Source organism: Sorex araneus, chromosome 5 (genome assembly GCF_027595985.1).
Source record: "Sorex araneus isolate mSorAra2 chromosome 5, mSorAra2.pri, whole genome shotgun sequence".
Taxonomy (NCBI): domain Eukaryota; kingdom Metazoa; phylum Chordata; class Mammalia; order Eulipotyphla; family Soricidae; genus Sorex; species Sorex araneus.
The window spans coordinates 27108308-27180396 of NC_073306.1; positions in this window are offsets into that span (position 1 = coordinate 27108308).

Below are 72089 nucleotides of genomic sequence, written 5' to 3' on the forward strand. Positions count from 1 at the left end.
AAAAACTATGACTTTCCGGATTTACATATAGGAATCTGAAGTATAAAGAGGGAAATTGGCTTGTCCAAAGTTAACTGTCTACAGAGGCCTCTCACTTAGACATATGTGTCCTGATCTACCATTTCATCTGTTTAATGTTTTCCTATAACCTTAATCGTCTCTATCAATGAGGCTGCCCTGTCTGAAGAAGAGATGGAGTAACAGAAAAATTCCCTGGGGAAATTAGAAAAAGCAACTGTGAACATAGGTGCAATGTTCACAGGAGAAATATGACTAAAAGCAAAGAAAATTAAACAGAAAGGGTATTTTCTCAGGTGGAGCGATGCATATAAAATTGCTACGGTCAGCATTTCATATCTGAAATGCCTACACCCTCTGTGCATGCAAGTCACCTGTGCCTCAGTATGCCATATCTGCAGAATGGATGGAAAAAATAGAGATTATGAGTTGGAAGAACAAATGGAGTGATATACACAGTGTTTAGTACAGAATCTTTTTTTTAATTTTATTTTTTTTATTTTTTATTGAATCACCATGTGGAAAGTTACAAAGCCAGAACCTTTTAATATTTTGTGACTGTTAAGAGCAGATCAGATGCAACAAATTTTTAAGAAATCTCAAATTATTGCAACCTCAAAAAATTGAGACAAATTAAGTTATTTATTTTTTTTTATCTCCCATACAGTGCTTAGGAAGCCAGAGGCCCGACTGGCTACTCTTACCTAACCAGTCCAACATTTCAATGCAAGGGCTTAAGGATGGGATGCTGCTTGGCCCTATAGCATTGAGGATTACCAGACCACCCTGGTGATACTGGGGCTACCGCATGGTATTAGGAATCATCCACCCTAACCACAATACCATCTCTTGACCCTGACATTAATTGAAGTTTCCCTTTCATGAAGCTAACTATGCACTGTACCATCTCTCATTCTCTTTTTATTTTCATGTCTATTTTTTTTATTGAATCACCATGTGGAAAGTTACAAACATTTCAGGCTTAAGTCTCAGTTACATAATGCTCCAACACCCATCCCTTCACCAGTGCACATATTCCACCACCAAGAACCACAGTAAACCTCCACCAACCCCACCCCCGCCCCCCAGCCCTCCACCCTGCCTGTGCAGCTGATAAATTTCACTTTACTTCCTCTTTATTTTGATTACATTCAAACAAAAAACTCACTATTATTGTTTGGAGTTCCCCCCCACCACCACCCAGAGTCAGACCTGCTGGAAAGGAAGCATTTGATAATTTGTTTTCATTGCTGAGAATGAAGAGATATGAGGTCGTGTGGCCACAATAGCGGCCGCACCATCTCTCATTCTTATCGCCTAATGAAACCTCCAAGTAGATCCCATTCCATTTCCATCTTTAACAGTTAATAAAAATCCAGTGCCAGTGATTACTTAGACCATCGTAGATAATATTTTATCAATTTCAATATCATTTCTTCTGCTGCTTTATAAATTTATAAACTTTATAAATCCCAGGTTATATGAGTAGGAAAGGGAGATATGGAAATAACTCAACGTGCTAGAGTTCATACTTTGAATGTGTTGGATCCCTGAGTTGGATTCCCCAGCACTGCCAGAAACAACCCTCGGGTACAGAGCTTGTAGTAATCCCTGAATGGTGCAGAGTAATACCCCAAAACAAACAGACAATCGAGCAGGAGGCTTGATAATGCCTTTTCCTACTAAGTCTTTCTTCCCAAATCCAGTATCTCTCCTATCAAAGAAAGAAGGGAGAAAAGGAAGGATCACAGAGGTCTCCCCCAATAACCAGCTGCTGGTCATTGATGAAAAGAAGTGCCTGCTCACACATTGCTTGTCTGTTTCCTTCCGTTACTAGGTCTTAGCTAATGTGCCACAGTCCTGTGAGGGAGTTGCATGCTTAGAAGGGCAATGTCCATTCTTATACCAGCTCCATTATCACTTAAGATCCCACTGAGATGAGTAGCTCTGCCCACTTTTTCCTATAAACAATTTTTATCCCCAATTTTTTTCTGTCTAGATTGTGTCTTACTTCCAATTCTAATATTACTTCTGTTTTCTTGAGAGCCCTTACTGAGAAACAAAATCCTACTACACTCTCCAAGTAATGAAGGGAACTTAGTGAGGTATATCCAGAGAAGGGCATTTTCCTCTTCCCAGAAAATCTTCCCTTGAGTACCTATGCTTCCTTCCAAAATGGGCCTCTCTGCCAACATTTTAGACATCAGAAATTGATGGCAAGAAGCAGATTCCAGATTTACATCCTGGAGCCAAGAAAAAGAAACTTACAGTAAGGTTGGATTTACCTTCCTGCTAAAACAGGCTAAATATAAGAAACAAGTTTATAAGATACATGATAGCAGGAGAGTGGTTCCTGAGAGACCAGAAACTAAAAAAATGAACCCTTCATTTGCTGCCTTGAGTTTCCAAGGGATGATACAGGGGAAGAAAATCTAAGTGGAGGACATGAGAGACAGGGGAGACAGAGTTGGCTAGAGCTCACAAAGCAGAGTATCAAAGAGGAAGCACTGTACACAGAGAGGTTCCAGAATCAGCCACACAACATAACACACAAACACACACACAATTCAGGAGAATACTTTTCAAAGAATATATGAGAAGGAACCCTAGAAAATGGAAAGGAAACAATCTGGAAAGATTAGAAAACTATGTCCTACGTCAGGGGGAGGGTGGGAAGCGGGGTATACCGGGGATATTGATGGTGGGGAATGTGCACTGGTGGAGGGATGGGTGTTTGATCATTGTGTGATTGTAACCCAAACATGAAAGCTTGTAACAATCTCACAGTGATTCAATAAAATTTAGAAAGAAAGGAAGGAAGGAAGGAAGGAAGGAAGGAAGGAAGGAAGGAAGGAAGGAAGGAAGGAAGGAAGGAAGGAAGGAAGGAAGGAAGGAAGGAAGGAAGGAAGGAAGGAAGGAAGGAAGGAAGGAAGGAAGGAAGAAGAGAGAAGAAAGAAAGAAAGAAAGAAAGAAAGAAAGAAAGAAAGAAAGAAAGAAAGAAAGAAAGAAAGAAAGAAAGAAAGAAAGAAAGAAAGAAAGAAAGAAAGAAAGAAAGAAAGAAAGAAAGAAAGAAAGAAGAGAGAAGAAAGAAAGAAAGAGAAGAGAAAGAAAGAAAGAAAGAAAGAGAGAAAGAAAGAAAGAAAGAAAGAAAGAAAGAAAGAAAGAAAGAAAGAAAGAAAGAAAGAAAGAAAGAAAGAAAGAAAGAAAGAAAGAAAGAAAGAAAGAAAGAAAGAAAGAAAGAAAGAAAGAAAGAAAGAAAGAAAGAAAGAAAGAAAGAAAGAAAGAAAGAAAGAAAGAAAGAAAGAAAGAAAACTACGTCCAGCACTGGACACAGGGATATTGCCTCTTGTTTCAGTCAACTGAAGGAGTAACAATTCCTAGACATTGGGTGGAATCCTCAAGAAGGTATTCTTCAAAAGTGAGAAATAATTAGCCCTATATTACTTCAGACATGCTAAGCCACTCACAAACACAAGACTTTGAAGAATTACCAAAAACAACGACTACCCAACAGTGGATACCCAATAACTGATTGCCTATAACACAATATTGAGCATGTAAAGAAGAAAAGAAACATAGTCCAAAACATAACAAAACATAGTTCATAAACATAGTAGCATCGTAGCACTGTCGTCCCATTGTTCATTGATTTGTTCGAGCAGGCACCAGTAACGTCTTCATTGTGAGACTTGTTACTGTTTTTGGCATATCAAATAAGCCACGGGTAGCTTGACAAGCTCTGCTGTGAGGGTGGGATACTCTCGGCAGCTTGCTGGGCTCTTCGAGAGGAACGGAGGAATCGAACCCAGGTAGGCTGCGTGCAAGGCAAACGCCCTACCCCCTTTGCTATTGATAAACAGGGAAAAATAGTCAATCTACCAAAATAGTTTAAGAACTAAGATGTTAAAATTAGTAGATTAAGGGACTGGAGCGATAGCACAGAGGGTAGGGCATATGCCTTGCATGTGGCCGACCTGGGTTTGAATCCCAGCGTCCCATATGGTCCACTGAGCACCGCCAGGAGTAATTCCTGAGTGTAGAACCAGGAGTAACCCCTGTGCATCGCCGGGTGTGACCCAAAAAGCAAAAAAAAAAAAAGTAGTAGATTGAGATGTCTAATAATTATAACTGTATTCCATATGTTTATAAAGTAAGTCTAGGGGGTGGAGAGATATTTTTAATGGTCAGGGCACTTGTCTTATAAATGGCCAACTCCAGCTTAATCCCAGGCATCCCATATGGTACCCAGGGCCCCACCAGAAGAGATCCCTAGTGCAGAGTCAGGAGAAAACCCTGAGAATTTCCAGGTATGATCCTCAAACAAACAGAAAAAAGTTAGTCATAAAAATCAATTAAATATGAAACAGTAAAATAATAATAAAATAATCAACAATCCAAAAGACGAAAAGACTTTGACTCCAGAGATGTAACACATTCGGGCATCCAGCGCAGCATCCGATAGCGATGCATTGGGACTGTGAACTGGGCTACAACTCTGTGCTGCCGGGGGTGGATTTTTTTCCTCCCCACCCTGCCTTCCTGCAGGGAAAGCGGCAGCCTGGCAGTACCCACGTGGCAGGCGCCATCTTCTGTGACTCCAAACCCACAGGTATTCGGTTTTTACTTTTGGGGCTCCCAGGAACTCATGGGAAGGGGGCGTAACCGGCACGCCCTCGGCCCAGATAAATCCGGAGCCACTGAGCGCGAATCGGACCCTCTGCGCCTAAAGACTTTGAATTCAGAGACTTCTTACAGCAATGCACTGCAACTGTGAGCTGGGCTATGTAATTTCTGGCAGAATTTTCCCTGGACTTTATACAGAAATCCAAAACCGCGCGGACGCTGCCGCGTCCGCGTGACTTAACATTTATAATTGTCAGCAATGTGAAACGGTTCCTTTTGAACAGGTCTCACTTGGGGGGGAAACTCCAAATAATAACAGTAAGTTTTTGTTGAAATATTGAAGGTTTTTAATGTAGCAGCCACCTCTCTGGACTGTGAACTAAGTAAAAGCCCCACGCTGGCCTATGCGGCGTGGCGTACACCATACTATGAGGCGCGGGAAGGAGGATGAGGGGGAAAAAGAAAAAAAAAAGGGAAAAGGAAAAAGAAAAAAAAAGAGAGAGAGAGAGAGAGTTATGTACTTGTAGCAGTGGGGCTACATATCTCTTCATTTCCAGCAATGAAAAACTAATTATCAAATGTAGTAGGTCTGTCTCTCTTGGTTGGAAACTCCAACAACTATAGTGAGTTTTGTGTTGAATTATGGAACGTAATCAAGGTAAAGAAAAAATGAAGTAAAATTCATTAGTTATACAGTAGGGGGTAGGGGGTGGGGGCGGGGGGTATACTGGGGTTTCTGGTGGTGGAATATGGGCACTGGTGAAGGGATGGGTGTTTGAATATTGTATAACTGACATATAAACCTGAGAACTTTGTAACTTTCCACATGGTGATTTAATAAAAAGTTTTAAAAAAAAACAATCCAAAAGACATTTCATTGAGAAGATCAATAAAATTGATCAATCCCTTAGCTGGATTGATCAGAAGAAAAAGAAAGAAGACACATACTCAAAGTTGGGGAATAAATAGGTGATGTCACTTCAGATTCCACAAATAGAAAACAAGTAGTAAGAGAATAGGATGAGCAACTTCACATGTACAAATTTGATAATTTCAGTGGAAATGTTCATATTTCCTAAACATTGTAAACTAAGACTTATACAAGAAGAAATAAATAATCTTAATAACTTTATATATAATTTTTAAAATAAAACTTTTAGTTTTAAAACTTTGCCACAGAAGTAATCCTAAACTAGTGGCTTTAGCAGTAAATTCTAACAGACATTAAAGAGAGAAACAGTATAACTTCTCGACAAACTCTTCCAGAAACTTGAAGAGGAGGGACTGACTCCCCACTCATTATATGATGCATGACTGTGATACTAATGCCAGATGATGACATTACCAGGAGAGAAAACTACAAAGCAGTATCTTTCCAAAACACAGCTGCAAAGTTCTAAACAAGAAGCTAGCAAATCAAATCCAACAATGTATAAAAAGGATAATACATAATGGCCAGGTGGAATTTTTCCAAAGAATACAAGGTGGATTTAACATTCAGAGATCAACGCAAGCTCTAGATATCTCTTGAGTGATGAAGTGACTATTCGTAACACTGCATAGCTGTGCACTTCAAAATGGTTAAAATGGTCATTTTTATGTCACCTGTCTTTTAACCATAGTTTAAATTTTTAATAAATATGATTTACTATATTAATAACTAAAAATAGATATACAATCATTGTGATAAATGCAGAAAAAACAAAATTGAACAAAATTCAACAGTTGATAAAATTTAATCAGTTCAGATAAAAACTCACCACAAACCAGGAACAAAGAGATGTTCTCCATCAGAAAAGGGGGTGCCTATAAAAAGCCCCAAATTAATATTTTACTTAAAAGCAAAAACTACATATCTCCTAAATTATAAAAAGAACTTCAACTTTCATCACAATACTCAATTTTTATTGAGTGATTCAGAAAAAAAATAAAAGGAAGCTAACTTAGAAAGGAATAAACAAAATATTTTTATTTCCAAAAATACAGGTTTTATATAGAAATTTTTTGAAATGAACAAAAATCATCATCTAGAACCAATAAATTTAGCAAATTGCAAGATATGAGAAAGACATACACGGGGCTGGAGCGATAGCACAGTGGGTAGGGCGTTTGCCTTGCACAAGGCCGACCAGGGTTCGATTCCCAGCATCCCATGTGGTCCCTGAACACCTCCAGGAGTAATTCCTGAGTGCACAGCCAGGAGTAACCCCTGTGCAACACCGGGTGTGACCCCCCCAAAAAATACGTACAAAAATAAGTTTTAGTCCTATATGCTACTGCCAGAAATAAAATTTTCAAAAAAATTTACAGTTGCACCAAAATACTAGACAATTCAGGATAAGTCTGACGATGGTTGTAAAAAACCTATATACTAAAAATTAGAAACCATCGCTGAGAGAAAGTAAATTGCTAAATAGAGATGTGTCTTGTTTGGGGAGTCAGATGACTCAATATGGGAAGAAATAAGTTATTTTCCAAATCAGCCTGTAGATTTTTATAGTCCAAGTCAAAATCCCAGAAAGCTCTTTGCATGAATTCGTAAAATGCTTTTAAAATTCCTGTGCAAAGGCAAGGATCGACATAACTAAAACTTTGAATAAGAATAATATTGGTAGGAAAAACTCTATCTGATTTAAGAATGAATATAAATCGACAGCAATCAAAATTGTACCATCTGAATAAATACAAAATAAACATAATCATATAGAGATTCCTGAAAAAGATCCGCATTTATATGGGCAACTGATTTAGGGGCAAAGATGTCAAGATAATTCGATAAAAAGGAATAATTGTTCAACAAATTTGTGGAAACAACTGGGATAAGCAAAAAGAGAAGAGGTTCAATCCATACCTCCCCATATACAAAAGATTAATTTAAAATGCATCATAGACTTAAATATAAATTATATTATTTTAAAAAGAAAATATAGGAGAAAATCTTAATTATCAGATAGACAAAGTTTGTTGCTTTTTGGGGGACTGGGGGTCTGGAGGGCACACCTGGCAGTGGGCAGGGGTCACTCCTAGCAGTACTCGGGGTGATCATATGCAAAGCCTGGGACTGAACCTGGGTCGGCTACATGCAAGGCAAATGCCTTAATCCCTTGTGCTATCCCTCCAACTGGATAAGTACTTTTTAAAACTCAGCATCATGGCCCAATTTTAGAAATATTTTGAGACCTTCAGTTTATATCATACTTGTGTGAAATTGCAATTTATTGTTGGCTTTGCCAAAGCACTCTGCTCCAACGCCAGGACTTAGATAATTCAAGTCCTGGTGTTGAATTATAACCACTAAGTTCGATTCCACTTGAAAGCCAGTCAATCACAAGACACAGCGATGAACTGAGAAAAAGCTTCGTTGGCAACAAGTCTGCAGATTGGTGGATGATGGACTCACATCCTCAAAGCAGCCATCTTTTCTGCACAGTCAGAAGGAGCATTCTTGTGTATATGTGTTTTTAAATTAATTTGGGGGGACCATAGCTGGTAGTACTCAAGACTGCTACTAACTCTATGTTCAGGGGTTGCTCCTGCCAGTGCTTGGGGGCTCAAGCAGACCCAGGGATAGAGTCTCGGATCCACATATGAAGTACTTGCTTCATCTCATGGAACCATTTCTCTGGCGGCCCCACCACCTTTTTTATTTTCCCAATAAAGAGATTGAAAAAGGCAGTTTTATTATTTTAAGGTTAAGGTTTGTTTGTTCTTCAGTTATGCATGCTGTCTGTTTCACTCATGAATATTTATGAGTTCCTAAAAAATGATGAAAAAATAAATATAAATAAAAAAATAAATAAAACTCAGCATCAAAGTACAACTTATAAAATAAAATCTTCATAAATTAGAACTTTTCAAACTTTGAAACTATCGAAACTCTAAAGATAATCTTTCTCATTTCTTTTGGTTTTGTTTGGGGCCCACACCCAGCTGTTTTCAGGACTTACTCCTGGCTATGTGCTCAGGAATCAGTGCTGGTACTGTTCAGGAGACCCGATGTAGTGCCAGAAAACCCAGGTCATTCACATGCAAGACATGTGCCCTACATGCTGTACTCCCTCGATAGCCTCTGAAAATATTCCTAAGGGACTGAAAAGGCAATCTGCGGGCAAGATAAAAATATTTGTAGAGTAAATATGTAATAAAACTGCAATGTAATATTAACACAGTCTATGAAAATGGCTACAAAGAAAAGGACTCATCATGTCAAGGATTGGAAAGGGCTTGAGGGAGCTAGAACTCTCATAGAGAACACTGCAGTTAGGAATATAGAGAATGGTAGGGCAACTGAGAAATAACTCAGCTTTTTCTAATATGTACAGCTAATGGCACAATTAAATTGTTTGTACCTAAATATTTGTAGCACTGCACTGTAATCACATTGTTCATCAATTTGCTCAAGCGGGCACCAGTAACGTGTCCATTGTGGGACTTGATACTGCTTTTGGCTTATCAAATATGCCACAAGTAGCTTGCCAGGCTCTGCTGTGCGGGCAGGATACTCTCAGTAGCTTGCCAGGCTTTCCAAGAGGGACAGAGGAATCGAACCCAGGTCAGCCGTGTGCAAAGCAAATGCTTTACCCACTGTGCTGTCACTCCAGTCCGTACCTAAATATATGTAAATATATATGTCTATACAAACACTCTTCCACAAATGGTCATGCAGCTTCCTTTTCAATAACTTAATCCTAGAACAACTCAAAAGTTCAACAGAATGCATAAATAGTATATATAATATATGTGTGTATGTATAATGGAATCCTGTTAAACAATAAAAAGAATGAACAAGTGCTAAGTGTAGACGTATGAAGAAAGTTCAACGTATAAATTCAGAGAAAAGAATCTGGACAAAATTTACATAACTACATGATTCCACTAACATGAAACTCTGGCAAAGATAAGTTATTTATATAATAACAGAATTAAAGCAGAAAATTCTTTCCTGGGGACACTGGGTCTAGGATGGAATGTGCTGGGGTAAGTGGATATAATTTGCCAAGAGAAAAATTGCAAAGAAATTTTTGAGATGAAGACCTATTCACTATCTTCATTATGATGATGGCTTCATAAATGTATAAAGTTGGCTGATACTTAAGAAATTGCATCATTTAAAGTCAGAGAGATAGTACACGAGTTAAGGTGTTTGCCTTTCACCTGGCTGACCCTAGTTTGGTCCATTACACTGCATATGGTCCCCTGAGCACAGCCAGGAGTGACAACTGAACATAGAATCAGCAGTAAGTCTTGAGCACTGCAGGATGTGACTCAAAAACAAAGACAAAATAACAGAATCTTCCTATTTAAATATATACAGAAAGTGAATTATACATGTATAAGGCTGTTTTTAAGAGGCAGCAAATGTCACTGTCTGGTTCAAAAGAGTTCTCAGATTCCAAGGGACAGAGGTAGAGCTCTTCCCAGAACGTTTTTCAGGTTCATCAGTGCAGGTCCCAGTGCTGCAGATTCAGCACCTCCACCAGCTTCAGCCAGAGGTTCCTTCTTCTGCCGCCTCTGTCCCTCTCCCTAGAAGTGTCCCTCCCTCAGATGAAGTTATGGGAGAAAAGTGAGGACGCATTCTCTCTATAAATATTGCACTTCCCATGATGATTTAAAACAAAAACCCAAAATGTTCCCTTTCTCTTAACATATCTCCTTATGCAGACTCTTGTGCAGTGGGGGCGGGTGCTTCAAAGCTGCAGCGGAGATTGGGTTTGGCTGGGTTGTTCGTTTACCTGAGAAGGCAGTCTGTCATTCCAATTGTTAGCAGCTGCAGGCCAAACTTTTGCTCAGAAGAGTCCAGAGAAGGGAGCTTGTCTATTTGGCCCACCCATAAAGGGAGGCAAAGTCTTATATGGCAAATGGGGAAGGGGGTAGCCAGGGTGCCAGAAAGTTTCCAGTTGCATATTGAGCTAAGTCAACAAGTCTTTAATGACCTCTCTCTTGTGGGGAAGAAGACTGGGGTCAGCCAGATCTTGAAGTCAGCTGAATTTTGCCTCAGACTCTTCCCCCACATTCTTCCTCTTTCATCCCTCCTTTTGGTTTACAGCATTGCTGAGTAGGGAGAATAGGACACATTTTTATGTCTAATATTTTCTAGAATGTATCCTAGTAAATGCACAGTTGTTTCTTTTCTGTTGTTGTTGTTGTTTAATGAGTCACCATGAGGTACAGTTACAGACTTACAAACTTTCATGCTTATACTTCAGTCATACAATGATCGAGTACCCACCCCTCCACCAGTGCTCGTTCTCCACCAGTTGTTTCGTTTTGACCAAAACCAATTTAAATATTCAATCCAGATACATGTCATGTCAATTCAAGTATATTTAATGATCCCTACTGTATTTAGCCCTACTCTGAGTATTCTCATGGAGAAGAAGAATGGGATATGGGAGTAAGGGAAGATCTTTGGAAGAATCCCCTAGGAAACTCAAGAAGGTTTTCCTTCTGAAATTTCTAATCCATCCTTCACTCTCCATGCCCACAGACTGACCTTTCATGTGACCTGAAATTCTCTGCCTTTTTCTTGACATTCTTGAGCTGGTCTTGCAAAGTTGTCTGAGACCTTGGCTTCCTGCCAGGCTGGAGGTAATATGAAATTTGACAAACAGATATGCCAGTGCTCCCAACTTTGCTCCAATGAGCCACATCCACCACTGTGAAAGATGTGAGACTGAGGACTCAGTTACACGGAATAGTCTCTAAGAATTTCTCTCTTCTGACTAAGTTCCCTGGGAGAGGAGCTGTCATCCAGTTCCTCACCTCTGCTATACCCCTCCTTTGTGAACAAAATCTCCTTCTTCACAGGGAAACTGAATGGAGTTAGTTTAGCAGGAGGGGGCCTGAATGGGAAATACAAGGGAAAAAAGATTCCATTGAACTTCATAGCCAAAAGGAAGCCACCCTGTTGGCTGCAGCCTAACAGGTATTCTACAACCCATAGAAGGACTGTGTCCCCAACTGCAGACAGGGGGCAGGTCAGAAAGCCATGTCCCACCTCTAAGACACAGCCCTTCTCTGCAGGGTTTTACATAGGCAAAGGGAAATTCTCAAGATATTTTTGAGAAAATTTTCTGAATTCTCTTAGGGTATCAAAACAACATCTTCCTTCTCTCTTGGAGAAAAGAGTTTCATGGGCTTTTCTCTGCCCTTTTCTTTAAATAAAAAACATTTTCTTTCCTGGAATGGCATATACAGAATCTTTTCGTGGTGGGAGCAGGAGGAGTTGCGCCTTAGAAGGCAGGTAAAGATGGAGTCATGAACCGTGAGGACTTACTTTACTGCTTCTTGTGTACAGATCACAGTTTCTCAAAGGGAGTTATGTGGTCTCCAGAATATTCCCAGAGGTTCATAGGTGAAAGTCGTGTAAAGATTGGTGTGGGGGGTACAACATGAGACTAAGGTACCAACCAGTAGGATGGGGGCCACAGAAAGAGAAAAAGGTAGGGAAAATACCAAGAAATATCCCACTAGATGATGAACTAAAGACTAGGATTAAAAGCTAAAGCAGCCTGCCCTCCTCAGTACTTGAATCCATGGTAGACTCAATCTATATTTTTGAGAGAAAGAGAGCATAGTAGTACTGTTATTAGTTAGAGTTGGAGACAAATGGGACTTACATTAGAAACCAGATAGATTATCAGCAGAGCTTGCTTCCTCTTCCTTCCAGCCTCCAGCCAGACAGTGCTTCCCAGCCTCTGGTCTTAGGTGCAGTCCTGTGATGGAGTTCTAGCCAGTAAACTGTAAATGAAAATGTGTATCTCTTCCAGGTACAAATCTTAAACATTCCTACATGAAATTCTCCCTAACCTGACCCTTCCTTCTCTTCCTTCTTCTTGGTCAAATGTCCGAAGAAGGTTGTACAGAAGGATTTCATGACCTTGGCACCTTTGGCGTTTGTAGCCAGATAATTATGCTAGGGGGTCTGCCCTGTGTATTGTAACACAGTTAAAAGCCTCTTGGGGCACTATCTACTAGATGCTAGCAGCATCCCAATGTAACAACCAGAGTAACTTCAGACATTTCCAAACAAGGGCTTCAGGGTGAGGGGTGGAAGTGTCAGATGCATCCCTTAGTGAGAATCATTGCTTTAGAACAGTCTTTCACAAAGTGGTTGATACTGTTTGGGTTGGGGGAGGGGGTCAGGGGAGGACCGTCAGAGCGAGCATGGGGCCTGAAATTATCTGAGGCTTTACTAACCTCCTGTGAAATTGTTGGGTGCTTTCTGTTTGTTTACATAGAGATTTACAAGGTGGCACTGAGTGACATTTTTCTTTCTGAAAAGGGGACAGTAGGCCATATAAGATTTGGCACATCTGCGCTAGGAAATGCCAAAGCCATATAATAAAAGAATAAAGGAACTAGAACACCTTTCCTACTTGTATTCAAAAACATGATCCAAAAATTGACTTTCACTTTATAAAGCCACTGCAATTTGAGTGCTATTTGTTGAAACTTCAGCTTCTCCTTCCTGATATAGTATTTCTAAATGAGCTCCATAAACAGAGCCAGGAACCATATACAAAGGCCAACAGGAATAACTGTATTTCCTGTAAATGGACAGGATAAAGAAAATATGAGAGATGAATTCTATGGGCATGAAACTTCTGCCCAAGATCATCAAATAGCTAAGTTACTAAGTTACTTCTTTTATAGAGAGGCAGAGAGATATGACACAACATACATGGTGGGAAAGCTTTCTTCAGGAAAATCCTCCACTCATGAGACTAGTGGGCTCTGACCTGGGAGCTGCAGAACCCACAGGCCTTTCCCTCCACCAAAAGATCCACTCGGTACAGAAAATGGCCTGTAATCTCAGAAGGAAACCTGCCCTGTGTTCTGGTTTCCATGCTAAATGCTTATCTTGTTCTATCATTGAGGTCAAGGCTCCATCTTTGGACAAGGTCAAGGGCTGGTCTGTAATTAGAGAGAAGCTCTGCTTTTTCACTAGGCTCCAGGTTTATTCCATCAAAAGTAGGAGTAATTCTGGGACAGAAGAGCAGAAGGTGCCTTGACGAGTACAGCTGAATCTTGCTTGCTGATGAATTTCATCCTATAATCCTCTTCCTTTCTTCTTTGTGTTTTAAAGTCCATATACAAGATTGCCTGGCAACATACTAATGGCTTCCCATAAAGCTGTCACAGGAATGCAGTAAGTAACTTCAGTCCAGGAGAGGCAAGTCAGTGAGAGGAAAGAACTGCCTGGAAAAAGTACAGGGATGCATGTCCAGATCTGATCTGTCTTTAACTGATTGTTCCAAACTGGACACATCACTTTCCTTCTGCAGACCTGCTTCCTCCACATAAACTAATAACACTTGGTTGGCCGTCCCTTTTCATGATAACATTAACTGCAATGAGAAGCATTAAATGTGGATTCAGTTTCCGCATCTACTGTTAATGGCAGCCATATCCTGCTGCTTTTCTCTCTACCCAGCTCAACTTGGAATGTTGTGTGACTCAGTAACAACACAATAGCCTCAGTAAGTTCTCAGGACCCAGACTTGCCCCAAGCCCAATCTCTTCCACTGTGAAGGAGACGGAATTCAATAAATTCTTAGACCCCCTTAAAGCTAGAAGTCTAGGAATCTATGATTCTAGTAATCTATAGATTTACTAATCCAAGTTCCAGTCTAAATATCCGGGGTCAAAAGCTCTAGAATTCTAGGAAGCTATAAAGACATGATTCTAAAATTCTCTATATATCCTGATTTCTTCAGAAATAAATGAGGCTACATAATAGCAACAACTCATGTTCACTGGCTCCTGATAACATGTGTTCCAAATTCATGTATACTTATGTTCTTGTGGATACATCTAGTCAACTAAAAGGCAATGCTTCCAGAGCCTCTCTACAAGCTAGTAGGTCAATGGAAGTATAAATAATAGTAATAAAACACCAATTTCTCTTTATCTTGCTTTCTTGTCTACTATTCTGTATCCCTTCCAGTCACCCTGTACACCTATACACAGACATCAAAAACAGATCTTAGCAGAAAAATTGTTATACTCTGTTTTTTTTTTTTGCCATTTCAGCAGGTAATTCTTTGTTGTGGGGATTGTGGATTCTTAGACATATCATTGGTCTTTACCTATGAATGTCTACGGCATCTCCCACACCCTACTACTCTCCATGGAAGACAGTGCCCCAGATTCCAGTTAAGCTCCTAACTTCTTGATATTACTATCAGTCAATATTTTATAGTCCATCTTTTTAAGTTTTAAAGGTTTTTAGGATCCCAAGTTTCTCCTTACAGTCTAAATGCTTTCAAACAGTAACCATGTAGGGTTCAAAAATATTTGATGCTAAAATATTGACCCTAGGATCATACATGGTATCTTCTACTCTCAGAGCTTCAGGATGAGGGAGACAAGGCTAGTGGCTGTAGTTGTTTCTGAGTGTGGCTCTTAAAGGTGGTATTGGGCTTTTGGGGTGAACAGTCCATATGGGAAGAGAGCTATAAACCCAGGAGGGAAGGAAGAACAATCAAGCTCCTCATAGAAGGCCCAAGTGGTTACACCCTCACTTGCTTCCCAGGCCCTTGGCAGCCAGCAAGAATCATTTAACAACCTCCAATCAAATGTGTTATTTATTTTATAAGTAACTATAAATAGCAAAATAAAATGAAAGTTTATGTCTGTGAACAGGCCCTGGAGTTATTAAAGCTGCCCATGGCTGCACATTTGGGAAAATCTCCTCCCAGCGATGAGGGTGGACTCGTCTCCTAAAGGCTTAGTACTAGCCTAATATGTCTCAGGATGTGGGGTGGGGAGACCTGGCCCTTCCCAAGGGGCCTGCAGACCTCTCAGCCTGCAGCAGGGGTAGGAAGGCGGGACAGACTTCAGAGCAGTGGAAGTGATTTAGGCATATGTGAGAAATTGGGGCCCAGCCCAAATCTCAGATTTCATAAGAAGCCCAGAGGGTTGGCAGAAATTCTTGGCCCAACACATCTCAGAGCCAGGAGCACCATCTGCAGCCAGAAGCAGTGAAGTCCCAGCTTGGAGGAAATTAAGGGCAGAATGAGATTTTTATTTTTGCTGTTGTGTCAAAGTTGGGCCTTGAATAGACATGATTCCAATATAGTCTCTGTAGCTACTGAAATTGGACAACCAGTCAATCAGGTGTTTTTACTAAGCATATACTACTTGTGTTCGTCAATATGGGGGACATGAAGTCCTTTCTTTTTCTTATTGTCTTAAATGGGGGGAGTTGTACCCAGTGATACTCAGGGGTTCAATGCTCAGGGGTCATTCTTGGAAGTGTTTTAGAAACCATGAAGTAACAGTGCTCAATAATGCAAAACATTCACTCCAGTCTACAGACTTATCTTTGTGGTTCAATCTCTTCTTCTCAAAGGCCTCACTCAGACTGGCACCATAGATGAATAATCTAATCCCTGGTCTGTTCCTCAGATTTTAGAACCACATCAAGGCAGTGCACAAGGGGCCACTCCCAAGTTAGAGGTAAGGGAATTATTCCTAGCAGTATCTGGAGACCATGTGGCACCAGAGACTGAACCTGGAGCTCCCAAATTCAAAGCCTAGGCTCAAACCATTGAGCCATCTAGAGTCATCTCCCCATTCCCAGGTCTCTAGTTTTTATGACATGGCTCCATGTCTCTTTCCAGTCTTACACCTGGCTCTCTCCATTATGAACCCTAGCAACATTCCCATAATTCTAAATCATCACACCAGCACATATCTGCATTCACTGCCCCCCACACCCCTGAATAGAAAATCCTTCTTCATCTGTTGCTTGCACTCTCAACCTTTGGCCCAGCTCAAACATCTCCTTTGTCTCTCAATGCAGTTCTGATTTCTTCACACCGGCCTGTGCTTCTCTTGTGTGTTTAACACGCCAACCCATAAGGTCTTACTTCAGTGCTGGTCTTCCCATTAGGGCTGCACTATTGTCCTCTCGACATCCCCAGCTTTTAGCCCGGGGCCTGAAGTGACACTTAATTTAGGAGAATAATTTCAGTCAAGGCAAAGTGATGAGTGGCAACATATCAGGTGCTGGGGGTAAGGGTTAAGAGACCAAAGTCCTTTCCCTCAAGGGGTTAGCATCAAGGGGCTTAAAAGAAGATGGGGTGATAGTCATAACTTCACAATAGGGGCCATATCAAAGAGCAGGAAATGCCTGGGCACTGAGGCTTCACGGGGGCAGGCAGTGTGCACACGGGTCTGGGCCATCTTGGTTGATTCTCCTTTCACCTTGAAACTGTTTTTACCCCTTTGATTTTAAAGGAGAGTGTCACGAAGCTGAGAGACCCAGAAATAAAGTTTGAGCAACATAGAACAACATGCTGCAGAGATGCCTCCAGACTCCACGCCAGTCTTTCTTTTTTTTTTTTTTTTTTTGCTTTTTGGGTCACACCTGGCGATGCACAGGGGTTACTCCTGGCTCTGCACTCAGGAATTACCCCTGGCCGTGCTCAGGGGACCATATGGGATGCTGGGATTTGAACCCGGGTCGGCCGCGTGCAAGGCAAACGCCCTACCCGCTGCGCTATCTCTCCAACCCCCACGCCAGTCTTTCTTAAACAGGGCAACTCATAGGGGGGAGGGTGAGTTTTCCTCCCCATCCCAACAGAGCCCTAGCAGCCAAAAACCTCCAGAACTCAATCGTTACTGTTCTCACAGTCACTCTCCACAGGCTCGGATGAGTCTCAACCATGAAGGAGTCTGCTGGAGTACGCAGTCGCATTTGTGTTCATGCAACTTCTCATATGCTACACCACTGATGTACCAAGAATAGCACACAACATTTGAACAAACATGTTAGTGATCTCTTATATAAGGCTTAACAGCTCCAGGATAAAATACAACAAAGAAATGTTATTAGACCATTTTTAGCGTATTATTCATAACTGGGCTGGAGCACTAGTGCAGCAGGTAGGGCATTCGCCTTGCATGAGGCTGACCTGGATTCGATTCCTCCACCCCTCTCAGAGAGCCCGGTAAGCTACTGAGAGTATCTCGCCCGCATGACAGAGCCTGGCAAACTACCCGTGGCATATTCGATATGCCAAAAACAATAACGAGTCTCACAATGGAGATGTTACTGGTGCCCGCTCGAGCAAATCGATGAGCAACGGGATGACAGTGATACAGGTGATACAGTGATTCATAACTGTGACTGTCACTGTCATCCTGTTGTTCGTCGATTTTTCTCAAGCAGGCACCAGTAATGACTCCATTCCTCCCAGCCCTGAGATTTTAGCAGCCTCTTCTTACTTGTCTTTCCCAACAATTGAGGGCTCTTTCAGGGTCAGGAGAATGAGAACTATCATTACTGTTTTTGGCATATCGAATACGCCACAGGTAACTTGCCAGGCTCTGCCCGTGTGGGCGGGATATTCTGGGTAGCTTGCTGGAATCTCCGAGAGGTATGCATGTATGTATAAATATGTATATATACATATATATACACACATATATATTACTCTCTATGATTTGTTGCCTACTGTCTGAACTCCATCAAATATGGTGTGGTAATTATGGAAAATGGGTAGGAAGTGTCTTATAATGTGTCGCACAGTCTGGAAAGTGGCCTGGAGCATGGAGAAGGTTGGGTAGTGGAGGTCAGCTGCCAGGGCTGGGTCCCTTGTTGTAGGGAGAGTTCTCACCCACTCCTCTCTGGGGCACCCTGAGTGAAAACAGCCTGGCGCAGATCCCCTATTCATAACAAGCAGTACAAAATTAATTGTTTCGGTTCTGCTTTGAGAGACACGGTTTGGGATTTGGGGTGGAAACATTTGAAATATGGTGGTGGGAAGGTGCAATGGTAGTGGAATTGGTGTTCATATATTAAATGTAATTAATTATTGTGAACAACTTTATAAAAGCAAAATAAAATTTTACAAAAAAAATCCTCAGACATTCGTTGATTGGTACCATGTGACCCAGTTAGACGTGATGGAAATGAGGCAATACCATACTCATGGTCTCTCCAACTGAGCTCATTCTTTGGTCATGCTGGGTGAGTTCCTAAACTCTGTGGCCTGAGCACACCAACAGAACAACTCCCTGATCTTGTTTCCTAAGAAGGGCCCCCAAGGTCACAGCTTTAGCCTGGCTAAGGCCGTATCAAGTCTTCAGACAACCCAGCTCTATCCCTCTGGTCCACTGTCTCAGTAGGGAGCGCTAAGAGATTTGTGGCTGAGTTCTGCTCCCCTGGCCCCTAAACCTATAAAATAGCAAGGAGCCTCCATGGTATAAAAAATGGGGTGACTAGACTAAAATATAAACACTGATGAAAATTAAAAATGACTAGTGAGTCCTGGGGATTTATAGCTCATAAAGTGAGATGGCCGAGAGGCCAGACAGGGAGCAGACGGCCCTGACGCCTCTGCCTTCTTGGTAATTTATCCCAAAAGTAGGGTCATTGCAGCTCATACAGGGCAGGGTGGTTCTCAGGGCCCGCCAACTGCTAGCTCATGTGTGAGGAAAGTAGGGCAGGGGAGAAGTTCTGTTTTACTAGACCAAATCCAGACATGTTCACTCTACATCTGTGATCTTATCTGAGGTTCATCTGACAACCCAGTGAGGCGACAGGACAGGGACTTTGATTATCATAGGTTAGATGCAAAAGCTGAAGTTAACAGAGGATAACTCTATCCAGGGTCTCCCCCAGTCCTCCAGGAACCTGAACACACGTCAATCTTTGGTCCATGTGACCACCCCATTAGGTACACTTTTCCTTTCCTGCTCATTTTCCTTCCTCAACTCCAAAGCCCACATGCAATTGTACCAATGAATCCACTCAGTTAACTCCCCCTAAGCAATACAATTTCATAAGAACAGTTGTGGACACAGATAACCAGGACTGAAGCATACCTGAACACAACTGAATACTTTTTAAAAGGTGTGTTAGAAAAAAAAAGTGTGTTGGTGGTAAAAATAAAGGACTTTGCCATCGAGGGAGTCTATCCAAAAATGACAATTAGAAGAACTGAAAAATAAGGGGGAAAAGAAATAATAATTTAAGAGAAAACCTGGGAATAGGAGTCAGAGCTGGGTATAAGACAAGGGAGCCTGTCTGTTTGCTAGACTGTTGTGCCTCACAGAGACTTTTGTCCCAGCTGACTTTCCATTCAGTGAGCTCCTGAGTAGAACAAGTTTCAAGGGGAGTTGACAGCTACCTGGACTTCGATGCTGCTAGTCCAGCTCACGCTTTTACTTTCTGTACTATGGGATCTCAACATTGTGCTGCCCCTCCAATGCTGTAAAAATGAAACCTCAATCCTCATTAGTAGAGTGGAATGAATTCAGCTATTGAAATCTGACTAATCTTGTTTTCAGTACTAACAAGCTGCATTGTTAGTATTGCTGTTTAATACTAACAAAAAGCTACAGTTTGTTTCTTAGATTCTCAGAACCTGTTTTTTCCCCATCAACTTAATAGATAGAATTGTTAACCTCAAATTTTTGCCTTCAAGTTTTTTAAATGAAATAATAATCTTAAATATTACTGGATTCATTTGGACTTCATGTGAAGTGCTAAGATAATGGGTAATATATCACTGTGTAAGGACTTCAAAAGGTGGTGCTAAAAACTATTTTTTTGTTTTGGGGCCATACCTGGTGATGTTCAGGGGTTAGTCTTGGCTCTGCTCTCAGAAATCACTTCTGGAGGTGCTCTCAGGACCGTAAGGGATACCAGGGTTCCAACTCAGCGTGATCACATGCAAGGAAAATGCCTTACCCACTGTACAACCCTTGAAAATGACTTCTATGGTACTTTTCTAACCATCCCACTCTGGCCTGTGAAGGAAGCAGAAGAGGTCAAAAATAGAGTTCCTGGTGGAGAGAAACTATCTAGCAGGAGCCATAGAATCCCAAGCATCTCCTCCTTCTCTTTCCCTAGTTAAAGCCTGAAGAATGAGATTCTAATAGTATGGTAAAAGAGTTGGGCATTTTCCCTATAGCCAAAGGATACAGTGACTTGGAATCTAACTACCACTGCTAAATCTAGAGGGGAAAGGTTGATGGACCTGTTCACCTAACATTATAACATCAGAACCAAGGTTGCTGTAATGAGGGAACATTTAATCTGAGTTTTTCAAAGGAAGACAAGTGTTTTTACTGAACCAGATATGAACCCAAGTTGAAGATGGTCCAGTCATCTTGACCTATTCAGACAAAGGGAAGATCCCCTCAGAAAGTCAGAGACTGGGAAGCAGCCAAACAGAAAAGATATATATTTATCCACATCAAGGCATCACCTATAGGGGGAAATGGATGGATTTTCTCCAAAGAACCCACAACATTACCCACGGGAAAACAAGCAAGTTTAAATGTCTGCCGTGCTCAGAGAGTTTTGACCTTCAAGTTTATATTAATCAGGAAAGAATTTGCCTGTCTTCCCTCCACCCCCACTTCCTTCTTTTCCTCCTCTCCTGAACCATAGGGAGAATTAAAAATCTACAATGGTTAAAAAGATTTAAATAAAAATTATATTCTTACTTAAAAATAAAGATAAAAACTGAGATTCTCCACAGGGTGACAGGTGGCCAGGTCTAAAATAATAGTGGGGAAAATGATTCCTTTTCAATGAAGATTGAGTCTATTACTTATTGTTTCTCATAGTAGCAAGAGAAGCACATTGGATGGAGCGTGTGAATTATAGAGCAGTAATATTTGTTTCTTAAAACAAATGGAGAACTTCATATTACCTAAAATAAAAATATGTGAAACTTGGAGCCAGTTCAAGTTTTTGTCATACTGAATGGAAGAGGTTCAGCCTTATAGGATGACTGGTGAAAGTATGTCTTGATTATAATTGTCCAAGAGTCTTGTATGATCATTGTAACAGTTACACGACATAGCATGTCATTCCTGAACACAGTGGGACTTCAGTACATCTGAGTTTGCTTCCACCATTTCTCTGGGTTTGGTTTACAGGCAATCAGCTAAGGTATCTTTGAGCATCTGTATCTTTAACCTAGGTTTCACTCCAGAGCTAAGAATGGGAGAAGTTTCAGTCTTAACATTAACAGTTCCCAGCACTGGACCCCCATTAACAATAGACAAATAGGGTGACAGAAAGCCAGAGAAATAAGTTCCGCAAATCCTGGCAGAGTGAAATGCAGATCTTGGCTCTCTTTTTTCACTCTTACATTTCTGTCCCATAACTCCAGTTAACTTCCTCCCAGAAATCTAAGATAAATGAATCAAGAGCTAGCGTGGCTAATATAATGGTATCTACCATTTTCAGAGTTTCTGCTTTACACCATATGTATATTAGTCTTGATTTTCACGATAATATTCCAACTAATATCAGTATCACTTGTATCACTTGTCGTCCTGTTGATCTTCAATTTGCTTGAGCGGGCGCCAGTAACGTCGCCATTTGTCCCTGTCGCATGCTAGTGCAGCCCAATGATATCTGCTTGCTCCAGGAACACAAAGAGCCTCAAACCATTTATTCAGGGATTTAACGAAGAAATCTGACCATCTAGTTGGTGGGCGGCCACACAGTCTTCTGATGTTCCGTGGAATCCAGTAGGTAGCAGCTCTAGTCCAGCAATCGTCTCTGAATCACATTACATAACTGGCTCATCTGATTTTTGATGCCTTGACAAACTAGACAGTGTCCCTGATTCTTGACTATCAACAGAAGTCAGAACTCCGGATTCCTTCTCTCACTTGAGTGAGATGTGATACTCCTAGCATAGCTTTTTTGATTCCTCTTTGGGATACCCAAATAGCGTTCTCATCCTGTTTGCGTAGGGCCCAGGTCTCTGAAGCATATGTTAGTGCAAGAAGAACGGGGGAATTGAAATGATGTGCCCGGAGCAGGAGGTTCTTCATCCTCTTAACTACTTCTTCGACGTTCTTGAAGGCATTCCATGCTACTATCTTTCTCCTGCGCAGTTCTGGCGCCAAGTCGTTCCTCATGTTGATTTCTCGACCCAGGTACACATAGCTGCTGCATTCGGAAATGTTCATCCCATTGAGAGCAAATGGAGCTTCAGGGACCAGTTCGTTTTTCATGAACATCGTCTTATTGAGATTCATCTACAATCCGACCTTTCCACACTTGTGGTCAAAGTCAGCCAGCATTTGTGTCACTTGACTAATGTTTGGCGTTATGAGAACGATGTCATCAGCGAAGCAGAGGTGGTGTATTGCAGACCATCTATCTTTACTCCCATTCCTTCCCGTTCCAGTCATCACATGATGTTCTCGAGGGTGGCACTGAAGAGTTTCGGTGAAATGGTATCACCCTGCGGCACCCCTCTCTTTACATCAATGATCACTTCCTTGTAGAATGGTGAGATCCTAGTGGTGAATCCACAATACAGCTCGAAGAGGATTTTGATATATTGAGTTTGAACACCCTGTTTGGCTAGGGCTTCGATGACCGCTTCAGTCTCAACAGAATCAGAGGCCTTCTTTAAGTCGATGAATGTTAGACAGAGTGGCATCTTGAACTCTCGCGAAACTTCAGTGAGTTTGGTCACTGTGTGGATTTGGTCTATTGTGCTGAATCCCCTTCGGAATTCGGCTTGCTGGCATGGTTGTCCTTCATCTAGTGTTCTGCCTATTCTATTCAGGATGACACGAGTGAACAACTTGTAGACGACAGACAGCAGGCAGATTGGGCGATAGTTGCCAATGTCGTGTATGTCTCCCTTCTTGTACAACAGAACAGTCCTACTGGTTTTCCACTGAGATGGAACCTTGCATTCAGACAGGTACCATGTAAAGAGCCGAGCCAGTGTATTGATGAGTACAGGCAGCAGATTCAGCAGATTCTTCAGGTGTTCAGGTCTGACCTTGTCCGGACTAGGTGCTGTACGCATCTTTACCAACGAAATGGCGTGTCGGATTTTGGAAGGGAGGACATTGGGAATGATACATAGATCCTTTGGAATTTGGAATGTAATATCAGTAGTTCTGAAAAAAAGAGGAGCCAGGGCTGGAGCAATAGAACAGCAGGTAGGGCCTTTGCCTCACATGTGGCTGAGCCAGGTTCAACCCCCGGTATCCCATATGGTTCTCCAAGTACTGCCAGAAGTAATTCTTGAGTTCAGAGCCAGGAGTAACCCCTGAGCATTGTTGGGTGTGACCCAAAAAGCAAAAAAAAGAAAAGAAAAAAGAGAGAAGCCTGCAAGCAGAGAATCAGGTCTGTGTCCTCAGAGCCGACAATAGTGCCATTCAACAGTAGTGCCGTCCAACGGTAGTGCCGTCTCAGTGGAGGAAAAAAATAGGCCAGTGCCCGAGAGAGTAAAGGAGTTAATGTGCTGGGCTTGCATGCAGCAACCTGGTTCAATCTTCAGCACCACATATTATCCTGCAAAGTGTCAAGAGTGACCTCTGAGCACAGAACCATGAATAAACCCTGAGCACTACCAGGTATGGCTCCAAACCCAAAATCCAATCCATACCAACTTACCAGCATAGCAACAGTCCCAAAGCCAAATAACTAGACTTAGATTTGCACTTTACCATTTCCTCCAAGGAACAAAAAGTAATGCAAATTTTAGAAAATTATAAAATGGTGTGAATAATTTTTTTAATTAGTGGGAAAATTATATAGCCAAAGGGGCCCTTACTTTCCTTTCTGAAGTAGATATTAACTGTATTAATGGATTCTTTTACCCCCTTTGCAAGTTAAGTTGGTTCCTTACAAAGGTGGGTGTCTGAGAGTGTGGTAAGTTCTCATTTTATTTGGCAGGAATCTTGGCTGGCGCCTATAAGGAAAGTTACTTTTAGATTTTTCTTCTGATGGTGAACTTGGCCTCCCTTACTCCCTGCTGAAACCCAATTCTTTGCAGGCGGAAACAGGGGATAAAAAAAATAGATAAAGAAAGAAATAAATTAGAGTAGGAAAACAACTGAAGAATAAATTATCCTCTTAAAACAGTCATGGGAGAGGCAATAGGGGAGTCCTGAGTGGGGGTGGGGTTGAGGGGGTTCTGAGGCTGAACCACTGATGAAGCTGCTTTCTGGCATATGGTAGATGGTCCCACCCAGCTTCAGAAAAGTCTCCCAGTTATGAGGACCTGATCCCTGCTGCTAGAGCCCCTTCAGTGTTGCTGATAGGTTCAGGAATGTCATCTGATAAGTCATTTGATTCCTACAAAGAACTTGCCAGAGGTTCCACTGAACAGCATCCGTGACACATGACTGAGGTACGTGGGTGTCACTGATACCAAACCTAATACCAAGGAAGCCTTTGAGATAATACGTGGGAAAAGGAACTCCTTACTCTGGGCCCCCAAAAAGGACCATTTTTAGGTCTGCTCTTGGGAATGTGGTGAGAGTGTGCTAAGGTGCCTTACTCAGGGCAGCCAGCATGTAAGAGTGGCCCTGAGGGTCCCATGTGGTCTCTCCAGTTCATAGCCAGTGAATGGTGATGTGGATTCTGAAACCGACTGGGGGAGGGGAGTTGTGTTTATTCATTCATTCCACAGCTGAGTTCGAAGGATTTACTTGATGATCTTCTCTGTGCTGGGGTGTCTGTGATGAATGAGATAGACCAGTCCCTGCATCTGTGGAGGAGTGTGTATAAGCAAGCCTGAGTACTTAAGTGTACATTGACATGTGGGAATGAGGCTGTGTATATGCAAACATGTGACTGTATTATAAGGAGTGTGTACTTGTGTGCGAGTCTACATATCAGAGCATGGGAATCTGTGTTTAGTGTTTGTGTTTGAGGTCAAAGAAAGAATTCCTGGACACCTTAGAGAGCCCCAAATTACATTAAAGTGGTTGGGTCTCAAAAGGCCATCTTACCTAGTCTCTGGTGTCCAAGACAGAGAAACAGAGAAAGAACATAGTAAGTGTGAGCAAGTCAGCCAGAAGCTCAACAAGGAGTAGGATGCAGGAACTCAGCCTGCTCCCTGGCTCTTCTCCCACTGGAGATGTATAGAAATGAAATGTAACTTGTTTGGGGTGAAGTATGGAAGAATTGGAAGGGGCAGAGTAGGGAGTTCATCAGGCCAGATGGAGAGTCCTGAAAGCTGTGATCAGGTGACACAGGAGGGCCCCGAGATGGACTTGAGCAGCAGAGTAGTGGTTGGGGTACTATTTACACACAGCCTCCATGGAGGAAATCTGTGGGGGTACAAGAAACTCAGGAGAGATCTGTGAGGATGGAAAAAATCTAGGGAGATGGGGCCAGCCCTGACCTTGGAAGGAATGAGGAGAAGAGGGAAGAGACAAAAGAGGGCTAGAGTCTGTAATCCTTTAGCATATGGTGCTCCCAGTTTTCTAATAATTTACACAATGAAGTTATCTTTGCAAGCCAAGAGTCGAGGAACTGAGGCAACTGTCTCATTAAAACGTCATGATCACTATTTTCTCCTCAGTGTGAGAAGATGCCTATGACCACTCTGAGTGGAAAGCAAAGTGTCTGGGCACACAGGTGGGCTCGGGTAAATCCAAATACAGAATGAAGTCTTAATTGCTCAACTCTGAATCTAGAGTAAGTCAAGAATCACAGATGGGGCATCTGCCTTGTGCCAGGCACTGTGCTAGGCACATTTGGGACATTTTTCATCTCATCCTTCTAATGTCTCCAACTTCCAGCTGAGAACAAAGAGAGTCAGTGGTGCTAATACATTTGGCTAAAAAGGCACAGCTAGTTCAACCTGCACCTGAAACTCAGTCTTCTGACTCCAGTGTCTCAATAATTCTGCATTTCTTTTCAAAAACAAGACATGTGCATTTGCAATGAAGCTTAGAATGAAGTGAATTTAGAAACATGTATCCCTAGAAAGTTTATACTCAAGCCTAGAATAAAGGTGGATTCAAGTAGCTTTCGTCAAATACCTGGGTGGCAGGTCTGTGCTGGGAAAAGAGGATCCTATACCCAGTTAGGAAGAACCACAGAGAGAAATTCAGATGGCCTCACTTCTGTGACAGAGCCACTACGTTCTATCCTGGGTTCACAGAACAATGTGTGGGACAGGGACTGGAAGTAAGGACACATGGTCCAATCATCTGATTGGGAACTCAGACAAGACCAGAAAGATCTGGGATTCTCCAGTTTCCTGCCCATCTAGTACCCAGTGTGCATCTCCCCAGCAAGAGGGACACTGGGTCTCTTCAATGTGCCAGTCTGGTTTCCCCAGTCTTTAACCAACTGTGGGAATCTAGAATCTTTAATCTGCATGCCTGGGTATGTGCCATCACCAAGTCCATTATGGAATATGACTTATCTTCCTGAGTCTAGTATCATATTCATCTGCTCTGAGCCCTACCTATCCTAAATGTTTCTTGTCCTCCATTCCAGAAGTTTCTTATCTTGAATTCCCATTTTTTTAAAGTGCTCACTGAAATCTTATTATAAACCAAGAAGGACATCCAGTATCTTTCGATCTCCATCCCCATATAGTCAGAGGCCCTGTATGAGGCATTAAAACAGATGAGATCTGAGCACACCCACTCTACTGAACTCATACTTCTAAGCCTGGTCACTCTACTGGCCTCAGGCCATTGCTATTCGTGCCTTCTTTGTAGGCTCAGCTGCCAAAACTTCAAGATGCCTTTGGTCAGACTTACCCAATTTACCACAGTTGAGCTTATTTTTACTGACTTTCTGGTTCCAGAGCCTTTAACCCCAACCCCACCCTAATCCGTGAAACTAATTGCTGGCCCTACTTAAAAGACCTTTCAGAATAAGTGAAAGTAATCTTTTACCCCCAGTATATTGACATCAAGATATCATGAGTACTTCCTTCCTGACCAGGAATGCCATCTGAGTCCGTTGGTCTTGGCTCACTGCCCTTATCAAGGTCTTTTCAACATCCGCTCCAAAAAGTCACAGTCGTCAGAAAACACACCCAAGAAAGTTGTCAGGAAGCAACCAGTTGTCTGAATTATTTACTGTCCACTGGAACATAGCCAACTAGATGCTGGCCCATGCAGACACAGGAAAAATATTTATGTGAGTCCTGATGGATGCTTGGCCAAGAAAGACTGCCCACTGTCATCTTTTATTCCTGCTGATAAGGCAAAGCTACACATGTCAGACGGCTCTTAGAAGGGCTCAGCAGTGGGGGGCTGGCATATGATCAGAGTGAGAGGTTAATAGCTCAGTTCCATTCCTGTCTCTGCCATCAACTATCTCTCCCCCTCCCAGAGCTTCAGCTGCTCCATATGTAATACCATGGGGTAGACCTGATGACCTCAATGTCTCTATGATCCTATGGGATTGTGACTCAAAGTTAGATCTTTTTTCCATATCTGCCATCATGATGCCATTGGCTCATCACAGAGCTATTTTTCTTGGCATCCTGGAAACGTTCCTGAAATTCCAACATCCTAGAATTTCTCTTTCTACTGATCCAGTTTCTGTAACCACATGGGAGAATTCCATTTGGTGGAGGGAGATTCGAGCCTAAAATAAAAAGGGCAAAAATGAAAGAGGGAAAGTTGAGTTAAAACTACGTTTATTGCACCACAACTAATATTTTACAAAGTCAATGCTGAGCTCCCAGGGACAGTTAAGTATCCTTAAACTCCATCTTTAAGTCATATGTAGCCTCAAATCCTGTCCTTTAGAAGCATATAACAAGGCAGTGAGTTTGAGGTTCACAAGGCTTATGTTATTCCTAAATTGACTCTTGTATTTCTTTCTTCTCATAATCCTCTGACCCTCCATGGATTCTAAGCTGTATAATTCTATCCTTGTTTATGATTATCTCAGGCTCCTCCATTCTCCACCCTTTGTTCACAACCTGAACTCATGGATTCTTTTTTTTTTTTGCCTTTTTTTGGTCACACCTGGCAATGCACACGGGTTACTCCTGGCTCTACACTCAGGAATTACTCCTGGCAGCACTCAGGGGACCATATGGGATGCTGGGATTTGAACCGGGGTTGGCCACGAGCAAGGCAAACGCCCTACCCACTGTGCTATCACTCCAGCCCCCAGAACTCACGGATTCTTGATCATTTCAGAGTGTGCAGCTGCTTCCTTTGAAGACCCACCTAGAGTAACAAAAATATACGTACGGATATAGAACCAAAGTTTAGGAAAACCATTTTTAATATACCTTCTACTCAGGATTCATGATAATCCATGATATTCCAGTATGTTCTGCTTTCATGATCTTCCTGGAAGACTGGGGAGCTCCCCCAGACTTCCCAGATCCACCCTTTTCTGGGATATTTCCATGTACCAATCTGAAGGTGTGATCTGGTGGCTGTGGTGGTCACTGAGACACTAAAACATAGGTGCCTCATATGTTGTGTGGGCGCATTCAATATGTGGCTACCTAAGAGAGTGATCAAGATGAGCAGCAAGAGTTGGGCCTAGTGTTGCCTCAGTTTACTTGGTCTGAATAACTATTTCTGTGGATTCTCTTTTCTCCCAATCTGTGTTAGACACTGTGCAAGGCAGAAGTGAGGGGAAAGTTCCTTCTTTGCCCACCTATCCCACAGGTCCAGGATCTTCAACCCAGGACATGGACGATGACCAGAACAGACTCTCTGCTTCTCAGCTTCTTCCACTCCAGCCCTTCAGCTCACCTCTTTCCCTGTCACCTGCCACATTTCTGAAATCAAGAATCTCAGAAGATCAAAGACAGAGGCTATCAAAGCCAGATTATCTATGAAATCCACCAGCAAAGCCATTTGGAGAGTGGATTGTTCCAAACCATTATCCTGCTTTGGAACAGAGCTAGAAACACTCAGAATAGCAAATAGCAACACTTAACAACTCTGTGAAAATCTCAGAGAGCAGAGGAAGGACAGAGCTGGAGAGCAAAACTCAAACTCAAGTTTAGGTGTTTCATATTCAGGGCAGGTATCTCTTAGCATCCTCCCCAAACTCCCCAACATGTAAGCTCTGTCAATGTCCCTACTTCTCAAATTAGGGAACAGTATGAAAAAACACAAAGCCGCATCCAGGTGACACTGAGTTGAAGGATTGAGCGTAGAGTCATACAAGTTTCAGTGCCACTTAATCTAGAATTCAGCTGTTTAAAACCATAATGTTGAAAACCCAAAGAACAGGGTGGCTCTGATCAGTGATCCGAAGCCCAGTCCCTGGAGAATTCAAACAACATGCTATTGTACAATGTCCTGCACATGCTGCTGAAACCCAGGAACAACAATGTGGCCAGGGATCTGGGTGGGAGCTCAGAAGGGTCTCCAGGAGAGGGAACATTTAGGCTGGGCCTTGAAAAATGAATGGAAATTCACCCAGAGAAAGGGGGTGAGGAGTTCAGACATCCCAAATGGGAGGACAAAAGGTGTCTGGAGTTGTTGATGGGTGGGAAGAAGAAGAAGATGCCAATGGAGGGAGATGGAGGCTCGGGAAAAAGGGTTCTGGTTGCAAGACAATGGGGGAGTTGTATTTGAGACCCCTGGGGGTCATCATGGCTTCACAGCCGAGAAGCAACTTCTTGGTAATCATCTTCCCACTTGAAATAGAGAGAGGACAGCCTGTGCATTGGAGTCAGTGAGCCAACCATGGTGAAGCTCCCACACATCACACCTATGCTCTATAAGTCTCCAAATAACAATCTTTCAAGCCACTAAAACTCTAGCATGAGCCTTTTGGGGTCAGCTTCTCCCATTTGTGAACATACCCCTCCCAGCCCGGGCTGCTTCTCCAGGCTACCTCTCCTGTCATCTCCAATGGGCAGGCTCACAGGCAGACCATGGGTTTCTGCCCTGGAAGGGTTGGGGGAGTCTGGGAAGGTGCCCGGTTGAGCTGTTCTGTCTCTCTTCCAACCCTAACTCTGAGGTTGTATAATCCTGCCTGCCTTGTGGGGCCGCTGGTCTGAGCCCTGGGTGGTCAGGAATGTTTCAGAACTTCTGGGCCCAGTGTTCCAGGTCGAAGTGTCTGGATTAATGATCCATCTCCAGGCAAAGCGAGCCGAGGCCCTGACGCCAGGCGAGGGTCTCGATTAGACTTTACTCCCAGAGCTTGCTTTCATCTGAGGCTCTCCGGGTGGGCTGGGGCCTAATAATTAACATTCTCTGAATCCCACCACATGAGTCTGGGAGGAGGGGAGAAAGTCTGAGAACAGGTCCCCATGTGCGTGGGAGGGGAGCCCCCAAAGCCTGGGCATGATTATTCAGCAGACGACCCCGTCTTCCAGCCAACACACCATTCTGCCCTGAAGTTTGTGCAACAAGTGACTTTGGTCTCATCTCTGAGTGTCACACCATTTGTTTCTATAGGAAATGCACTGGGATTGTTATCCTGGCTGTCTCATCAGGAAAATTGAACTTCAAAGAAGGGCAGAGTGATGCAAAGGGGCTGCGATCTGGATCAGAGCTATTCTTCCCTGCCTGTCATTTCCAGCTTGGAGCCCCTGACAGGAATGTTTAAATGCTCCTGGCTCCTCAAGCTGAGGGAAGGTGGGGTGTGAGATGATGCTCTATTTCACAGAAACCATCAGAGGTGCCCATGTGAGCATTGGGCTAACAAATAGCTACTGAGCTCTAACTCATTCCAAATGTGGTGGCAGGTACAGGGAGGGAAGAGAAACATCCCTGACACTGAGGAGCCTATAGTGAGCAGGTAAGGGAGGTCAGAGGAAATGGATATGCAAATGCCAGATTCTGTAAGGGGCTCTTGCAGTAAATCTGGCAGTGGCACATAGTACTTCAGGATTGGCATCATCCAGACCACTCAAGGTCATGAACTTGAAGGAGTAGTAGAGAAGTGATCAGAAAGACTTTAGAGGAAAGATAACCTTGTAGACTTAGGTGGATACTGCCCCAGTTCATGGAGCTAGACTTACTTCCCATTCTTCCCATCTGAGAAATTACAGCTCCATGTTATTGGAATCCCCATACCATTCTACTCAGTTCAGTAGGCAAACATTTGATCCTCACAGCCACAATATTGCCACCACACACCTTTACACAACAGCTCCCAATCTTTGATAACACCATAGGATCAGGTTTTATGCATTACCAGGGATGGATTAAGTGAGCATCTGGTATGTGGCAGGCAGAGACTCTGTGGGTGATGCCTCTGCTACCATCTTCTAATATCCCAACTGTCAGTCTGGCATTTCAGAACCTAAGCTGACCCCAGCCGACCCCCAGGATTTTCTATTCCTCCTCTAATACCCTACACTTGGCACAGCGAGCCACTTACTGCACCCCAAATACCCTCTTACTAATTTTCCACACAGAAATGTCTTGTTTTATTAAAATTCTAATACATGCACAGTCTAAAATAAAACCAAAGGTAGAAAGTAGAAAGTTAATTTGACTTTTACCTCCTCCTCCCATTCACTACCCAAGGAATTCTATGCCCCAGAGGTAAGGTCTATTAACAGTTGTGTAAATATCCTTCCAGATTCTTTTCTGCCCTCTCATAACATGTTCTACAAACTCTTACCTGCCCTTTCAGGCTTCTTACAATGCCCTATTCCCTCCTCTGAACTTTTGCATGACCCCAGGGGGAAGAATCTGGGGCCCAATGTTTACAACAAATGTAACAGTTTACACCCTATTTTGAAATCATATGGTATGGTTCCTCCATAAAACTGAGCATGATACTATAATCTGGAATGACAATGTCATTCTTGCTCTTCATTGTACTCACAGTACTGTACACATAATAGAGTTCAAGAAGTATCTTTAGAATACCTAGATGATAGATGATGGATGGGTGGGTGGACAGTTTGGTTTGGTGGATGGATGGGGGTGAGTGAATGAATGGGTGGATGGATGGATGAATGAATAATGGATGGATAGGTGTATGGATTGTCCTGTGGATGGATAGAAGTTGTACAGATGGTTGGATAGGGATGGATGGATGGACAGATGGATGACTAGGAATAGATGGATAAATAGTGGGTAGAAACACCTTAGGTAAATATTCGTGACATATGTAAGCAAATATAACTGGCACTGAGAAGTGGAAAGATTTTAATATCTGGGAGTTAAAGGCTTGGGTTCCTCTCCTAGTTCTCTGGTATACCTGCTATTCAGCCTTATGTAAGTTCCTCACCCTCCTTCATTTCCCTTACCTGAAACTGCAAAGTGAGGCTGGGTAGTTCTCAGAACCCTCCCTAACGGATGCTCCAGAATGCCCCACTGGCCCTGGCCCAGCATCCCTATTTCACACCTCTGTAATTACCCACCTGCATGCCTTTTATTGTAGACATTGGGGTGGGGGTGGGGACTCATTAAATAAAGGGTAAAAGGAAATTGCTGGCTTGCTGAAATGACATTGTTGGTGTTAACTAGATTAACTTCTGAAATGAAAAGCCCACAAAAACAAAACCCAAACAGAAAAGGAGCCGGGGCTTCCGCTGAGGGCTTCATGGTTCCCTGCTTCAGCCTGCCTGACCCGAGCCAGGCCTCCCAATCCTTTTCCCTGGCTTACTCATGCTCTGATTCTTCCTCCTCTCCAGGCTTCATCTCGGCCATCCCAGGGAAGTGGCACAGGGCACCTCACACCAGGATTTGGGAACTTTTAGCAGAGCAGCCAGAGTGTAGAAGAGGTGAGTAAGGAAAGCACCATGCAGAGACCTAATAAGGGGTCAGGAGCCAAGGAAGAAGGCCAGGGAAGGAGCTTCTGAGCCTCAGGAGAAGCAGGTCTTGAACAGGGTTCTGGGGTAGGCATGAGGGTGGGGTGGATGGGAGGAAACAGTCCTGCATCTAAAACACAGAGGAAGGCAAGAGCCCCTTTCCATGCTGCGTCCAGCTCATCAGCACCTCAGGGTAAGTAGGGAATGAACTTTCCCATGCTTCTCTGTGGGGCACTGGAATACAGAATCTCTGCACTAGGCCAGCACCCAGAATGGGAGCCATCCATGGAGCAGCAGTGGGAGGGATCTGCTGCCAAGGTCACTACTGGGGCCAACTGGAGTCCAGACACAGAGAGAGACTATATATGAGGTGGATTCACACAAGGTACTTTCAATGCTCCTGATGATATTTTCCACAATCAGAAGAGGTATGTGGCTCCTGAGGGAATGGACGCCCGCCCTGCTCATTGGTCCAGGGCAGCAGAAGCAGGGGAAGATGGATTCTGGCACCCAGCTAAGCATCAAGCCTCAGAGGGGCAGAACCCTGGACAGAATCCCAGATCATGTGAGCAAAATCTTGCTCCCTGGATAACATCAGCTTCTTGCTCCCTCTGGAGGGTCAACTAAGGTGAGTCCAAGAAAGGGGAAGATGAGGAATGAAGCATCCAGACCAGGCCTCCTCTACCTTGATCCTTCACATGCCTGTCATCCACACAGGAGTCTAAGGGGGAGGAATTCTTTTCCCCACTTGGTTGACAAAAGAGCTGGGAACTGAGAGAGGCTGACTGGGGTCCTCACAGCCCATGAGTCCCAGCTTAGATTTCACAGAGCCTCTCAGCTCAAGCCCAGTATGCACTACCCTCGCATGAGCTGCTTACCACTAGTGACTTCACACAGCTTAACGTCTGACTAAGAATCTTAGGGGATGGGGTTTATAAGAGGCCTAGGGACCCCACTGGCCATTCTTGCAGTCCCCAGGATACCCAGACTACCCCAAGAGTGCTGTAGTCTTTCAGGATTGCACCTGGTTTAGAAGACCATGGTGCTGGGAGTCAACTGAGTGTAATATTCTAACCTTGATTAAGGATCTTGATTCCTGAAGTTCGTCTGAACTGCTGGGCGCTAGGCCTAACCACACAGGAGTTCAATGAAGATGTCAAATGTGACTTAAATCCTGAGCTCTCTGATCAGGCCCCTGAGTGATAGTGTGCTTTTGAAAATGGCCATTGAAGGATAGAATCCCAGGCACAGGAAAGGAGAGATTCACTGAGGTCAGAGGTCATCCTAGCACTTCTCCCACCTCCTGCAGGAGCTTAGCAGCCCACACCTGGGCCTAGAGGCCACCAGCACTCTGGTGGGTCAGTCCTGGTCAGGATCGCCACTGCCAGGCGAGGTCACCAGGAATTAATCATTGCCAGGGGGAAGTTAAACTGAAGCCAGTTCATTAAAGATTAAGCTTCATCTCCGGAGCCCCTGGGGAAGGGAGCTTGGGGAGGAGAGCAAGGCCCTGCTCTAGGAGGCGGGGACTGTGAAAGGCTCAGCAGGAAGCCTGTGGTAAGGAGCCAAAGGACCTGGGTTGTAGTCTAGTCCTGCCTCTACTCTCAGCCTGCTGAGGGATCTAGGGCAGAGCACATCCTCTTCTGAGCTCTTTCATTTTTGTTTTGACACATATTTTTTGGTTTGGGACCAGACTCTGCAGTGCCCAGGGGCTTCACCTGGCTCAGGATCACTCCTGGAAGTGTTCAGGGGAACATATGCAGTGCCAGAGATTGAACTGGGTGGGTCAGCCATGTTTAAAGAAAGCACCTTAATCTCCTGTACTGAGCTTTTTGTTGAAATGGGGATGATTGCATCTGTTTCTTTGTGATGTCTGGCCGACATGGCATAAGGGCATCCCGTGAACTTTGCTGTTCTCAATCCTTATTCTCTCTGTGCCCCGGGTCACCTGTGCAAGTGTGTGTACTGGTCACCATCTCGGTGGTTATGGAAAGCTGGCAGTCAATCGCAGCTGTACCACAAACTCTGAAGTGCAGGAACCCGTCTTTCATCCTTGTTCCCTATATAAATCAGACTGTCTCTGTCCCCAGAATACACCTGCTTTGTTTTCTGGACACTGGCTCAAGTTGTCTCTGTAGAATATACACAAGAATACACAAGAACAGATTCCCCATCTGACCAACTCCTGGTACCTCCCTTTAAATCATCCCCACCTTTTGAATCTGTTCAACCAGAGCTTTACACAGGATCTCCACACACTTCAGTTCAATATGAAATTAAGGAAGCAATATATAAAGACAAGTCAATTAACAGTCACTGGTTCATTGGAATCCTAGACTTGGCCCTGGGATGGTGTCAGGGTACCTGTGGGTGCCCCTGGGAGTGATGGCAACAAATAAACCTTGTTTTGAAACCATAATTTCCTACCAAGGTGAGATATCTGAAGATAAGTCCAGTGTACCATGATATATCATGGCCATAAGCTGAGGGAAGCAGGTAGGGCTAGCCACTAATTTCTCTCTCTTCATCTCTTAACCATACTCAAGTTAAGACAGATGGATCACTTTCAATCTGTAGGTGGCAGCACTGGTCCCTTCCACTCTCCAAGGTGGACCTTGCATTTTGCTTGAGCACAGGTGTTGGAAAGAACAAGGTCAGGCAAAAATGAAGTATGAGGAACAGGAACACACTTCAGAACCAATATCCTCTTCCTCGTGTAAGATGTATGCACACCTGGAATCTGCAGCTTCCAAAGCCTCATCACGTGCAAAATAACACTCTAGGAGACTAGCGTGACAATATAGATAACTGGGTAGGGTGCTTGCTGTGCACATGGTGAACCTGGGTTGAATCCCCGACACCCATATGGTCCCCCAAGCCCTGTCAGGAGTAATTTCTGAGTGTAGAGCCAGAAGTAAACCCTGAGCATCTGAGTGTGACCCAACACTCCCACCTCCCAATAAAGATAACACAGATTCCCAATCAAAGAAACCTGCAGATTCCCCAGAAGTCCACCAGATCTACAGGAAAAACCTTGAAGCAGGAGAAGAGCTGATGGGTATAGGCCTTCATCCTGTCTGCATCAGCCACAGTGTCTCCAGGGACCATGAAAACCTCACCCAAGACAGCTCTGTGTTAAGCGTCCACGTGCCCTGCACTAGCTAAATGCTTTAAGTACACCAGGTCCTTTGTTTCTCTTGGCACCCCACTTTACAAAGGGGAAATGGGCAATCCAAAGCCTAACCTCCTAAAAAGCCCAAACCCCTCTTTATACATAAGGGAAACAAGCATGTGGAAATATGGGAGAACAGAGTACACCCATGCTTTAAAAGGGGCAGTTTCCAGAGAAACTGGGGGACAGCTGAATTCCCAAAGCCAGTGACCAAGCTGGACCAGGACCACCCAGATGGGGAGGGTGCAGATCAGGCATCTGAGCTCAGGACCCATCCCACACCTGTTCTGGTGAGTGAGCCCCAGTAGAAAAGCCCTGGGAGGGAGTCAGGAAGGCCCCTCAGATCTAGTGCCAGCCCTGCCTGGATAAGCTGTGGGGCGTCAGGCAGGTCCCCTCACCTTCCTGAGCCTCGGCCCCTCCTCCAGCCTGTGGTGAGTATCTAATGAGATACTGGCAAGAGAAATGCTTTGAAAAGTGTGCTATATAAAAGCTTTCCTGGAGGTATTGTTATTAATTATTATTATTATTATCACCATCATCATCATCTTTCATGGCTATTAATGACCTGTTACCTGCAAGGGATCTGTCATCCAGGAATTCCTTTAAGCCCTTCTGCAGCCTGTTTAGAGTTCTAGTCAGCAGCACCTACCCTGCTTTTGATCCCAACCCTAGTCCCCAGCCCCCAAGTTCCAGCCCAAATTGCAAGCAAATGTCTCTGCCTGGTAAGTAGAGGGGGGAACCAGCTTTGAAGGGCCATTTTTAGTCTCTTTTATGGGTTCCGTCATGGCCAACTGGATACAGTGACATCCAACTTCACTCATTCCCCCAAATCCTCTTTGTATGCCTGCAATCTATGATGGAGAAACCCGATGGAGTTCTCAAACTGACCCCACACGTCCCAAAGCTTGAGTGATCCCCTGTCTTAGTATAAAGCTAAATAAACCACAGTGCCCCCAGTGACCACCTAAAATCCACCTGTTCAAGAGATAGAGGCAAAGAGTAGAATTCCTTGTCAAAGACACAACATAAACTGAAAACATGGCAAACCCAGCGGCATGAGCACCTTCTTTGGGCTGAGTTCTGCAGATTTCAAGCTAAATCAGACACGCAATCCACAACCTGACAGGTGACAACAAGGCCTATACGACCTTCTGGCAAGGCAAAACTAGATGACAGCTTGAACAGAGGAGTCCAGAAAGGCGCTTAGGAACAGACTGAGAAGTCCTGCCTGTGGTATTCAGAGAAAGAAAAAGGCTTCAAGGGCTACCTGCACTAGGTCCTAAGGATGGATGGAAGTGTGTCATCATGAGAAGGCAGAAGCAAGTGTTCTGGGAGCAGGCAGAGTATTGCTATGCTCAGAGGTCAGGGGCTGAGGGATGAGGGCCCTGCCTGCTGCTGATACTGACAAATAGCCAGTTTCCTGCTCTTCAGAAAAGAGCCCAGTTGACAGTCGCACTGGAGGCCCCTACAAGAGCACCCTGAGTTCCCACAGAGAAGGCCTTGGGCCAGTCAGGCTGTGGGGAGCCCAGGTGCTCATTTCTATCATCCCTAATATCAGGCTGAGCCAACCCTTCCCAGCGCCTTGGGTTTCCAAGGCTCCAGCCAAGAGGGCCTTCTCAGCCACACCCTAGGATTCCCTCTTCCTGGCCAGTGAGCAAGTCAGAGAAGGGGTAGGGGTGCAAGAGAAACCCAGGCCTCCTGCTCCCTTCTTCTGCCACCTTTCCAGAAGGATATACAGCTCACCCATTCCAGCTGGAGGAAAGTTCCGGAGAAATTCAAGGTGCTTGTAACAGTAGCATTTTGCAGGCAAATTACACTCTGTGAGCTAATTAGGATGGGATTGGGGCCCTTAGCTTTAATTAATATCTAGTCCCTAACAAGTTAATCCTGGGTGAGATCATAGCAGGGATCTCCCTCAAACGCCGAAATTCTTTCCTCCAACAAATCACCTATATAAATACATATATTTTAATAGCAGCAATTATGAACTTCTCTGCCAACTTATGGGGCCATTTAACATTCCTGGATTGAGGCCACAGCTTTTTCCCCACCAATCCCCTCCTTCCCCACAACCAAAGCTTAATGAATAGTAACTCTTTTGTGGCTCTGCGTTCCATCTAACCAATATCTCCTACCCAATGGGTCTTCACAGGGATAATAAGCAGTCTGGGAGGACGGCCTGAGGAGGTCCACAAACCTAATCGTTAACTTGCTGGGCCTAATGAGCATCTGCTTCCCACCCAGAGTCCCCCACAGCTACACAACCCTGGTCCCCCCCAGTAATGGATGGAAAATCAGTGATTTCCTGATAGTTAGCAACCAATTTTCCACCAATTAGAAGAGAGATGGTGGTCTCTGGAGGAAGCTGGATGGCTCTCCCACAGGGAGCTGGAACCAGAAGGACTATCTTAGGAAGCATCAAAACCCAAACCTGGAGGGGTGGGTCCTCCTTTTCCACCCTTCTTAGGCCAGCCTTGCCTTGGTCCAGTAGGAGGGAACTCTAGGAGACCAAGGCTTAGGCGGCTCCTCCATTCAGCTCTTGTTCATTCTGTGGCCCCATTCCACACTCTCCCTCTCTCCTCCTTCTCTCCTCCAGGACCAGCCCACCAGGGGCTTCCAGGCAGGCTCTGTCTTCAGTGCCTGGAACAGTTGGGAAAGTTCTCCATGGAGGGGGCAAGGGGCGGAAGAATTATGAGCTCACACACCCTATGTATGGACAGGGAAGCTTGACATCCTGATTTTGATTCTTTTCAGCCGTGAGCGCTCTTGGGCAAAACATCTTTGGGCCTCCATTTCCTGGTCTGTAAGGGGTTGCAGTGACCACAGCTCTCTGATAGACAGTTATGAGGAATGATTGAAGCTGTGAGTCTAATTGCTTTATAGCACTCATCTTTCCAAAGATTACTTAAATTATAGTTTAGGTAAGACGGTTACAATAGTGTTAAAATTTATGGAATTGTTGTACAAATTTACTATACCCCAACACCACCAAAGTGCCCATGACCTCCACCACTGTCCCTATGTCCCCTCTATACTGATCTTCTTCCACCTCCACCCCTCACACACACACACACACACACACACACACACACACACACACACACGGCCTGGTCATTAGTTTTATAATCCAGGACCAAGAGTTTGTCATTGTTTGATAGTGTTTATTCCCTTATTTTGACTCCATGTTCTCCAGATGAGTTTGGTATTTGTCCTTTCCCCTCTGACTTACTTCAAATAGCACCCAATCTAATGCTCAATAAGCAGCTCTGCTGGTACTATTTTTACCACCACTATTTCTTAGAGAAAACCATGTCCAGTAACCCATAGCAATCACACATGTGCCCTGGTATGGCAACAAGCCCTCAAGACCCTCAGTCCTTGGCATCCCTAGACCTTTCTCCAGTTTACTGACTCTTCCCTCCACTTGCTCCTACTGAGATGGCTGCTAACCTCTTCTCAGGCTCGTATTATTACTCTCTGACCCTCTGCTCTCACATGACAGTTTTTTCTTAAATGCATATTGGACTCACCTTTGGCTCAGTGGAGAAACTTTGAGAACTTTCCAGCATACCCTCTTTTGCCCTGGCCCTCAGGTCCATCGCTGACTAGAGCCGGTCTATTTCTCATCACCCTAAAATACAGCTCCTTCAGCTACATGCAAAAAAAATGGACTCAGACCTCTATCTACTGCCACACACAAAAGTCCTTAACATCAGACCTGAATCCATAAGGTACATGGAAGAATATTTCCATTTCATGGCAATGAAGTTCCACTGATCAAGCAAGAAGAAGCAAATATAAATGGGTCTACATTAAACTAAGAAGCTTCTGCACCTTAAAAGAAACAGTGACTAAGAGACAAAGATGACCTATGAAATGGGAAAGTTTATTTACCCAGTACTCTTCTGATAAGTGGTAATATCAAAGATATACAAGACATTGGTAGAACTATACAAGAAAAAAACATCCAACCCCATCAAAAAATGGGGAAAAGAAATGAACAGAAACTTCCTTGAGAAAGATATTCAAATGGCCAAAAGGGACATAAAAAAATGCTCTTCATCACTAATCATCAGGGAGATGCAAATCAAAACAACAATGAGATATCATCTCACACCACAGAGGCTGGCACACAACCAAAAGAACAAGATCAACCAGTGATGATGTGGACACAGGAAGAAAGGGACTTCTTCACTGTTGGTGGGAATGCTGACTGCTCCAGCCTTTTTGGAAAACAATATGGAGATTCCTCAAAAAACTAGAAATTGAGCTCCCATTTGACCCATCAATAACCACTTCTAAGAATATAGCCTGGGGGCCCAAAAACAAACAGCAGAAACACCATCTGCATGTCTATGTTCATTGTAGCACTATTCAGCATAGCCAGAATCTGGAAACAATCTGAGTGCCCAAGAACAGACAAATGGATAGAGAAACTATGGCACATCTACACAATGAAATACTTTGCAGCAGTTAGGAAAAATGAAGTCATGAAATTTACTTATGAATGGATGGACCAGACATTTCACATGCTGGTGAAATGAGTCAGAAGGAGAGGGACATATATAGAATGACTGCATTCATTTGTGGGATATAAAAATATTTCATAGAAGAATAATATCCAGGGCCAGGGAAAACAAGGACTAGTAGGACTGGTCAAGAGTTGGAATCTACCACAAATTTATATGAGATGGAGGATAGGTAAGATAGAGAAGGGACCAGTATGGCAAAAATAGTTGGAAATTATTGTGCTGGACAGAACTGAGTATTAAAAGTAGGTAAAGGGATATACGCAACAACCTTCACTATGTGTATTAAGAACCACTATGCCCAAAAGGAAAGATAGAATGGCGGGTGAGTGGGGAGGAGGGAGGAAGGAAGGGAGGAAGGAAGGAAGGAAGGAAGGAAGGAAGGAAGGAAGGAAGGAAGGAAGGAAGGAAGGAAGGAAGGAAGGAAGGAAGGAAGGAAGGAAGGGAGGGAGGGAGGAAGGGAGGGAGGAAGGAAGGAAGGAAGGAAGGGAGGGAGGAAGGAAGGAAGGAAGGGAGGGAGGGAGGAAGGGAGGGAGGAAGGAAGGAAGGAAGGAAGGAAGGGAGGGAGGAAGGGAGGGAGGGAGGGAGGGAGGGAGGGAGGGAGGGAGGGAGGGAGGGAGGGAGGAAGGAAGGAAGGAAGGAAGGAAGGAAGGAAGGAAGGAAGGAAGGAAGGAAGGAAGGAAGGAAGGAAGGAAGGAAGGAAGGAAGGAAGGAAGGAAGGAAGAAATAAGTGCCTGCCATAGAGGCAGGCTGGAGGTGGGGTAGGGGGTGATGGGAAGGAAATTAGGGATACCGGTGCTGGGAAATGTACACTGGTAGAGGGATGTGTGTTGGAACACTGTATGACTGAAACCTAACCATGAACATCTTTGCGAGGGTCTGTCTCACAGTAATTCCATAATAAATAAATAAATAAATAAAATAAAGTCCAGCTCCTTAATAAGGGCCACTGGCCTTTGACATCAGAGCTGCACTCCGAGAGGAACTGCATATAGAGGGAGCCCAGGAAATGTGTCTCCTGCCCCACCCTGCAATGGTGCTTCGGAGAAGGGATGGCCCTGAAGACAACAAACAGGCCCAGCTGTTGTGAAAAGGATAAAGTTCCCATTCCCCTCACTCTGGCATTGATGAACTCCATAGGACTTCCTATCAGGTAAGGAGCTGCACGCATCTGGGAACTGGAACTGAATCAGACGTTTCTCCCTCTAGGAGTTCAGTCTGTGGGGGACAAAATACCTCAAGTGTCTCTTTAATGAGTACTTACTCTATGCCAGGCACTCCGCTGAGAAACTTTACAGCGATTATCTCATGGGATTATCTAATTTGATCTTCCTAAGGGTTTCAGGAGTGTAGTGAACATATAATTTATCATATAAACCGAGACACTTCTAGGAGTCGAGGGGGCACTACTCATAATTACCAGGACCACGGGCATAAGCCAAGTCCTTCCCAGGCAGGCTAGGACAGGTGGATGCCTAGTCTCAGAGGTTTATATTCTTGGTTTAGAATTCCTGGAGCAGAAGCATTGGCAGTCTAAAGATGACCCTGACACTGACCTCACGCCAAGAAGCAAGGGTTCAAACCAGGTGTCTGGTTCCCAGCACTCGACTGCAGATCGTTGAGCTCAGTCATTGAGACCAAGACAGAGTGTTTCCTAGAGGAAGAAGGGAAGGATGTGGCTCCCAACTGCAGGCTGAAGCTGGCAAAGGAGCGGGGTCTGCTGGCTCGGGGCACTTGAGCCAGCAGCTTTCCCAAGCAAGTGGCGAAAAGGCACATGTAACATGGGAGTAGCCAAGAGGAAGTGGAAGAAGGGGAGTGGGGCCTTGGGGAGGAGCAAGAACAGAGTTTGGGGATGGAATTGTGGGAAGACTAGGGTCTGTATTAGAGACAAGCTCAGTCGTCAGTGATGGTGGTCCTCAGCCTTAATCTTCTTCAGTCTTGATGCCCCTCCTTGTTGAGGGGACACTGCCCCCCCCGCCCCACCCAGGAGCCTCACATTCTCACCTTTCCCAGACAAGCCATCTTCCTCTGTCTGCTGTGCTGACTTAGCTCTCCAGATTGTGTGGGGAAGAATGGTATGCTGGCCTCTGGCTCCTGGGCTCCAACAGAGTGCCTTCCCAGAGCCCTGGTGCCCATCCCTGCTTCCTGCCATTGCCAGACATGCCAAGATGCTCCTCTGCCCAGAGGCTGGCAGCCAGGAGCTCCAAAGCCAAGAGGCACGCAGTGGGGTCCAGAGCTGTTGATCTGGAACTCAGGAGATCCTTAGGTTCCCAGCTCCAGAGTCAGGGACAGGGGTGGGGGGATGTCCATGCAAGAGACTCCAGAACCACTCTGACCTTCAGGCTCCAGTCCAGGCTGCTTAAATGGGACCTCCCACCTCCACAAGAACCCCCAGGGGATCTCCACCAGCTCCACAGTCAGTTCAACTGTGCCCGCAGTTCTACCCTCACACACAGCACCCAGATTGTCCAGCTTCAAGCTTAGGATTTGTCACCAAGCAAGAGCATGGACCACTCCTCTTCCACTGGCCCCTGTACACTGCCTCAGCACCTTTGCAAGGGGACCATCCTTAACAACTCACACCTGGTCATACTTCCCTGTCACCCATGGTGAAACTATGAGCCCATGGGGGAAATCTCCAGATCCAGACCCTGCCTGGGTCCCTATTCCTTCTGATTCCCCACAGTCATCTATGCAACTATCATTTCAACCATTATCCAGTTATCCCCTGGGTGCTGAATTAGTACCAGCCTTTCTTGTGCTAACTCCTGTACTGGTTGCAAAGATTCAGTCCTAAAAAATGTTTTAAAAGAGTGTGTTGGGGGCTAGGGAAGAAGGGAGTGTGACTACACTGAGCCACAGCTGGGTGTCCTGCACTTTCTGCTGGTGTCTTCTGTCCTGAGAGCCCAATAGGTTAAGGGCTCTAACACCCATGCAGATGCTGGAGCTGGGTTGCTACCTGTATTTCTGGCCCTTGGTCTGTAGATGCATGAAGGCTCCATGACCTTCTGGTGCTCTGTCCATTTGCTGGAATAGCTCAGGGAACTCGGGAAACTTATTCACACACTAGATTGCTGATTATTAGAAAGGATAGTAAAAGTTGTGAATCAAGAGCCAGGTGAAGAGATACACAGGGAAAGATTCCAAACACGGTAGCCCCTGTCCTCCTAGAAAGTCTGGGCACTGTGGCGCTTGGAGGAGGTGTTCTGGTTCGCCACACTGGACGTATTCCAGACTTGGTGCTCTTGAGCTTTCAACATTCATTAGTTAGGTATAATTGATTATACCATTGACCATTGCTGACTGATTTGGCCTTCAGTTCCTTTTCCATCTCAGAGGCAGGAGGCATAGATTAAAAGTTCTAACCTGCTAATCCCATCCCATGGTTTGCTCCCTAGTGTTGCCAGCCTTTTATCCTCACTACTCTAAGAGTCTTGGAGTCCAAGTTTGCAAAGTTCTGCTTTATCTGGTTCTGTGGGGCTTCACTCATGCGTGAGGTTCAGCCTGAGTGTCCAGAAAGTGGCCTGGAGCATGGCGGTGGCTGGGTAGTGAAGGAACATGAGGAACGACTTGGTGCCAGAATTGCGCAGGAGGAAGAGAGCAGTGTGGAACGCTTTCAAGAGCATTTAAGAAGTGGTTAAGAGGACAGAGAACCTCCAGCTCCAGGCACATCTTTTTGACTACACCATTCTTCCTGCACTAACATACTCCTCAGAGACCTGGGCCCTACGAAACAGGATGAGAACGCTATTCGGGTATCCCAAAGAGGAATCAAAAGAGCCATGCTAGGAGTATCACATTTCACTCAAGTGAGAAGGAATCCGGAGTTCTGACCTCAAGAATCAGGGACATCATCTCATTTGCCAAGGCATCGAAAATCAAATGGGCCGGACACAGTAATGCGATTCAGGGAGAACCGCTGAACTAGAGCTGTTACCGACTGGATTCCACGGGACATCAAAAGACCACGTGGCCACCCACCAATGAGATGGTCATACTTCGTCAAAACCCTGAATGAACAATTTGAGGCTCTTCCTGTTCCTGGAGCAGGCAGATATCATTGGGTTACACTCGCACGTGACAGGGACAAATGGAGACATTACTCGCACCCTCTCGAGCAAATCGAAGATCAACAGGATAACAAGTGATACAAGTGATACTAATTGAGTCCATGGAGGAGGTAGGGGCTGGGTAGGAATTAGAAAACACCACTCTGACCATTATGTCTCTGAAGGGATTTCAGGGAATGAAAACAAAGGACTGATTATGATGACAAAAGATTTTCCCACAACTCTGATCTCTCTGGCAGTTCCAAAGATTTGGGAACCTGTGAGGCAGGAATCCTAGATGAAGACCAAATCACTGTATCACTGTCGTCCCCGTTGCTCATTGATTTGCTCTAGCGCGTGCCAGTAATGTCTCCATTCATCCCTGTTGCATTCAGGGTCAGGGGAATGAGGCTCATTATTGTTACTGTTTTTGGCATATCAAATACACCACAGGTAGCTTGCCAGGCTCTGCTGTGCAAGATTCTGCATCGCTCTCTTCTGGGAGTTTATTTTATAGTCTCTGCATCTTGGCCATTGATGAGATTACATGGCACCTGAGGCAGTTTGGGGGTGTGACTGCCAAGCTACTGGAAAACTGGGAATCTGCGTGGAGGAGGCTCAGTCCCAATCCGAGCAGGCTTGGAGATCTCAGCCAGGGGTCCCGCATACCTGGGTTCCTCTGCCCGTTCCTTCATGCATGAAGCTTATCCAAGCGTATGGAGAGTGGCCTTGAGAATGGCTATGGCTGGGTTCTGGAGGTTTTCGGCTGCCAGGGCTCTGCTGGGGCGGGAGGGAAACTCAACCCACCCACTCCGAGGGGCCTCAGTGAAAACAGTCTGTCACAGGGGCAGGAGATTCTGCCCAAGACCAAATATACACGGTAAACATATCTTTATGACGTAAATAACCAAATATGTGTTCGCTATCCATCACAATACTCACAATACTCATTCCCCAGTCACCACTACTGCTATGCTACCTGGTCTGTCAGCCTCTTCTGCCCAATCCTCCTATTCATTTTCTGGAACCCGGAGCTGTAGCCCACATCTCCACCCCCCAATTCTCCAGGCTTTCACATCCTCCTCATGCTCAGGAGATCTGCTTCCTGCATTTGTCTGGAGCTCCTGGGAGGAAAGGGTTGCATTGGAGCAAGTCCTGGGTCTCTCCCTGCAAAATAAACATACCTATAGTTCTTGGTCTCCCTTTCTCTTTGTTTCATCACCTGCTCCACTGCCCCCGAGGCTGCTGCTAGGCCCTAAAAAGCCTGTGTGTGCATTTGAAAAAGGTACCCCTTCCTCTGATTGGGCGCAGTGCTGTGCCAAGAAGTGTGCCTAGGGATCAGAACATGGCCCTGGTGGGATCGTGGACCCGGCATGTCCCTTGTCCATAGCTAGAGTCACATGCATCACCACCAACCCCTACTGAGATATCCAGCCTACACACGTGGAAGGAATCTAAGCCACCCCAGTCATATCTGCATCTGGCACACAATCATGCTAGGAAGAAATGGATGTGAGCAATCACTGACACTTGTGCTGTTGCAAGGGGTGTGGGAAGCCTTTCCAGTGGCTGCATACACATCCTCTTCAGCCATGGCCAGATTCCCATGGGAAGGACACCCAACCAGCTCATTTGCTTCTTTCCTTGCCTCTTCCTTTCTTTCCCCACCAGTGTCAGAACTTCTGAAAGACAATTTCCAATCTTTGGATGATTCATTGCAGTGAGCTATAGAATCGTTCAGAAGAAGGAAACAATGATGGGAATGTCAGGGGAAAGATGGAGAGGAGGGAAGGAACACAAGGGACTTCTGAGCCCTGCGGGATGGGATCAGATTCACCAAGTGTTCCACTTTAGGTGGTAAGGCTTGGTGGGAAAAGGCAGCTCAGGCAATAGGAAGGGTTTAGAAAATGCCACCCCATGCTTCTACATTTTTCAGATGCTCCTGGGAAGAGGAAACAGAGGCCCTCTGGAGGCCCAACTTGAAGAACCAGGACTCCCAGGGACAGGCAGATCAGTGTCCAGCCTCAATTTCCCGGGAGGCTGTGATCCAGGTTACAGTGGAGTGTCAGGGCTTACTCTTGGATTTGAGCTCAAAGATCTCTCTTGGTGGGGCTCTAGGGACCACACAGGGTGCCAGGATCAAACCAAATGGTCCATGTGCTAGGCAAGTGCCCTGCTCACTGTACTAGCTCTCCAGCCCCTGAAACTTAATATTTTTAAAGGATCTATGAGATTCAGACATTTGTCTTTTAAGGATGTGTTGAACTCGGGCTCTGAGCCAGGTGCTTTATAGGCACTTTTAGGGTGTCTTTTCAGAGCTTTACCATGGGCCTGTAGTTATGTATCATTATTACCCCTCTTTTACTGGTGAGGAAACTGAGGCAAAGAAAGATTCAATTACTTTGATTGAGATTGCACAGCAGTATACAATGGCCCTATAAGCAAGAGTGAGAGCCCATATTCTAGGCACAGTATGAGGCTGCCTCCACGTGTCCTAAAAGAAGCAGCTTCAATAAGAGATATAATCTTGAATGAGGAATGGCCTCTTCTGAGATTCCAGCCCAACCAGACTCCACCAGCCCACCTGAGTCCACACTCCCAGGCTGGGGGAGCTCTTCCACTCCCCTTCCCAGACCCACCTTTCCAGGGAGTGCTCCCTCATGGTCTCAGGTCCTAAATTCCCCAGGCAAAGCAAGCCACATTCCTGGGGCTCAGGGCCAAGTTTACTTAAGAAGAGGAAAATGTTATTATGGAAATTACAACAGCTTTACAAAACAGAGCATCGCTGTATCAATCCAGGACCACAAGAATGTTCATCAACTTAATAGCTTCCTGTTGGGAGCCTTTCAAGCTATGCCTGAAGCTGGCAGGCATCAGGGCATGGGAGTGAGGCCAACCAGGCACTGGGGGTGACACTGCTTGCCCCACCCCACCCGGCCCCTCCTCCATCAGGGAACTCCTCCCTCCTCCCTCATGCCCTGTACCCATGAATGAGACAGCAGTTCAGGTTTTGCACTCTCACAGGTGGGGATATTGGGAGTGCATGTGCACATGTGTTTCTAAGCGGTAACCCAGGAGCAGAGGGTGAGTCACCACCCTCCATCTGCCCATCACTTCCCCAACTCTCAGTCTCATGTAGCCCATCCAAGAGCAGACAAGGTGGGTGCTCCAAGAACCTTTTACCTGGCCTCATGTGGGCCTCTGGATCTAGATCCTAGTTCTAGGATCTGGTCTGCACCTGGCTCCTGTGTGAAAAAAGAACCAGACCTTTTTCTTTATCTCCTGTGATTGAGGGGCTAGAGGCCCAGAGCCTTACTGTTTTTTGTCCCCACTCCCTCTCCCCCCCCCCTTTATTATTCTTAAAGGAAGAAGAAAAGAAAAGCATTAAGTGAAATTCCTGGGGCTGGGAGCAGCCAGGAGTCTGGCACGTGTATCCTCCTGGGCAATTATCTGGCATTTAGCACCCTCTTCCCAGTACTTGCAATTAGCAGGGGAGGAGGGCGCTGTCATCCTCCTGCCCAAATTCTCTCTATTAAGCCCAGGGTCCAGGTGCTGTGGAATGTGTCAGCGAAGAATAGATACCAACCCTCAGGAAGGACTGTCCTCCATCCTCCAAGAAGGGACACTGGACAACAGCACAGGACCCAGGGAACACTTTTGGAGCCCCTGGACGAAGCGACACATCTCTTAATTCCTGAAGCCTATACTGTTGACTGCAATCCTCTCCAGGCTGAGACCTCAACCTGGAGGAAACAGCCAGTCTCCAGGGGGATCTCCTCCATCCCCCATTCCCGGAGTCTTCCCAGAGGCAGACCCTGAGGACAGAGATAAGTCAGACCCACCTAGCATAGATGCTCCCCAGGGTATACATAAGGGGGTGGGTGGGTGGAGAGGGGTACCTACCCAATCCAAGGCTGGAAGGGAAAGAGCTGAGGAAGGTCAACATCACACACTTTGGAGAGATCAGCAGAAAGAAATACCATTACTGAAATCATGAATAATTCTGAAAGAGCAGAAGATCAAACCCTTGGATCCTGCACTGGCTGTGCCATCTGGCCCGTTGGGAAGGATCTGGAGGCAGCTGCCTTTGAATGTTCAAAAGGTGAGTATTGGGGAGCATTTAAAGTCTCCTTTGCCCTCTTGCCAATGTTCTTCTTTCAGGATCCTTCTCTAGGCTTCCTCTTCCCCCCAGAAAACCTCTCACTCTAACCTAGGCTAAGGTACAGTCCTCAGGGCTCTTGCAGCACCCCCCACACCCACTCACGCCAACCCCATTCACTCCTCCAGCCCTCTGTTTTTCTAGAACACTATTTCAGTCCAAATTTCTAGAACACTATTTCACTGCAAATGGACTGCAGGCCTGTCTGCTTCTGCCACCTATCTACAGGCTCTAAAAGACAGACTTGTGTGTTATGCCTGTTCCCTCAGTGCTCTGCAGGCCTGGTCACCAGGGAGCTATCAGCAGGCTTCGGCTGAATGAATGACTGGACACAGCTAGAGCAGCTCGGGCAAATACTTCTTTGATTGTTATTTGGGAGCATGAGGGCGAATCTCTACCTCCAAGGTGAGAATCAGGCAGGGCTCTTGGATGGTGCTAAGAGAAAGTCCAGGGATCAGTGTGTTCAATCTGCTCTAGAGAGAAGGGGTGCAGTGACTGATGTTTGGGGGTGGTAGCTCACAGGGAGGAAGGGAGGACAGATATGAGGCCGTAAGGTTGGCAGGGAGTGCAGTTAGAAAGCTGGCACCACACCGTGACCCATGCCAGCAGGCAGCGTGACCTGGATCAGACAGCGTCCCCAGGAACAGAGATGAAGAAAGGGCTGGCTGTGACTTTGAAGTCATCCCGCCCTGGTGGCAGCCCCACTGGGTCACCAGTCAGCTATTCCAATTATTCCTAGAAATCAATCTCCTTCCCAGGAGGCGCAGATAAAACTCCCACAAAGTAATGGATGGGAGCTTAGTGCTGGAGATAAGGAGGCTAGAGTGATCAGGTGGGGCTTGGCAGGCAGGCAGAGAGGTAAGAGGTTATCAAAACACCTCTCCAAGTAACAGAGGATCCCAGGCAGCCTGCCCATAGGAAGGCCAAGGAGACAGGCAGGCTCATCCTTAATGGGGGGTGGGGGAAGTCTTCGGGCATTATTCCCCACAGGGGGAGTCCGGGTGGTCTTGCTGCCCCAGACATACTGAAGTCTGGGGCCTGCCACTAAGGGGTGAGGGGGTGAAGCAGGCGGGGTGCCCTCTAGTCTCCTTTCCATGCTGATCCCCAGGGATCCTGGTCCATTCATAACACAAGAGTGATTTTATCTGTAGGGTCAGAAAAAGGACGGTCTGTTGGCCCATGCTGGGCGGATGGTGTGGGAGGTGTGGGTGAGCCAGAGATGCTGAGTCCCCCCTGGCTCATATCTCCCCACATGCTGGAAAAGGGCCCACCAGAGCCTCCCTCCTGCAGAGCTGAGAGAGGGAATGAGAGTGTGAGTGCGAGAAGCTTGCCCAAGGGAAGAGATAGGGAGCCAGAGATTAAGGCTTCCCAGAGCCAGAGACAGCAGAAAGTGGGGGGGCTGGGGCTTGCTGGGGATGCTCAAGGGATTATCAGAGGGTGGGTTTGGGAGTTATCGCTGAGGGTGAATAATATCCACACTGCACCACTAGCTGCTTCTCTGAGCCAACCCATGTCCGGGCACGTTTTCTACAAGAGGAAGTCCCGCACCTTTCCACCCATACACAGCAGGGGAGACTGTGGCCTGTGGAATGCTGACCTTCCACTCTATCACAATGCAGAAATGATGGCCCCTTTGCAAGGATTTGCTAGGTGCCCTCTCTCCGTTCCCCTGAAGCTTCTCAGGGACCTTCCCTGCCATTCTACAGACGAAGTCCTTGAAGTTCAGAAGGCTCAAATGCCAAAACTTACATTCCAGGAAAGAGGCCAAGCTGGGCTGTGAACCTGCACCCCTCTCTGATCCTGCTTCTTCTTCTAAGCTCTGCAGGACTGGTTGCCCGGCATAGACACAAAGATGGGTATATCTGGGGGAGGAGGAGGAGGGCCCAGGCTACCCTCTACCCCAGCAGCTTCCTCACAACAGTGCATGCCGGCAGTGAAGCTGGCCCGAGAGGCCCCATCTGCTGACACTCAGGGCTGGGAGGAGATAGCGCTTTATATCTCTGCAGAGTTCAAGAGTTTATTCTCGCTTGAGACACTGGGGAGCCAGGTGCCCACTGAGAGGGTGCTCAGTTACGAGACAGATGCTGTCACTTCCTCCCCATCCCTCCATCCCCAGAGAGGCCTGCAAGAGACGGCTCCATGGAGTCCTTAGACATGAGATGTGGGCAGGGTCCAGTGGAAAATGCCAGACTCAGGGCACAGGACAGTCAGTGTAAAAAGCAGTTCTGAAGCCCCTGCCAGGCTGTGGGCACAGTCTTGACACCACCCCACTGCCTTCTGCCTGTGAAATACCCACCCCACCCTCTACACACATACACCCTGTATGCTCTGCCTCCTCTCCTATACCCTTTCTCTCAGGTGACTAACCTCCCTGAACAGAATGGGCCCCATCTTTTTCCTCCTAGGTGTGCATCCTCCGAGACTCAGATAATCTACTGAAGCTCCCCAGAGTGAATCAGCTCTGAGCTCATGCTTTTGTGTGTCAGCAGCGGAGGGGCAAATCCACACTCCCTCAGCTCTACAGTGAGAAGTTGCATTTTCCTGTAAAACGCCTGCTGGGAGCTTGTGCTCCAGAAATGCTCGGAGCATCTCAACGACAGATGAACTCATGAGGCAAAATAGCCTAGAATGGACACATCTCAGAGCTAGCAGATCATTTAACCCAAAGGCTTCCCTGTGGAAGACAGCCAGGGAAGAATACAGTCAGGGAAGAGGCATCTGGCTGTCTTCCTCAGGCCCCTCGGAGCGGGTGGGCTCCAGCTTCCCTCCCCACCCCGAGCGGAGCTCCCACGGCTAAAGACCTCCAGAGCCTAGCCACAGCCACACTCAAGGCCCCTCTCCACACGTTCGGACGAGCCTCACGCATGAAGGTACCAGCAGAGAAACCCAGGTGTCTGAGACCCGGGGCTGAGACCTCCAAGCCTGCTCGGATTGGGATTGGGCCTTTCCGCCCAGATTTCCCATTTTCCAGTAGCTAGGCCGTCACACCCAGGGACTGCCCCCAGCGCCCTGTAATCCCACCAACGGTCAACAACCAGAGACTTAGAACCAAGCTCTCAGAAGTGACATCTTATAGCCTAGTTCTCCCTCTGGGAGAACCTGGCAAGCTACTAAGAGTTTCCTGCCCACATGGGAGAGCCTCACACACTCCCCATGGTGTATTCAATTGCCAAAACCAGTAACAATGCTGGGTCTCATTCCCCTGACCCTGAAAGAGTCTCCAATGCAGCATCGTTGGGAAGGATGAGTAGAGAGAGGCTTCTAAAATCTCAGGGTTAGGACGAATGGTGATGTTACTGAGACTGCTCGAGAAATTCAATGATCAATGGGATGATGATGATGATGATGATGATGATGATGATGATGATGATGATGATGATGATGATGAAGGACCTGCAGGTGGAGAAGGTCAGGTCCAAGGCACGTGGGAAGAGCAGAGGAGGCAGCTGAGAGGAATAAAATCAATTTCTCATTCCTGGGCTCCCCATTGCCCTCTGATGGTCCTACCTGCCTGCCTACATGCTGTCAGGATTCTCCACACTCAGAGGTTCCATCTGCTCTAGGATGTGGAGGGGATGCCCTGGTGTGTCCAAGTCCTGCTCACTGCTCTCCCTGCCAGGAGCAGCCGCCATTCCTTTGAACAGGATGCTCATGGGCCCTTGACCTTGTTGCCCCTTGGGTGTGACCTCAGATGCCAGTGCTTCTGACGTGTTTCTGCTCTGTTCCCCACCACCTTTCCCCCCTTTTGCAGCTTCTGTTCACCTTATCCGCTGTGAAAGATTGTGATTATTCTCTTGTCTCTTACCAAGTCAGAGAATATTCATCTTGCACCACTGGTGCACGGCATACAATGAACCAATGGGAAAAGTATGAGACAGGGCTCCTTTCAGGGTCCAGGATCCATGCGAAGTGGGCTATGGGGGGGTCTGGAGGAGGTGGGGTAGGACCTTGGGCAGAAGCAGACATGTAAATTGGCAGCAGAGAGAGTGGAGTCCCCATACAGGGAAATGATTTTCAGTTTGTTGACCTGAGTCTCTTTTTTGATTTTTACTTTTGGATCTAGGGACCTTTGGTTATTCCTGGCAAAACTTTGAGTCACTGAGAAAGCATTTGGGAGGAAAAAATAATCCTTGAAAAAAGCAGTCAACCTCTCAGTCCAGCATGCCTCTGCTGGCCTGGAGGAACCCGTCTGCATGCCAGTTTGCAAGGTGGGAAAGGAATGGCCTATGCAAGGCTTGGAGGCTAGAGCAGCTGTTTGTTCAGGTCATGTGTGTGGAGGGGATAGAGATGACCTGGGAATAAAATGGATAGTCATGTTAAGCAGCTGAGACTTTACCCAAAGACCACCCTTCCCATCACATTTATGGTCTGTCCCCCACCCCCCACCATCTCTGCCATCTCAGCATCCACCCCCAGAGAGTGCATAGTAATAGACACTCCAGAATTGTTGGGAGAGGGGATGTGACAAGGAGGTCACAGGGGTCCCTAACCCAATCTACCAGGGAAAAAGCTAAATTTTGAAGCAAAAACAGGCAGGACTTCGTTTTGTTTTGGTCTTTCTCTCTTCTTGTCTTTCCCCCACCCCCATCCTTTCTCCCAATCTTACCTTTTCTCCCCATCCCCTTTTTGCACTCATCTTTTCTTCTATTCAATTATCACTAAAGAACTTCCATGTCAAGTACTGTGCTCAGCAGAGCTGGGGGAGGTGGCTCAGTGGATGCAGCTCCTTCCTGCAGGAGAATGCTTATCTCCAGGGGTGGGGCAGAATACAAATAGACACGTGAACACATGCATAGATGCACATGCTCCTGCTGGATTTCACAGTAAGGAAACATTCGGTGCTACAATGGAACATGATTACAGAGATTCTCAGGATGAGCAGGAGTTGGTTACAGAGTGAAGGATAACTTCAGGAAGGTAGGACAGGACGTGTAATGGCAGGGAAATAAAAAAAAGGGGGTATCTAATAGATAATTTTCAAGAAACAAAGAGAAGGTTGGCAACTGTCCATCGTGTACATGTCTAAAGCCTAAGCCCTGTACTCCCTTTCTGCATGTAAAAGCTCAAACTTTGTTTTATATTATCTTTCTAAATCTCCTACATATCCTGTCTTGTGCTCCTTGCACACATACAATATGTGGTAAAAGGGATTCTAGGAAATGCAGTTCTAGTACATCTGCCTCAGTAGGGAAGGGACATGCAGTTGGGTATGATTAAATTTAGATGACACTGGGGGAGCAGTGGGAAGCACTGCTGGATTTTAAGCAAAGGCTAGAGAACGACTTAATCCATTTCGTATTTCAGAAGGTCCCTTTGGCCTGGAAAACAGCTTCAAGAGAAGCAAGATGTTCACAGCAGATTCCAGATAGGAAATTCCTAAATGAAATCCCAGCAAGAGAGCATGAGAATCTAGAACTTTCTAGAACTAAGTTCTTTCTATTGGGACCTTACATATGAGGTCATGAAAAATATATTTGAATGTATTTTTTTATTTATTACCAGTGTCTGGTTTGAATAGCTATCTTATATATCTATATATCCAGGTTTGAGTAAAAATGTCTTGGAAGTGGAAAAAGTTTAAGCAGTCCTGGTCTAGATCAGTGGAGGTAGCATCAAAATGATTGGGAGAGTTGAAGGGGATAATAAGAGAAGGGGAACTGACCACCAGGGATAATTACCACCCGCTGGTTACAGAGTGAAGGAAGTAGAAGCATTTGCCCAACTGAATTGAAGAGGCAGAGATGGGGTGGGGGAAGTCTGATGGTGACCCAGAGTTCCTCTGAGGACAGATGGAGTCTGAGTAGCTGTGAGGCTCCAGTTTTGGGCTCTGGGGCAAGGCAGGAAGTCATAAACTCAGGGTAGCATCCTGACCATAAGGACTTCTGGTGTTATTGGATGTGTTCTACTGGAAGAGAATCTAAGAGAAAAGAAGGGAGCCCTGACTCCCCAGTAAATATTAAGAGCTTTCTGGCTACAATGTGGAAAACTATTTGGAGAGGAAAGCCAGGGATAGAGAGAGCTGATCTTCATGGCCAGCTACAATCCTCAAGTAAGTGACAGCATCCAGTTTCTCTGTTTTATGTAAGCTGTGATTATGCTGACTAAGTGAGGCAAAGCAACCAACATTCTGCTCTTAGGAAAGGACAATAGGGTAAGAAAGGATCTACTCCCAAAGTAATGTGAAGTTAGTCCAGTTTTGTACCTTTTCTTTATGATTGTCTTTGAATTGAGAGGATTGGAGCAAACCCAGCAGTGCTCAAGTCTTACTCCTGGATCTGTGCTCAGGGATCACTCCTGGTGGTTATCAATGGACCACGTGCACCAAGGACTAAATCAGGGTCAACTGAGTTCAAGTCAAGTGTCTTGACCCTTGTGCAATCTCTCCAGGCTTTGATTACTGTTTCAATAAATATAATGAATTTGACTACTGAAAAATGCAGAATATTAGAATATAAGATCATTCAGATGTAAGGTTGATGGGAAATCAGGATTCTGTTTCTATTGTAATCTCCACCATCACTGACACCCTTAGCAGCTACACTGAGCCTGTCTCCAGATGTCTCCCATTTCTTCTTACAGCCCACCTCCCCGACTTTGCAGTCTTCTCCAGAATGAATTCTACTGTGGCCCTCCAGCTGGAGTGACTCCCGCTTGACTCCACACCCAGCCTGGTCTTGATCCTCTCACCCTAATTCCTTTGCATGCTGCCCACTCATCTTGCCAACTCCTGCCACCTTCTCCCCTTCAATATCCATTCACACTTAGTGCACAGAAGGTCTCAGAACGAGTCTTGCTCTCCCCATGATAGATGTTTGCAGACATTGAACCCTTTCTCCAGACATGTCAGTTTTCTGTCTATATTCTCTTGATCTAGAAAATTTCTACTTAAGGGTCTTCACCTGGCTTTACCACATCCCATCTTCCCCAGTCCATGGTCACAACCAGCCAACATTCACGTGCTTCTCTTTTCCATTTCTGTTTAAAAATAATGTCTTCCGAGACATCCCACAGCCATGTAAACAGCCCAGTTTCATAGCTTCACAAGTTACCTCAGAAGAGATGTCAAGCCAAGCTGATGAAACTCACAGGTACATCTATCTTTAGGCTGAAAGATCTGGGAACTCCTTCAAGAGGGGCAGGCCAAGTCCTCATCCTGTTGAAGCCTCAGTAGCCACATCCACACCCCACAGCTGCTACCATACAAATGGCCAAGTTTCAATACTTCATGGCTAATTTTACAAAAGATGAAACTCCCAGGTACACCATTCTTTGAGCTGAAAACTCTGGGGACTTTTCAGAGTGGAGGCAGGTAGCCTCCTCACATCTCAACTCCTCAACTCCCATTACTTCCTAAAGCCCTAGCAGCCACACCCACATCCCACAGCCACCAAATAAACAGCTCAGCCTCATGACTAATCTTGGCAGTGATGCCAAGATGATGCCAAGTGATGCCAAGTGATGCCAAGATGATGAAAGCCACAGGTACACTGGGGTCTCTGCAGGGGATGGGGGTGAGAATCAGTTCCATGACCCTGGAGTGCACAGTCACATATGTGGCCACATTACACCTCCAAATTTCACACTCCTGACTGATAGCCCAGTAGAAGCATAGCAAATTAGCTGAGAAAGAAACATACAAGCCAACTGAGTTCAATAAGAAAAAAAATAGCAAATAAGGCTTCACTAGTAACAAACAGCTCAGTAAATCCTCAGACAACGACTTTATTTATTTATTTATTGCTTCTTGAGCCTAATTTTTTTCAGCATTCCGTGCATGATTCTATAGAAAATTTGGGGGCTAGGGGTTTGAATTTTGGGTCACACCCAGCTATGTTCATGGGCTACTCCTGCCTGCACTCAGGAATTATTCTTGGTGATGCTCAGGGGACCATATGAGATGCCAGGGGTCAAACCCTGGTCACCCATGTGCAAGGCAAATACCCTCCCCACTGTACTATAGCCCTGACCTCTCAGATAATAACTTTAATAACACCACTGTTTAAGAAAATTTTCACAAAATTTTCTTTAGCGGAATTATTTTTTTATAGTTTCACTTACCATTTTATTGTAACAAGAAATATAAAATATTTTGTGCCTGACAAGGAGATAGGTTTGTGGAGTGGGTGGGAAATTGGGGACAATGGTGGCAGAAATGTAGAAAATGCAGAAATGTAGAAATCCTACACTAGTGGTAGGATTAGGTTGTAGATTGGTGCTGGAACCTTGAATTGCTGAAACTACTGCCTTATGAATTACTTTGTAAGCCACGATGTTTAAATAGAATTTAAAGAAAAATAAAAAAATATCTTCAGAGAATTAATGTCAGAAAACATAATCTGAGCCCTCACATTGGACATTCTAATACTTTGTCACTATGAGACTATATTGGAGCCTAGGTAGAATTGTAGTAGTTCCTTTGCATTAACAAAACTAGTTTTATTTGTTTTAAATGTAATTCTTGTAGTTTAGGTCATATGTTTACAATAGTGTTGACGTTTATGGTTTTGATATATACCTCATCTTACCACCCCCTGTGTGCTCAAGATACACCAAAGTCCTTCAAGGGCAAGGACAAGGGTTTGTCATCATTCAATACTGTCTAGTCCCTTGTTTGGTTTTTCTCTAGACCATAGAAAAGTGAGATCATCTGGCATTTGTTCTTTTCCCTCTGACTTATTCACTTCACGTGACATACCCTCCAGTTTCATTCATGTTGCAGCAAACTACATTTTGTTTATTTCTTGTAACTGCATACTGTTTCAATATATGCACACACATATATACATATATATATAAACTTCTTTATCCATTTGTCTATGGTTAGACATTGGGGTTTTTCGCATCTCCTGACTATTTATTGTTCATGCCTGTTTTACTGACTCAGGATAACCTGTTCCTCAGGAACTTCCCGAGGCTGAACGAGCTGAAAGCAATGAAGTAGGGTCCCTTCTGCTCCATGACCTTGCCCACAGTCTGCCATGGCTATGGTGACCTCCCAGTTGCCTAGTGTCCCAAAAACTGAAGAGGGAGTGGTGTCAAGCAGGGCAGAGTTGAAAGCCCTTTCTTTCCTCCTTTTTGAGATTTCCTGCCGCTTCTCAGTGCCCTGCACAAAGCCTGGCATATAATATGTGATAGTTGCTTTATTATCTATTAATCATTAAATGGTTTTCAGAGCCTTTAGCAGGAAAAAGTTTGAAGTATCAGGGCCCATCTCAGTAAGAGCCAAAGCCGTGCTCCCATGTACCCTGTGAGATCTACACTGCAGGAGGAAGGGAGATGGGAGAAGTTACGTTGGCCCAGTCCTCCTGCAGGAGCCAAAGCAACACAGCAGAGCTGCAGGAAGATGGTTCCCAGGGACCCAGTACCACACAGGCCATGTGCCCGTGTCTCTGCCCCCCTCCCACCCTCCCCACAGGGCCTCACCTCTGTCCCTTTCTGCCTAGACCAGAGGAAGATCTAGGTTGTTCCTTCCCCCATGCTGCAGACAGAGTCCTCCTGGGCCTGGGGCCAGAGAGATAAGAAGAAGACGCCCTGCCGCAGAGGCAGGGTGGAGTGGTGGGGTTGGGGTGGAGGTGATGGGAGGGATACTTGGAACATTGGTGAAGGAGAATGGGCACTGGTGGAGGGATGTAAACGAAATGCAAACATGAAAGCTCATAAGTCTATAACTGTACCTCACAGTGATTCACTAATAAAAAATTTTTTTAAAGAGAAAAAAATAGGGGCTGGAGCGATAGCAAAGTGGGTAGGGCGTTTGCCTTGCATGCCGCCAACCTGGGCTCAATCCCCGGCATCCCATATGGTCCCCCAAGCACTGCCAGGAGCAATTCCTGAGTGCAAAGCCAGGAGTAACCCCTGAGCATAGCTGGGTGTGACCCAAAAGCAAAAAAAATTATATATTAAAAAAGATAAAGATACACTAATAAGAGGAAATTTGAATGTTCATATTGCTTATATTTGAGTATTTAACAGACAAGATAAATAAAATACATAAACATTGCTAGTAATAAACATGCCTTGTATTAAAAAAAAATCCAGTTGTTCAATTTCCCACTAACTTGACACTCAGTTTCTGCTGCAGAGAAAACAAATCACCTTCCACCCTTAAGAAACCAGAAAAATGACAATTTGGGGGAGTTATAGGGGCCCTGGGAGGACCCCCAGTCTGATCTCCCTCTGCTCCTCACCCATGTGTGAATGGGGAAACTGAGGCACAGGGCCAAGTTCAAGGTGAGTTAGTAAGAGGGTGCAAGCTGATCTGCCACTTCCTGGCTGGGTCTCCTTTCCAACTATCTACTGGGTAAATACTTGAGACTTCCTGTGTGCTCTGAGGAGTTTCTGTGACTTCCCTCTGCTGGCGGCCTTCACTACAGGGAGCTCAGCTCTGCAAACAGTCTAGCTATTCCTTTGCTGGCACATTTCTCTGCGGGTCTGGGAGCTTGAAGGGTCCAGGGAGATTTAGGTAGAAGGAAAAGAATAGCTACTATAGTTTTTCTTGGAAATGTCTGGGATGGGAGAAGCATACAGGCAACCCTCCATGCAGGGAAAGCCAGGGACTGGGGCAGGAAGAGGGTGGGAGTGCCCCTTGAGCTCCAGTTACCAGGTGACAGACCAGGAGCTTGGAGTTTAGAAAGAGGGAGAAGTTGTCAAAGTTGGTAGGTAAAACCTGTGATCTTCTCCCCCAAGTCCCAGGCCTTCTCTCAGATCCTTACAAGCAACAAAATGCAATAGAATTTCCAGGGCTATGAACTTCTGAAGTCAGAGGAGGATTGTGGGAGCCTGAGGGCAGGATGGGGTGTGGAGACAGTGCAAGACTGAATAGGACAAAAGCCCAGATGTGCTGATTCAGCTCCTTCAGACTGATGGACCCCAAACTCCCAGCAGCACGTGCCTAGGGAGGCACATAGGCATACAGAGGGGGGGGAGGTGCCATACTCTTGTCTTCCTTCTGGTGGTGGGGGTTATCCTGAGGGGTTATGGTGACTGTAGCACCTAACACAAGGACTCTACCACATGTAGGGAAAACCTGGGAGCTTGGGTGCTGCCTTATCTTTGAAGCTCACCTCTCATAAGGGTGATCAGTTTCCCCAAAGAGTTTGTAATAACCTAAGGTGGGGTTTAAGCTTCACTCCTCATCTCCATAGCAGCCCCCTCCCTTCTGATTAAATCTTTAGTGGTGATTCAAGAACACACACACACACACACACACACACACACACACACACACTTCATGAGGTACAAATTCACTGGCCACAGTCCCTGGTCAGTCATGTCTTCACTTGCTTTCATCTCCAGGATGGAATCAGACAGACCCCAAGGGGCTCTATCCCAGACTGGTCTAATGTGATGGGCTGGTAGAGAGTTGGACGAAGCTCCAGGAATCCCAAGCCTTGGGTCTGAGCTGGACTCTGCCTCCAGAGAGTGACAGTAGCTCTACAGGGGATATCCTGTGGCCACAAGTTGAGGGCTCCTTCCCCTCCTTTGCTCCTTTCAATACCCTCCCAGGCAGTTTTCTCCCCCCCCCCCCCCCCCCCATTTTATAGAGGAAGACTCTGATGTTGAGATGCGGAGAAGTCAAGTGGCTCCCAAGGCCCCAGAGCAGTGGGTGGTGGCGCCAGGATACAGGCCAGCTCTGTCTGGTTCAGGGCGCCGGGTGTCCCCTCCCAAGCGTAATGCCCTGGGGCACAGACTCCAGATGCCGCTGGGTTGTGTCCAGCTGACAGGCACGTCGGAGCCGGGCTGATTCATGAACTGAGGGCCGAGCCTTCCCTTGTGTCCTGCCTGATGAATCTGCCGGCTCCCGCCTTCTGCACCACTGGCCGGTAACCAAGGAACAGGATGGGCGTTGGGGGCTGGGCAGGGAAGACAGAGTCAGGCAGTGAGACAGTGTCAGAGCATCCATCACATCTGCCCGTGAGCCACATTCCCACCCAGGAGTGCTCCTGCCTCACAAATCAGTCCCTCCTCCTTCTCCACCTGAGGGGGCATCTTCCCAGGTCTCAGAGCTGTGAGGCCTGTGGGCCATGCTCTTAAGAAAAGAGAAAAAGCCCTCAGACACCAGCCACGTAGGGACCCACATCTGAGGAGATGGATCTGCTGCTGGCTTAGGGAGTGTATTCTCTGGGCTCTTTGTTCCACCTTGAAATTCCTTCAACTTCTTCACTGAGCTTCTCTGGGTTTGACTGTTTTATGAGGTGTAACTTTTTTGTCAGACCCGACTCCTTCCCCGACTTTCTACCTCGCTCAGCAAGAGTTCTGCCTTCACCTCCTAGCCTGGCCTGCTGGGTGGAACGTGGATGCCACCTTAGACTGTCACTGCATCACTGTCGTCATCCATTTGCTCGAGAGGGCACCAGTAACATCTCCATTGTGAGACTTGTTGTTATTGTTTTTGGCCTATCGAATATGCTACGGGTAGCTTGCCAGGCTCTGCTGTGCTGGTGAGATAATCCCGGTAGCTTGCCGGGCTTTCCAGGAGGGGTGGAGGAATCGAACCCAGGTCAGCTGTGTGCAAGGCAAATGCCCTACCCGCTGTGCCATTACACATCAGACACTGTCTTATTACATACTGTTGGTCACAAGGCCCCTGATACCAAGGAGAAATGAGTAAGGAATGAGGGGGCAGCAAGGTCCTGCTGCAGAGACAACGTTTTCCATCACAGACTCTGACAGACTGAAAGAGACCAGGAGGACCTTTTCCTTCTAAACTGACTTCATTGCAGCCACATTCTGCTGGGTCTACACTGGCTATTTACTCAGGGATCTGGCACAAGCTTGCTACCAGGACTTCCAGATGAGCAGGAACAAGAACTCAGGAAACAAATATTTAGGAGCAGGGAGATCATGCTCTAAAAGGGACTGTGAGTCCAGGAGGGAAGAAGACTGGGTTGCTTTGTGCAAATAGCAAAGTCTCTGAACATGTCATGTCACTGGCAAGAAGCCAGTCCCAGTCAGAGCAGAACTCCTGCCACTGTCCACAGCCTTCCCCAATCTCAGTGCCTGATCTGGAAAGTGAGGGGATAAGATGACCCATCTCATCTTCTAAGGACAGGGAGAGGAAGGCTGGCGGGGCGGGGGGGGGGGGGGGGAGAAGTGCTCCCAGGGAAGGGAAAAAGCGCCCAGCAACACGGGTCCAAGGATGGTGGAATCAGAGGGCAACCCCCTCCTGAGAAGGGGGAGGACCCCCTTACTGTACTTGTGTCTGCTATGATTGGGGTTAGGAGACCACAGCACCCACAGGGCCGGCAGCAATGTCCTGCAGTGGCTCTGGGCGAAGTCAATCATGAATGGCTCTGTGGAGTGACAAACAGGAGAAAAGGGGATAGAAAGAAACAAAAGGAGCTGCCAGTTTCAGGCCCTGCTGTGGGTCAGGCATCAGCATCTTTTAGACCAACAGAGGCTTCTAGGGTCTGGTGCCTTACTGAAGATGGGGCAGTCGGAAAGTAGACACAGGGTGGTGGTCTCATTCCTGGCTCTGCTGGCCCCTCTCTGTTCTTCAGGCTAATTCCATTGACCTAAGTCTCAGGACGCAGAGGGCAGCCCCTCCACCCACCCATCTCCTGATTCCAAACCTTAACTGTGCAAATAGACTCCAGCAGAGGTTCCCAGGAGGGTTGGGGGCAGGTCTTGGCTAGCTGACAAGTGGCGGGGGTGGGGGAAGCTGTTCCCACCTCCAGAGCAGCCTAGAACGCCTCCCACTCTGACTCAGAGGAGAAGCTCGAGTCTGTCTGGCTCCTGTTGCTGCCCGCTCTTCACAGACTAAGTCTCCCTATCCCAACTATGCTCTACATTGGCTACACTCAGCATAGACTGCTGGCCCCTGCCCATTCCAGCAGTGTGACATCAAGGTAGGTGTCTCCTACTGGGTGACAGGGGAGGCATAATGCCCGGGGAACCAGACAGGCCTGCTTCTTGTTCCATTGTGCCCTATCTGTCCTCTCTCTTTTTCAGAGTCTTCCCTTCCAAGGTAACATCTTTGTTTCTTCTCTTCCTGGCAGGGCCCATGCAAAAGTCAGATGCTTTTTTCTTAACGGTCCTGCCTCTGATTTTGCAGAGATCCTTAGCAGGGTGTAGGATGCTGGGAAAATCCCTCCCTGATCTGAGCCCAGGACACCCACTCTCTGGTGGAACACACCTCGTGTCCGCCACCCACAATCAGATCTGACAGCTCTGAGTATGCGTTTCCTCAGTGAGTGACTGTTTGTGAAAGACTAGATAACCCTCTTGCAAGAGGAAAGGAGCAGAAAGATTGATTTGCTCTTATAAAGACAACACAGACTGCTTCACATCCCCTGATGAGGGAAAGGTATGTTCCTCCCCTCCCCTCCCCTCACACCACACACACACACACACACACACACACACACACACTATCCTTAACTCTCAGACATGAGACATTGTTTTACACATACCACCCCAGCTTCAGGGACCCGCCTTGCCCAAGGGCTGATGAAAGCATCAAGGGAAGTGTAGCCTGTTAGAGGATCCCTGCCAACTTTCCTCTTAATATCAGACCCCTAGGAAGCAGGGAAGTTGTTTCTGCTGAAGGCAACAGTCCAGCTCAAGAAATCATACCAGCTGCCCATCTGAAGTGGACCCAGGGATTCACCAAGATCCCAGCAACCGCTTAGCAAACATTGACGGCTCTCTTGCCCTGTGTGTGGGAGACCCTTTCGGTAGGAATGAGGGGCAGAGGATCCAAAGAGCTACCAGAAGCCTCAACTGTGTCACTCCATGCGACACTAAGATGCAGCAAGCATTTCTTACACACCAACTGTGTGCAATCATGACCCCATGACAAGGAACTTAGCTCCATCCTCTGATCTGGAGGGTATATCATATGTCTACTTACTCACCTGGGAAATAGGTGCAGAGAAATCTGAGAATTTCAGGGTGTCTGTGAGGACATGAGTTCATTCACAGAGAATTCTCAGAATAGTATCTAAACTGAGTAGTAGAGGAGGGTTAAGCTAGTGGCTCAAGTCCTTGCCACAAATAGTATGCACAGGAGCAGCAGAAACTGAATTCAAATAAATCAGATCTCATATCTTTCTCCACCACACAAAACTTCTTTGCATTTTGTTGTGCTATAAGTATTTTCAACAACAAACAGCTAGTGGGGATCACCTGGGTGCTAGGGGCATCAGAACATGTGAGAATTCCTGGTCAGGTGTTCAAAGTCCTGCTTAAACCAGCACCTTCTCCCTGCCTTGCCTCATCCTCTCTCCCTGCTAAGGAAAGATTCTTCCCACAGTCTGATTTAACTATGACTTCTTCACTCAGCTGTCTGTACCTATCCCCCAGGGTTGTTTTTTTTTTTTGCTTTGTTTTTGTTTTTGTTTTTGCTTTTTGGGTCACACCCAGCGATGAACAGGGGTTATTCCTGGCTCATGCACTCAGGAATTACCCCTGGTGGTGCTTGGGGGACCATATGAGATGCTGGAAATCAAACCCGGGTTGGCCGTGTGCAAGGCAAACGCCCTACCCTCTGTGCTTTCGCTCCAGCACCTATCCCCCAGTTTTATGGCTTCTAGATTCCTAACGTGCCCGCTGGTTTTCTGGCTTTTAGATTTTTATTCAGATTTAAGACTTATAATTCCTATTTCTGTAGACTTCTAGGGGCCATGTTCAGGTGTCCTTCTGCTGAGATCAACCTTATGATCTTTGTGATATAAAACAGGTTCACTGACCTTCAGGTCAGAGGACAGCATGAAATCCCAGCTCTGTCACCTTGCTTGAACAAATTGCTTAACCTCTGCTGAACCCATCTGAAAGCATGTTCTAATACTCACACATGTGGTACTAAAGGAAACATGGTATGAAGCATGTTCTCCCTCTTCTGATTTCCAATCCATTTCCACACACATACATGAAGAGATCTCATGTTCTCAACTTCTAGTTTTACTTGCTGAGATACTTCCAATGAAGCATGACACTATTAAAATCCAATATGTATGAACAGAAACTTAACACAAGCCAAAGTATAGAGTCATTTTTAATTTCAATTCAATACAGTTTATGACATGTTCAGAGATCTTGAACCCTTAAGAGTGACCCCCAACTTTCTTAAGAATTCTGCTTAATCTTTTATTCCACCTGGAACCATAACTTTCTTCTTTCCAAGGCCAACTCCCCAAGTTGTACTGGAACCATAACTTTCTTCTTTCCATGGCCAACTCCCCAAGTTGTACTGCAACTTTGATGTCATTGTTAATGTAATCTGAATCCCTGGAGGTCAGAGTTAGAATCTAAGGAAGCCTCTATTCCAGCATCCCACCATCAACTGTCAGATAAGGACTTCTCATCTTGCAAAGGGATTTCCCCCTTCTTTTTTTTTATGGCATTGCCCCCTTCAAAGGGGAGAGTCTCTATCTTCTTTGTCTTTACCCTTGTCCTTGTCTTCTTTTCTCTCTTGGGATCCTTCCAGCCAAGTCTGTCCCTCTCACAGTGACTCTCTGACTTCCTGACTTCAATTTTGGTTCCAGTCTTTTCCACTCCCATCCAAGCAGGGCCTCACACTGTAATGCAGATATGGATTGGGGCTAGGACCTGTGAAAGAACAATGCCCTGTTGTCCATAACCAGAGGTCTTTCAGGATACCTGATGGACTTCAGTTCTTTTCTCACCTTCCATGCTCCAAGGGGCCAAACCTGAGCATGGGCCAATAAGGGAGCTAGATGTTCATGTGAACATATTTGAGGGTGGAGTGGGACACAGAGTAGGGTGGAAGTTGGGAAAGAGATGAGTTGTGGGTTTGTCCAGATCTCAGCCCTGAAAGTCCTTATTTTCAATTTCATTGTTGACACTAGATAACTCTAAGACTGGCAATTGGAGAGGCACACTTTCTCCACACCCGAGTTCCCGCCCCCCCCCCCATTCCTCTGCTGGAAAGACAAGGCCCCGATCTAGAGGAATTCTGGGACCTCAGAAGCTCATTCAACTCCTGAGCAAGTCTGATCCTAGCCAAAGCTGGACTCTTTGGAGATCTAATGGAGAACTAATGGACCACATGCTTACTGTAGCCACAAGTGATCTTGATAATTTCCCATACTAGAAGGGGTGCAGACATGGCAACTGAGTCCATAGTTGGAGTACTTGCATTCATAGCAAGTGGGCAGGGTAGTGCCGCATTTGATGCCTAAAGTGTCCCAAGCAAACAACAGGGTCTGGAGCCCATGCTACCTATACCTCCCAGGCTAGGGGTGCTATTCCACTTGCCTGGCCAGCCCCCCGCAGCCTGTAATAACACTGGAAAACCACTCCCCTGCCTGGCCTACAGACTGTGCTCCCTTTCCTGGAACCGAGAGCTGCCCCTGTGCTCCTTCCTGTGTCCAAATGCTGAACTCTGGCCTATCAGAACCCCAGAGAACTGGGGGCAGTGTTAGCACCCCTCCAAGCTCAGTTCCTAAAGATTGTTTTGTTGCAGAATGGCCATCTAGCAGCCAGGGACACAAGGCGGCAGAGGCAGATGACTAGCTGCAAAGAACTCGAGGTGAGAGAGGGCTCTGCTGAGCAGGGAGGGAAGGCTGGAGGGCTGGGGTGGAGCTGAGACCCTGGAAGGGAAATTCAGAGGGAGGAGTTCTGGGCTTGGGGGTAAAGGGGTGGATGTCCAGGGCTGACCTGGTGGATGGAAGAGACTTCATCCCTCTCTAGGTCTAAGAGAGAGATAAAACCAATGAAAATGAGGAAACAGCACAAGCAGCTCTCCAGCTCCCAGCTCATCCTGCTGCCCCCAACCCCACTTCAACGAGCTGTACACCCACACACCAGCCAGTTGTGCAGCCCCAGTTCCAGCCGTCTAAGTACTCCCCTGCTCTAGCCCCCTGTGCCCTCACTCCAGCCAACTATGTCCTCACTCCAGCCAGCTATTCCCCTATTTCAGCCAGCTGTGCCTTCACTCCAGCCAACTACGCACCCATTCCATCCAGCTATGCCCCTACTCCAGCCAGTTGTGCCCCCACTCCAGCCAGATATGCCTCCATCCCAGTCAGCTATATCCCTACTCTAGCCAGTTATGCCCCACTCCAGCCAGCTGTGCCCCCACTCCAACCAGATGTTTCCCTATCCCAGGCAGCTGAGCACACCCCACCACAGCTTCTCTTTGCTAGAGTGTTTCTTTGGCTGTTCTGATCCCTGCCTTAGCAGTTGGAAGGAACAGGTGCCTGGTTGTCCTCTGCACCATCCCTGCCCTGTGCTTAGCAAGTCTTGGTAAGTGGGAATGAATCAGTGCACTTTGGGGCTGTGGTGGTGGGTATGGCAGCTGTGTGCCTAAGGAAGGGGGATCAGCTAACTTTAGGGTGCAGAGACCCAGTCCTTACCCCAGGGTCAGATAGATACTTAGTTCATGGGTAACTTTGAGCAGGCTTTTCCCCTCAGTTTCTTCATTTAAAATAGACTAACCAGGCCACTCTGAAGCCCTCTGTCATAATGCACCCCTCAATGGTCCCAGAGGGCCCCTCCACAGTCATGGGCATATCCTATGTCCCCCTATCGGGGCCACCTGAGAACTACCATCCTCTTTTCTCCAGAGTCCCTCCTTTCCCCACAGACCGATTTTGAGCCCTGGGAACCAAAGGAGGAATGTGCTCCATTGTGAGTTTGGCCAATCCAGCCAAGTCACCTTTGCTATTTTAAACCTCTCTGCAGCAGCCGTCTGGGAGGCTGGAAGGACAAGCAAATCCCTACCCATTTTGGAGGCCACTTTGTGGTGATTCTAAATTCCCCAGGATTAAGAGACCTCCAGCATCAGCTACCCACTGCCCTTTTTCCTAAATTCTCCCCCGAGGCCACTTGCCTGATTGGAATTCAGACCACCCCTTTGGTGGCCAGGCAGACAGTGTCCCTCGGGAGACACTCAGTTGGCCGGTTGTTTCCCAGCACTAATCCATGCTGACAATCAATCCTTGGCTTCATCATTTCTGAGGGCTGAGGGATGGAGGCTGACTAGGGATAAAGTAAGCCCAGGATTGAGGCAATGAGGGATGGACAATAGCATCTTCTATGGAAAACTTTAGAGTTAAAGCATGTTCAAACAAAAGAGACCCCAAAGAGTATGTGTGTGTGTGTGTGTGTGTGTGTCTGTGTGTCTGTGTGTGTTTGTGTTGAGATGAAAATGTGAAGCTAAGGCAGGACCTGCCCAAAGTCACATCCTGTTTTCTAAAGAGAAGGTTCAGACCCAGGTTTCACTGATTTCAGATATTCTCTCTTTTTTTTTTTAAACAAATTGTCAAATTTCTAGGTCAACATTGGGAATACTGAGAGAAACTTGTATTCATTCAACAAACATGTATATAAGTATATGAAGCATGAAACATTACTATGTGCATACATGTATTTAAGTATATAAAACATAAAACATTTCTATGTGCCAGCAACCATTCTAAGAACTTTGTATAAATAATGTCTCATTTTATCCTCCCTAGAGACGGATTTCATTATTCCCAACTGAGAAATGAGAAGACTAAAGTTCTAGGAGATAAAATCACTCTTTCAGGATCACACAGCTAATAAGGAGTTGACTCGACTTAAACTGTTTTTGTTTTGTTATGGAGTCACACTTTACAGTTCTCAGGGCTTACTCCTGACTTTGTGCTCAAGGATCACTACTGGCAGGGCTCAGGAGAGTCTATGGGATTCCAGGGATCAAACCCAGGTCTATCATGTGTAAGGTCAGAGCTATACCTGCTGTGCTATTGCTCTGGCCCCAGGAGTCAACCTAGATTAAACAGGGTCTACCCCCATATCCCTTCCTTCTACTACATAATGTTCAATTGGAAGCAAGGGAAGAATGTCCAAGTTTATGGTAAGCTAGCAAAGGGGTTCCCAGGCTCCAGGGCACACAGGTCCAGACAGGCAGGCTCTGAGGGCCTTGGATTCATGTTGCTGGGAAGAAATGGTCCCTACAGCAGGCCTGCTCAGTGGCCTCACATCTGCTTCTGTGCCTAGTCAAGATGCACAATTCTGAGGAGTTTTATTTACATTGCATCTGATGTGAGTTGTGCCCTCTGGGTTTGTGTGTTACTGGCCCAGCTCTCACCTATGTAGGGCACTCTCAACCAGGTGTTAGCCATTCAGTATGGGGATGACTTAGGGGTGAGGCTCACCAGCCCCAGAGGTAATACATGCCAGCTGCACCTGCGCCCCCCACCAGTGCTGCAAGGTTATGTCAAGGGCAGCCTGCAGGTCATCCGTCTAGACAGTCAGATTGAAAACGGGGCTCGACATCTCAAGAGAAGTTTTCCTGAATTCCTTCCACCATCGGGAATGGAAACTGAGCTAAGAGGGAATTTGTTCTAATTATAGGGAAATAAGGAGAATTGAGTAAGAGCTCAAGGTTGAACTCTTCAGTCAGTTTCCCTAGTACTCTCCCTTTGTTCAACTTTTCAGGGAGAAACTCAGAGTCTGGACTCTGTGCCAGCTCCTCGCTGAGCACTGGAAGCACAAAGGGTTATTCTGCACCTTGCTCACCAGGATTACCCAGCTCATGAGCAGTGAGAAGTAAATGGTCAAGTTCAAGCTGCCATGAGGCACTGTCATCAATCAGAAACAAAGAAACATAGGGGCAGAGAAAGAAGAAGACAAGATAAGAAATGCAGACCATCTCTCTTGCTGTTCTCAGTGACCCAGGACTTCAAGTCTGAAGTCCAGCCTGGGGTAATGGCAGATTTGTGGACTTGAAGGCTTGAGGTCCTCTTTCTTCTATTTTCCCCACATCACAGGAAATCTTCCTCCTTCAGAAAATATGTCTTCTTCCAGCCATGCTGATGGTCACTCGTACAGCAAAAATTGATAAAAGATAGAGCAGTAACCTAAAGAGTGAGCCAGCTCCCTAAACACTCACTGAGGATGTTTGTGGCCATTTCTTCTACAAGTCTATATGCTCACACACACACCCATTAAACCATCACAGAAGATTGTGTATGGGTGGGGAAGAGTGGGGAGCGAGTGCATTATTGCTCCTACATATTTCCTATTTTTCTTTGTTTTTTTCTTTTTGGGTCATACCTGGCGATGCACAGGAGTTATTTCTGGCTCTGCACTCAGGAATCATCCCTGGCGGTGCTCAGGGGACCACATGGGATGCTGGGAATCGAACCCGGGTTGGTCGCGTGCAAGGCAAAAGCCCTACCTGCTGTGCTATCGCTCCAGCCCCACATTTCCTATTTTTCTTAAGAAGTCCTTAAGCATTATGAAAGAGTCTAACCTGGACTCGGACATTCACGTTTGAGCCCTGAATCATCTCTGTGCAACTTCAGCAGGCTGCTTGGCCTCTTTGAATCTTAGTTCCATTTGTCAAATTGTACCATGAAAATTCCTTTAGAAAGCTGTGGGGTTAAATAAAGTTATCCTCATTGTTGCTTCACCAGTGCTGGACTGTTAGTGCTGGGGAAACACAGACCATCTCTCCTGTTGCTCTCAGTGACCCAGGACAGGCCAAGCTGTCCTTGTACTTAGTAGGTACTTTGGAAATGTTATTGTTTTTTCATGTTACATTTGGAACTGTCTGGTGCATGACTGCCCTTTGACAGGGAATGGAGGTTAGATAGTCAACATCGTTTTATGGTGGGGAAAATATATTTAGAATAGCCAGCTAAATTGTTTATATGATCCCAATTTTGTTGGCAACATCCAAGGCATCGTAGTCAGGAGCCAGCAGAACATACGCCCTCCATCAAGTCTAATTAGGGTGTTGAACTTGGCCACATCAATGTCGAGCTTCTTCATTGTCTGGTTATTGAAGCAACATATAGTTTTCCTTCGTAACCACTTTTAAGTGTACAATTCAGCAGCACTTAGTACATTCTTAGTGTTGTACTACTGCCACCACTATTCACCCCGATACTTCCTACCATTCCAAAGGCTACATACCCATTTGGCAATCGCTCCCTGTTCCTCCATCCACCACTTCTTACTATAGGAAAATAGGCTACTAATTCAGCTTTTTTCTAACAAATTTGCCAATTCTAGGCATCTCCATTATATAGCATCTTACATGTCAGTTATGCCTGGCTAATCTCATGTTGCCAAGTGTTTTTAAGTTTCATTCTGCTCTAGCATCCATTCAAATTTTGTTATGAGGAGGGGATTTGAATAAGATGTTATTTTTTTTCATATGCGGCTGACCCATGTTCGATTCCTCCGCCCCTCTCGGAGAGCCCGGCAAGCTATCGAGAGTATCGCACCCACACGGCAGAGCCTGGCAAGCTACCCGTGGACTATTGGATATGCCAAAAACCAGTAACAATAAGTCTCACAATGAGAGACGTTACTGGTGCCCAGTCCAACAAATCAATGAGCAATGGGATGATCCCTACTACTAACATTTTGTTTATCCTTTCATCTTCTGATGGACCTTTGGCTATTATGAACACAACCTTAAACACTGTTACACAAGTTTTTAAGTCTCTGCTTCTAATTATTTGGGGGAATATATTTTAGCAAGTGGGATTTCTTGATCAGATAGTTGCTCTACATTTCATTTTCTGAGGCACCTGCATGCCATTGTCCCCATTAGCACTGACCATGGATTTATAGCAGGAGGTGAAGGGGCATGATATAGCTCCCAGGTGCCTGGCACTCTCCTGGGGACTTTTCCCAAAGTAGTGGAAGCAGAAGGGTCGCTTCTGGGCCCAGTTCCAGGAGGGGCTTGGAAGGGGTAGCTGCACAGAGTGTCCTTAACAACACAGAACTGGGTGTCTTCTTCGAGCCCACGGAGCCAAGTGCTCAGTAGAGTGGCAGTCAGACTCCGTGGCTCCATTCCACTCGAGCCCTTGCTGACTTCTGCCTTGAAACTGGCATGAGCAGGGTTGGCACCCAGGGCTGAGCTTCATTTCCATTTGCTCATGTGGGCTATTAGGTGACACTCCAAGTTTCTATGGCTCCCGTCTACCTTTTCTGTGCATAGAGAGGCTGCAGAATTATTCAAAGCTGCAGAGTTGAAGAAGATCGGGGAAGAGGAGCCCTACAAGAACCTCCTGCCCAGGCCCCCTCCCCAGCCACCTGGGGCTGGGGGCTCCCTTGTCTCCTCTAATCAGTGCACATCCTCCCCTCTGCAGCTTTCCTGTCTCCTCCCTCCTCTCTCGC